Source organism: Aegilops tauschii, chromosome 5, assembly GCF_002575655.3.
Source record: "Aegilops tauschii subsp. strangulata cultivar AL8/78 chromosome 5, Aet v6.0, whole genome shotgun sequence".
In the NCBI taxonomy this organism is placed as follows: Eukaryota; Viridiplantae; Streptophyta; class Magnoliopsida; order Poales; family Poaceae; genus Aegilops; species Aegilops tauschii.
Window position 1 is genome coordinate 584023235 of NC_053039.3, and position 72089 is coordinate 584095323.

A 72089-nucleotide genomic window follows, 5' to 3' on the forward strand; every position below is an offset into this window, starting at 1 on the left:
TTGCTATGACTTTGCTATGCTTAATGCTTGTCACTTTGGGCCCGGGTGCCATGAACTCAGATCTGAACCGTTTATGTTATCACAATTATATCCATGTTCTAGATCCAGTCTTGCAAGTTATAGTCACCTACTACGTGTTATGATCCGGCAACCCTGGAGTGACAATTGTCGGGACCACTCCCGGTGATGACCGTAGTTTGAGGAGTTCATGTATTCACTATGTGTTAATGCTTTGTTCCGGTTCTCTATTAAAAGGAGGCCTTAATATCCCTTAGTTTCCAATATGGACCCCGCTGCCACAGGAGGGTAGGACAAAAGATGTCATGCAAGTTCTTTCCATAAGCACGTATGACTATTTACGGAATGAATCCCTACATTATATTGACGAACTGGAGCTAGTGTCGTATCGCCATAGGTTATAACTGTCTCATGATGAATATCATCCAACAAGTCACCGATCCAATGCCTATGAATTTATCTTATATTGTTCTTGCTAAGTTACTATTGCTATCATCATTGTTACACTTGCTACAAAATTACTGCTATCATTGTTACTATTACCGTTGCTGCTCTCACTACTATCAAAACTATCATATTACTTTGCTACTGATTACTTGCTACAGATAATTAATCTCTAAGGTGTGGTTGAATTGACAACTCAGCTGCTAATACCTTCAAATATTCTTTGGCTCCCCTTGTGTCGAATATATAAATTTGGGTTGAATACTCTACCCTCGAAAACTGTTGCAATCCGCTATACTTGTGGGTTATCAGTGCCATGGCATTTAAATTCAAAAAAATTAAAAAAATATTAGAAACACATGAAACCTTGGTTGTTGTAATGTCATGCCACCAAGATGATGTGGTGAAAAAATTGGCAAGTTTGACGAAAGTTTGGACACACACCCCTCACAAACCGGAGCAACTCACTAGAAGGCTCGTGGTTCCGAGAGGGAACAATGCATGTTTGATGACGAACAGGAGATAGCTTCCTCTTACGGCCTTTTCAGGAGCCCGATCCTAAGTCACACTGATCTAGCATGTAACACATCATATCACTTTGTGGCCTCACGCACGGTATCCCCACGGTTGCCACCTTACCTGGCCCGGGACCGTTTGCGCCTTTTGCCTCATGTATATGATAGTGTCGCTAGCATCCATATGACAGAGAACCCGGGCCGACATGACTAGTCGTGAATCCAAAGTGGCACTAACTTACACGGACAGGCATACATGACCCAGCGACGAACGTGTCGTTCATCAACGTATGAACCCAAGTCGTAGCAAGCTACAAGGACTTAAAGGAACAACGTGTGACATTTCCCCGAAGGGACAGACACGGGAACGAAGAAGGACACATGCCGGCCAGCCTAAGTGTTCCGGAGCAGTAGCAAGCTACCATGGCTCAGTGGAAGCACTAGGAGACATTTCCCCATAAGAGAGGCTACCAAGAATAAACAACTATAGGTTGTCGGATCCCACACATACCAAGCATTTCAAAATCATACACACAATATGCTCGATATGTGTAAATACAACATGGCATCACAACAAAACTCTACGAATCAAAGTATTTATTCAATAGGCTCCGAGGAGCCGGATATTACAAACATGGGTATCATGACCCAACATTCAAGTCATACAAGCCACAAGCACAGGGGGAAGCATAAACATGTCTGAGTACAGACAACTACAAATGAAAAAGGCTGAGAAGCCTGACTATCTACAAGACCCTCCCAAGGGTACAAGATCGTAGCTGAGGTAACAAGCTAAACGTCGAAGTCCACGCAGAACTACTAGTGAGACCGAAGTCTCCTCTGCAAAACACAAATTAAGCAAACGTGAGTACAAATGTACCCAGCAAGACATACATTAGAACTAACTACATATGCATCAATATCAACAAAGGGGTGGTGGAGTTTAACTGCAGCAAGCCAGCTTTGACTCATGGCTATCCTGTACTACGACTGCTGGTAACTCTTTTGAGGTGGCGCACACGAGTCCACATATTCACCATATCAATACACCACTATGGATCCACTCCCGTCTCCCTACGAGAAGGCCATCCATAGCACTCACGGTCATCTTGCGCATTTTAGAGTATCCACTTTCACTTGTCTATGAACTGCATAAGCAACCCAGTAGTCCTTTACCGCGGACGCGGCTATTCGAATAGATCTTGTTAACCCTGTAGGGGTGTACTTCGACGGCCACTTAACGCCATGTACACGTCATGTATCTCGGTAACCTTCAAGCGGAAGCCTGGCGAGGGTGTCGGCCACGACCTGACTAACCACACAAGACTCTAGTCCAGGTTTATCGCCTATTCGTGTTCCATCCGCAAGGGAGTCCGGTCGAGGTTTCCATCACGGCCCCAAACGATGTGAGCAGGGTTCCCAAGCCCACCATCTGGGTGCCACTTGGTACACCTTGCCACTATGCCTAGTCTGTCCCAAGCCCACCTATACCGGGTGTCACTTGGTAGACTACTAACACTACCTACAAACACCAGAAACTAGCTGCAACTCCTGGACAGAGATCGAGGCGATTAATGAGCCGAGAGGGGTCGAGTTACCGGAACCCAATGTGTGGTAGTAACTGTCTTGGATCACAGACACATAACTGAGTTCCCGAGGACGGTCCCAATGAGACAACCCACCATGTACTCCTACATGGCCTCTCATCGCTACCTTTACCAAATCGTGTTCACACACCTAGCTCTTAATAGTAGGACATGTTCACCACATTCCAATTCATCCCCAATGAATCATACCTGACACAACTCTAAGCAATAGCAGGCATGACAAGCAAGCATGAATGCGTAGGCACATAATGGCTCAAACAACTCCTACTCATGCTAGTGGGTTTCAACTATTTACTATGGCAAAGACAGGTCATGCAGAGGAAAAGGGTTCAACTACCGCATCATGTAACAATTGAATCGTTGTGGTCCTAATGCAGTAAAATAGAGCAAGAGCGAGAGTGTGGGATTGTATCAGAATGCTCAATGGGAGTTTGCTTGCCTGGCACTTGTGAAGATAGTATAACTCTTCATCGGTGTCATCGATCACAACGTCGGAATATCGTCCACTGAGAGGGAACAACATCGGCAAACAGAGAAGGACACAATCAATGCAATGCAACAATATGATGCATGAAGATGACAAGGAAACATGCTGTGATTTGGGCTAATGCAGCTAGCAACAATTTAAAAGGAGTTGGTTTGAATACAAGATTCAAATTCAAACTCCATATGTGATTATTCAAATGCCATTTAATTGATTTGACCAGATCAGCAGGCATAAGTTTCTCAAACATGCATGGAAATGGTACAGATGGAAAGATTGGATTTTTCTGATCATTTTTCATATATAAATTATTTCATTTGGAGTTATAGATTAATTTCTATGATTTTTAGAAGTTTAGGACATTTTTGGAAATAAATAAATCATTTAGATTTATTTAAAATCTAGAAAACATTTATGATGTCATCACTGCGTCACAATCATGACAGCCAGTCAACAGGGCCGGTCCAAGTCAAACCTGACATGCGGGACCCGCATGTCATCGAGACAGTGCTGGCTTGGGTCTCTGACGGGTGGGGCCGGTCAAAGGCCACGTCAGCTAGGTCAATGTTGACGCGTGGGGCCACTATGCTTAATTAAAACTAAACAGAAACTATACTTTGGTTAATTAAGGGCATGGGGTCCATACGTCAGTGACCGGTGGTGGTCAATGACGGTGTCCTGGACTAGGGGGTACTCACCACGTCGTCTCCCGACCAGCTGGATCGGGCCGAGGACCCCCATGGCGGTTCACTATTGGGCCAGTTCGGACAGCCCATGCCGCATACAAGGAGGATTCTACAAGACTTGGCGCCCAAGACAAGGACTCCTCTAAACCCTAGGCCTACGGTGCATATATAAACCGAGGCTAGGCTAGTCAATGGACAATCTCATATTCATTACTACAATCCCGTGGTAGATACATATACTCTGTACTACACCCATATGAATACAATCAAAAGCAGCATGTAGGGTATTATCTCATCGAGAGAGCCCGAAGCTGGGTAAAACCCCGTGTCCATGTTACCATCGCTCCCAGACGCCTAGCTTAGGACCCCTACTACGAGATACGCCGGATATTGAACCGACATTGTTGCTTACAATGAGAGCCTGCTGGCGATCGCCACGGGGCGATGCGAATTCGGATCATCTCCGGCGCGATCTACGCATCCGAGCCGAGCTTTATGGTCGATGTCGGCATCTTTTGTCACCGGCTCGACTAGCCACCTTGGCTTAACCAAGGACTGCGCCCTACCTCCGATCATCATGTTCGGACGAGGGCCTTCAACATCAACTTAGTTCTCTATCATGATCATGGAAGAATCATCCATGGAGCTCGGGGACTCAACGTCAACATTGCCCTCGGGCGACCGTGCTGTTTTTTCCGAACAGCAAACTTGTATCCACTGCCACCTCCTCCTTGAGCATCGCTTTGACGATTCGTTCGGTGGAATTGTGCGGAATTAAGTGTAAACAACCATGCCAAATTTGGTCTAGTTCAGATGGAGGAATCTCTGGCAATCTACGATATACCGGAGCCCTGTCAAATCTGGACGGGAATCTGGACGAGTTTAGGGTGTGGTCTCCAGAGCCCAGCTCGGAGGTCCTTTGGAAGATCCAACTGTTCACCTGCTGCAGAATTCCCATATCTACCACCCCTCTAAATTTCAGCTCGAGCCGACGGTTCAAACTCCGGGAACCTTCCGATGAGTGGACCAATTTTCGGATCTGTTTTCTGCGCGAATACGAATCCGACCCGAGTTCATGTTTCTTCATGAACGAAATATTGGACAACCCTTTTGAAGGAAATTTTTTGCTAGGGCATTGTGCATTGTTTTTAAACACGTACGCATAAAATTTTAAGCATCCTCCGAGGTAATCTTCACCATCACGCTGGTGTCAAACCAGTCCGGCAATATTGCTCCACGGCTGCCGACCTGCGCTAGACACGTCACCGCTTTGTTGAGCCGAGCTCAACTTCTTCGATCATCATCTCGGCAAGCCGAACAAGAGTTCGGCATCGCGAAGGATAAATCATCACCAACATCGCTGCCCCACGGATTACACGGAGCGGGCACACTGGCGTCGCCGCATGGTCACTTCATCAAGCCGGCATTGACCGCGTCACAAGTCACGACCTGCGACAGCATGGCCGCACTGTTGCTTCTTCAAGCCGATGTCCATCACGCCGACCTGCTTCAACACCTCGGCTGACATGGCAGCTGCAACATCTCCTCACCGACCTACTCCGTCACCTCGGCTGGACCGGGGACTTGGCTATTTCTTCATCAACATACTACGGTGACTTCGGCGTCACCAGCCGACCAGCTTCGTCATGTTAGCTGGACCGAGGGCTTTGTCTCGGCATGCTAATGTTTGCCAGCATCGCCATGCCGTCGCTTTATCGCCCATTAGGCAATGGTTGTGCGGATCGAGTCCCAATTTTTGGAGTCACCTTTCTTCGGATTGCTACAACAAATAAACCAGGTGCTATTTATCCTAGTAATTTTTGCTTGTTTGGGTTTATTTTTCCCAAGGAATTATTACTCTGGTTTGTTCCATCATCTGTACGCGGGTCTATCAAATGGTGGCCGCATTAACGACGGTCACATGGTGGTTCAGTAATGGACTTCGACTACGTCACGTGGTCTCTTCGGCAAGCCGACGCCGTCGTCCCAATCGGCGTAAATCGGCTCGTGTGATCACCTCGTTGGTCGTGTTGCCATACCTACATGTTCAGTTGCCTCAGGGACTTCGGCATTGTTGAGAGAGGTCTACCTCATCGAGTGTTCGGCGCACAGGCCATATGTCTTTTATTACTCACTCTGCATAAATTATTAATTATGCAACATTTTTTTAATTTATTATTATTCCTATTATCTCCGGCTTGCACTATTTTCTGTGCACAGATAAAGGATCCGGATCGGGCAGCGCTGTCACCTCTGCGTACTGATGTACCACGTCACCTCGGCTGGACAGAGGGCTTCGTCATCACTTCATTAACCCACACCGGGGACTTTGGCGTCACACTGCGGGCCTGTATTGGCCGTGCTATGTTGCCACTTCGGAGTGCCAAGCTCTTCGCTCCGCCACCTCGGGACCGACTTGGGGGCTGGGACCTTGTCCCACCGTATGCTCGGGCCGTGCATCGACATCGAGCACATTAACCAGCTAAGTCGCTTTTATGCTCAGAATTTTCAATTTTAAATTTTGTTCGGTTCGACCAAGCATTATACTTTTTTTGGCAAAAAGTTGTTTGTGAAAACTTCCTTGTGAAAACTTTGTTTGTGACACACAAATTCAAATACCCCGTTTGCTTGGGGGCTTCCTTTATGAAGCCTTTCCTCTTGCATATGATTATACTTGTATGGCTTCGTTTCTTGTTCGTGTATTACGCCACAATATGCACCATGTTGATTTAAGTGTTCCGCAAGCTGGGTTGCCTTGCTCCTGTGTTTACCCCTACATTCCCGATTGTTTGGCTAGGGAGTAAAGGGAGCACCTCTGCGATTGTCACAATCGGGGCATCCGAGCTCGGACCTCAGACTGGGTGAAGCCGAAAGCTAGCGCTCTTATTGTTTTCAATTATGGTCAGCACACAACGGAACTCATGAGTACAAAAAATCTATTGCACAAGTCTCATAGCAACAATGAGCAACCGAAGAAAGGTATCGGTGGAGGTACTATTTTCTTCGAAGATGCTTCTTACACTTGTCGGTAATATAGCATAAGTTCCCTGAGCGTGCTTTGTCTGTTATAGCCTTATGGCCTGATTGCCTGGTTATCGGAAACACCGTCGATATTCTCGACAGGTGGAGTACATAACACTTTTCGGTCCTTGACCGAAGAGGGAGAAGCCGACGGTCGGTTAAGACGCGTTTAAAGTTTGGGTGAACACATATATGATATAAGTACTTCCGTACATAGAATCATTATACATAAAATTCTTTTGCCCAAGTCACTCAGGGGCTCTTAAATTAGTATGAGCCGTTTTATAATAAATGTTTTCTTCTTGGTCATTGCAAAATCTTTTTCTATCACTCCTTTTTTCGACGCGAGTGTGTGGTCCATAGCCGGGGAGCCTAGTCTCTCTCTCAAAGCCATTCGAGTTTAGTTCGCTAAACTGGCCTAACGAGCAGTACTCCGCCTTCGGGATAGGTGGTTACAGCCGTGGGCTGACCCGCTTGAGGTCTTGAGATCGGATGTGTCATATTAATGCACGACAGAAGCACCCCTTTTTGACCAATTTTCGGATTGGCACCGAACACTTGATCTAATTCGAACGTCAAGTTTTTACTAAATTGTTGGGTTTTCCAAGCCTATGGCACTTTTAAACTATTTGTGTGTTTCCCGCATAAGTCTCGTAGTGCAACGCCGGACACCTTTAGAGATTCGGCAAAAACATTCTCGGATATTACTCTACACTAGTAGAGTGCCCGTGCGTTGCCACGGGCTCTTGAAATAGTTTACCAGAGTTACATGTTAAAATCCACACATACAAACAATATAACACAAACTGAAGTCCATTATTGCAATGTAACAAGCTGAGTGATGTTACAACTTAACATCTATTACAAAAATACTAAACTCTAGATGATGCGCTTAAGAAATTCTTTCACAATATCAGGAAAGTTTCCTCTAGCTTCATTCCCGCGATGTTTTAGCAAGTATAATAAAAAATGCTTCCTCAATTCATACCCATCCTGTAGAAAAAATAAATGTAGTTAGTATGAAAAATTCACGGAGAAGGTCTTAAAACATGTAACCCACAATACTCACCGCGCAAACCGGCTTGACCAATTCTTTACCGTTCCACCAGAGCATAAAATGAAAAACAAAATAGCCAGACACATTCCTGGAAAACTTTCAATTAATATTATAAATAATATAATGATAACAAAAGTAAATATTCTTGTTATGACTTCATTACCCGTCTATACTCGTTGGAACACCGGCCAGAAATAAACGATGCCATTTAGATATATCAAAATTCCACCCAGGCAGCTTTATTTCGAGTGCTTCTTTGAAATCCCTTGAAAAACTTTTTAATTTCAGTGAATGCCTCAAGTTTTTATCCTCTGACGATTGTGATGATTGAATAGGATCCATAATATATAGACGACGTGCCTCTTTGTCGATGATGTAGAGGATGTATCGGCCGATGGATGCATAGGGAAGATAAATCTACAAGTGGAGCTATTAGAAACAAAAACAAACCATGCTAACAATGGTCAAAATATTTTTTTTACCTTATTGCAAGATGAGATGTCGGTCTCCATCCCAGGCCAGCTATCAAATAATGTTGCCAACGTCTGGATAGTTTCCTTCTCACAAAATTTCTGACCTCGTGTTGACTCTAGCAGCATGGACTAAGTAAAAGAAAAAATATATTGTTTCAACATGTTGATACTAATAGCACCTAGAATGAAGAGTTACGGTAACTTACACAAAATCGTAGATCCATGTAGTGTATAGGAGGGTCTGTGAACAATACTCCCTCATCACATGCCAGCATAAGCACGGCGGTGTTGAAGCAATCATTGTCCATGGGCTGCTCCATGTTAAGTATGCACTGAAGTTTCTTAAGACTTAAGCTCATTGGATCGGGTGTGGAGCTCCGGACCCATACCTTCCTGTAATTTGGATGGTAAGAAGAACAATAATATATATCCGCACATTAAATATTGATACATGATACTTACTCCAAACATCCAGTATCATTGATCGACATGATGTAGTTGCAGAGGCCGGCAAGTATTTCACGTTGGTCCGCGGGAATGATAGTGATTGGGGCGGGACGTTTCTCTTCGACCACGTCAGATGGATTATCCAGGATCTCAAGATCAGAATTAGCTAAAGTTTCTTCGTTGAGAGGTTGATGGTACATGGGACATCCTTTTAACTTATTAAGCTCTAAATCGAGCAAAATAATTGCTAATTTTTGTCAAAAATGTTTCATATCCTCCTACAAAAAAAATATGAAAACAATTTATAAGATATTTTGATAAAACATTATGAGATAATGTATAAAACTGAAATACCTGCGTAAACTGGTCTGACAGTCCATGTGGTGTCCAGTATTCCATATAATTTAGCATAAACAATCCACATGATACGCTATAATATTATAAAATAATGCTTCAGAATATCACACAGATGAATCTAAAAACAAACCATTGTAACAAGTGCTTACCCATCGGTTTGTATTGCCTCCTGAATTTGCTCTACAACTGTCCATTTTGTAACATTGAGATCAGGCCACTTATGACCTTTGATAAACTTCGGACTATGCTCTACAAGTTTCAGCCATTTCTCGAGCCCTAGCAACTATTTTATATGTGAGAAATGCTAAGGACGAAGTCAAACAAAATAAATGCTAAGATGAGAAAAGAAATAGATATTTACGGTAGTAGCAAGGTCATTGCGTTTGACATTCTCGCCAAGTGAGTCCAATACTTGGATCTCTCGTTTTTTGGCGTTGGCAACTGCTAGATACCAATGGTAGCCCGGCATGTTAATCGGAATGAATAACTGGTGTAAATAAGATACAAGTCACAGTCACAATTAGATATAGTTATTAATAAATCATTAAACATATGAACTAAATAAAAACAATCCATAATTATATGCATGGATTACGAGACAAAAACTAACCATATCTTGTTGTAGATAACAATTAACATGACGCACGATGCGACGATATTTTGATGGGTCTATGTCTCTTTCCCCGTCTTCTTTTATCTGGCCCGATACAAACGTGCTAATAATGTGTACCTTTTCACCCGCCCTGTCTTGTAGATGGTCGTGAGCAAGCATGCAATATATGTAAGCATTTATCACCTGTAATGGGCATTTAGATTATATTTATATTTTATGATATTATATATTGTTTGTATTATTAATTACAAAGTTTGTGCAATTGGTCTTACACCGTCATGTAAGAACATATCATCTTTAATAAGGCATTCCAAATCGTCGGTTGATAACAAGGCATCTCCAATGTCTACGAACCGGGTATTCTTCGGGGCAGACTTGATTGATTCGATGACTGTAATATCCCTAGCGGTACAAACATAGTCTGTCGAATTCATAAAAATATGAGCCAACTTAACAATCAAAATGAGCAAAATTAGTTCAATACAAAAGACAATATTACAAAAATAAGATTGATAATAATATTAAAAAAATACCTTGTGGGATAATATGTAAATTAGCATCCTTTTTTGGTTTGTTATGAGATATAACCTCTTTGACATTTTTATGTTGTGAATCTTCGTCCCCTTTCAGCGACATCGCATCTGAACCCTCAATGGATTCTTTCCGTGCATCTCCAAAGTCCATATCCATGTCTCCTGTATTTTGAAAAAACAAGAAAAATAAAGAAAGCCCTTCCGTATTATCATCTATAAGATACATACAGAGGAAGGTTAGCTATATGCACCTCTTCTCGTGGTGTTTCACTGTGGTCTATCATCATTTCATCAGTGAGTATGTCGGAACCCATCAATTTATATCTATGCTGAAATATAATTAGTACTTTTTACTGCATCATAAAATTATATATAATATATGATAAAACTAAATGTGAAACTAACACAACTGTTTTCTCTGCTAATAAAAATAATATTTGGTTATATTAGGAAAAAATGACGCCTAGATCATTTTACTAACACAACAAATCGGAGAAAACAACAAAATATAATGTTCATATATAACTAATTAAGTGTCTGAAATTGCTTAAGTTATTTTAAATTATTTGTATAGGCTATGAAAAATTACCATACAAAAACTAAAACAAACAAACCAACATTAACCAAGTATATTTATTTTTATATGATTTGTTTTGTGATACCCTTAGTATATGTCATAAGAATATAAATATTTATTTTTATGCACCATATTTAGTATATATATATTCAAATTTGTTTAATTTTTGAGGTATGCATACTGTAAATATATATGATATTTTGTGAGGTATAAAAAAAATTAAAAAAAATTCACACGTCCACTAATAACAAATATACCATGATGAAATATTTAAGATGAAATATAAATGGTATTTCATACTGCATCATATTTGTATATATAATATATAAAAAAATAAAAGTGAAACTAACACAAATTTTTTCTATGCAAAAAAAGATACCTGTTTAAATAAATGTTGTTTAAATAAATGTCCTACCCCATGAAACTCGGGATAAACAACAAACCTCAATGTTCATATATAAGTAATTAGTCATTTGATAATTATTTAAAATATTTTGTAGGCTATGAACAAATGTACAACAAAAAAAACAGTTGTAAACTATTTCAAACAAAAAACTATAATGAAAAATTACACGGGCCATAAACAACACGTCCAGGCCCAGACCAAATGCATCACGGGCTAGGCGTCGGCCCACCTCCCCCGCGTCGGCCCACCTCCCCCGCGTCGGCCCGCCTCCCCCGCGTCGGCCCGCCTCCCCCGCCGCCTACCTTATCCACCCAGTCGCTCCTCTTCCTCCACTCACTTGATCTTCCCACTTTCCCCTCCGCCGCCGCATCGCCGCGGGGTAGGTAGCGGCCGCCCGACTCCGCCCGCCGCATCAGTCCCTCTCTCCTCCACTCATCTCTCCTGTCCACTCACTCGCCAGCTCTCGCCCTCTCAACCCCCCACACCCGCCGCATCGCGGCGCGCCTAGCCGAGCCCGCAACCTCCACGCCATCTTGCCGCGACCACCGCACCAGTCTCCGGCGCCACCTCTCGCCCTCCCACCTCCCTCTGCCGCATCGCGGCGCGCGTCGCCGAGCCCGCAACCACCGCACCAGTCTCCGGCTTCACCTCTTGCCCTCTGACCTCCCCCCGCCGCATCGCGGCGCGCGTCGCCGAGCCCGCAACCACCGCACCATGCTCCGGCGAGACATGTGCGACTGCTGTCGACGCACGCATGGAGCTTCATCGCCCAGACGCGGGTGCTGGATCCCGTCACCCTCCGGTCGGATCCGCGGTGGTGCTGGTCTCCGAAGAGTTCGACGGTGGATCCGCAGCGCGATGCCTCGATCTACAACGCCAGCAGCTCCGGTACGCAGATCCGACCCCTTTCCTCCTCTACTTTTCTTTTTTTGTGTATGCATTTATACACTGCATTTTTTGTGTATTTTCATATGATTTACATGTGGATCCGCACCAATATTTGATTTCAAATTTTTGTGCTTGTATGCTATATTTTGTATATACAGATTATTCTTGTATGGAGAGACCAGGGGTGTGCTTCAGGGGTTCTAGATGAAGTAGGTCGAGGCGTTGATGCTGTGTCCAGGCTTTTCTTTTATACAATGGTGGCGATGAGGGATGAAGTATGTGAGGATCAGTAATGTTGTCGCACGACAATGTCCGTTCACTCATGGGTTTTCTCAAGGTGAGGTGGTATCTTTTATTTCTGTGCATATGTGTGTTCGTCTGAATTATTACTTTTGCATGCACATTTGTTGTTTGCATTTGCACCTGCGGATGTACATACATAATCATACCAAAACAACATGCACTAATTTATCGATAGTTGTTTTCTAATCAGTCATCTACTACAACCAAGATTTCTCTAGAATATTAACTCTTGAGATCACGCAACTGAGAGTGAGTGTAGTGAGTGTGCGGCGTTGTCCAATCCAATTTGCTTAGATTCGTAAAAGAACCTTCATGTTAAATTTTGTCGAAGTGCTTGCTTGCGTCATGATCCTTGTAACTACAACTATAATTCAGAAGAACAGGGAAGAGTGAAACACTGAATGAGGTCTGGTCTTTGCTCTGCCTTAGAATTATTGTAAAACAAACGCATAACGTACATAGTTTTTTATAAACAAAGTGGATTTTTAATTAGAAGTCAAACTGTCGTTATGATTTTTAGTCTAAAAGGTATGTGATCGTCATCTTAGAATGCCAGTATGACACAAGTAGTGCCAGTATGCACGTGCATTGCTGCCTATTTGTATGAAGGTTTGACATTTTCATTACCAATAGCCCGACTGTTAGAGCTTCAATTTTTTATTTTTTTTGCAAAACACTCTATTTGTTCATTTTGGCAAGGATAAGCCTACTGTATGTCCACTTGTTTACCCACTGGGTCCGTTTACTTCAGAACTAAAATTAGAGACCTAGCTATATTGATGAGATGCCGTCAACCCAGCATATAGAAGTGTTAAAAGGAAGAGTTTTATGGCACAGGATAAAAGAGTTCCTTTTTTTTGCAAAATATAAGGAACACAAAGTAGCAACAGCATTGATCTATAGACGTTTGTGACAGTTAACGTACAAGGTGAAAATGTCCTCTAATTTGGTAAAGGCATGCAAATTTTCTAAATTTCAATATTCTAGGCGTGCCCTGAACTGATCTCCTACTCGCTGCTCTATCGAGGCGCCGTGACCCGGCCTCACAGGCAGCGCCAGGGCGAAGACTACTCCCCGACGGCCAAGACACGACCACGGTGGTGCAGCCTGTGGTCTACATCGCCTACCACTCCGCCGTCTTCCGGAACCCCCACCACTTCCGCGGCAAGGTGAGACAGACGGCCCCTCCATGACGACAACAACAATAATTACTGTAGCATGCCTCTTTCTTGGTAATTAGTTGTTGCACTCAATTCAATTAGCCTAATAACTAATCTAGTCCATTATTAATTATTGCTCTTCCACTGTTTTGGTATCTCTTGGTTTGCATTGGACAACTATGTGATGAAAACACATCACCAGTTTTGGTTCAATTTCTATGTATGCACATTATTCTAGTTTCTTCAATGAATGAATATGCAACAGCATTTTTTGGTTCAAGCAATGTATAGATTATGTATTACCATTGGTCCTTTAAGTTTGTTTGGCTTATTACTGCTCTCATGGCCATAATTCTGCTCTATGGTTGTTTACACCTGCCCATGGCATGCTAATGTTTAAAGCCGCCTCTGCTCTCAGACTAAAGCTATATGTAATATGGTTCAGATCGCCCATGGCGCGGACGAGAAAGCGACGTCGGCAGGAGGGCACTTTGCAGCCCCTGGACTGAGGAGGATGGGCGCACATAGCCACCAAGCCCTCCGCTCCTCTTCTTCCAAGGCGAGCGATCAAGGGTCCCGAGCTCGACGAGTCCAGCCTGGCCACCACGACGCATTGCTCCCAGCAGGTAGCACGTCCCTCTCCCTCTCCTCACTCACCTGCTACTATGCTAATATTCCAGTGATTGCTATTTTTCAGTTGGATTAAACATTATATTTTGATCTGACTTGTAATTAACAAAAATAGCAAACTGCTTTCTTCAACGTTTGGGAAGAGGGTTCAGTTGTTAGGTTCTCAGTCTGCCTATCAATAAAACTAATCAAAAAATTTCTGTGTGAGAGCCGAGATGTGTGTCATGCGGTGTTGAGAACGAGCACTGAGAGCAGAAAGATGGAGCCAGGGGACGACAATTACAACTCCTACAGCACCAATATGTTAAAAGGCATGGGAGCAGGTACGTGAGAACAAAATATCGACTTAAATGACCGGTTCACATTGATTTCATACATTCGCGTGTCTGGTTAACTATCAATAACCATTTCATTATTTGTCTATGCTATGTGAGGGTGTAACGATGATGGAGTACATTTACTGCTATGTGTGTTGAAGTCCAGTTTGGGTGCGTTTGGGAGTGAAGTATTTTGGTTTTTTTCACTAAGCCGGAATCCGTTAGCACACACTGATTAATCCTTCCAACATGTTGCTTAGGTGAAGCCAAGTTAGCAGATGCTAATTTATTTGGCCATGAAGTAGTTATCTGAAAAAAACTGTAGGAAAACAATACCAGCAAAACACTTCGGTGGACTTGACAGTACTCAGAAAATGTATGTTTTTTAGCATCCAGAATATTTGTTCTTCCCTATGACCCATGTGAATCAGCATGAAACATCTCTTCGGAATATGACTGTTACAAATAAAATTCGTTTTTGATTGTAAAAATTCAAACAATTGTCTCTCTTCGAACATTTTGTAAATATTTTATATTTTCCAATAGGAAAACTTAACAGGTGTATTCATCTATTACTTGTAGCTATTTACATACATGCAAGTGCCTAAATATAATCTGCAATGGTGTTCTTTCTCTGGGATTTGATGGTATAACTAAACATATAAAAACTATTAATCTAATAAATAACACGCTATTATATAAGAGAAAGATCCTGAAATTGACATACCGAGAGGAACTCCAATTCTTGATGGTTCTTGCTTACACAACGTAGTCCTCGCAAATCATCCTCCTGGTCTGGGCGAAGGGACAGTAAGGAGGGAGAGGAGGGATGGCATAGTATTTTAATGTTAGCATATATATAGTATGCCATGCGGAGGACATCTGGGTATCAGATCATGCCTTGATCCAGTCATGCCGTTAATATTTCTGTATGGCAAGGATCTGTTTCCTTTTCATATCAAACACACCTATTAATAATTTAGAAAAGATGTCAGACATATTAACTTACCAAAAAATTAAATTACTTATCATTAATTCAATGCCAATTTGCTTCTTTCTGACTATAAAATCTCTGCATAATATTTTCAAGATATACACAGCTAATAAACATATTGATATGTTTTTCCATCAATAAAGAGTTTACAAAGTACGTAATAATAATCTTACTTGTGCCAGAAAAATAGGAGGAATACAAAATTCGATGTAAATCAGCTAACAAATTTTGAGATTACTCTTTTTTATATAACACCAATTGAGATGCATATTGCTTTTTTTCATCCTATGAATCATTCGTTAGTGCCTCTTTTAATTTGATTTTACTTACCCATATGTCTATTCTATTTAGATAAAGTTCATACATAGAACACATCATATTTTGAATTATATTATATTAGAAGAAGATGTGACTCCCTTAGGGTAACTTAATAATAATTTTCTTCCTCACCAACTAAAATTGAAAAATGTTGGTAACGAATAATAATTGTCGGAACATCCTGGGACAGACTTGTACTTTATGTAGTCAATAAGAAAACACTTTGGCGACTAATTTTGGCTACTATATTCAGGAACACATACAAGATAATCAATGCTATATCAGAAACATCTTGAGCATGACAGAGAAATGTGGATCCTCTGTGAACTTGAAGATCGGTGACAATTGAAGGTACGTGCCTTATGACCATTCGATTGCTGGCTTGAAAGTATACATCGTATCGTATAACAGTGCGTGTATGGATGAAGTTATACGATACGAGATTAGCTACAGCAAAAGAAAATTAACGACGTGCACAATAATGATGAAATATTAATGAATTTATTTGTTCACTTAAATAATTCACTGAAAAAATAATCAGGAAAGCGCTACGCGCTAATCATGCATTTGGCCAGCAATTATTTAGATCTCTACGTCACAAGCGTTAGGCTTTATTTCTTTAGTGTGACGAAATAGCCCAGATGGTCTGCCCTGGCCCACTTAAACACAGGGATATATTGTGGTTTTCCAGTAAAGATCGGTATGTGCATAGTCTACTCATGCCGCCTCTCCCCCTCATCCTCTATCCTTGATGCATCATGGCGCCTCTCTCCCTCATCCTCTCTCGATTGCAACACTGATCGGGAACCGGAATGTGAAGCTCGATTTCTAGCTTGAGAAGCTAGCCCCCTCGCCGGAATAAGTTGCTTTGTCGTCGGAGCGGTTGAATCCTCGTAGGGTAGGAGATATGATTGTGGGTGAGATTGTTTTTACGGCTGATTTGCTCGACCCCTCACCGGTTAAGCTGATTTATCTCCGAAGGACATGACCCCTCACAGTAATGATTTTACTGTGAAAAAATTTCATATCCTCTTGAGTCGCTAAACATATCAGAAACGAGCATCAATACATAATGACTAATACAGCTATCAAATGTGGCTCAATGATCATTGACGTCAGACAAACAGAAATTACCAAAACAACAAATATAACAGCGAAACCAACTTGTAGTAGTACCAAAACTCCAAATAGTTCTTAAATATTCTAAACCCAAAAGCAAAAATTATAGTTTCCATCCATAACCAAACATGACAAGATGATTGAAGTACTCCTGACGGTTCTACATGCATAGAAGCATATTTAGGTGTTCAAAACCCTCAAGGCCGCCGTAATCTCCTGAGGGATGTTTCCAGCAGCTAGATTGTCTTTGACCATGAGCATCTGGACTACCACTTGGCTCCTGAGCATAATTAGATCCTAGAAACTATAGAGCATGAAAATTTCTGCAGCACCTTCTAGCAAAAGCTAAAATTAAATAATAATTTATCTGTAAGAACAATACTAATTTGTTAGAATTTAAGACCAGGAAAATTTAGGTAGCACCCATTATACCAAGTTTGCTGGCTGTTGAAAAACAATATTAAATAGTTGTACTGCTGGCCGCAAAAAGTAAGATTTAATCTAAAGAAAAACAAATCAAGCAATATCATACTCCTATATCAAACAGAGTCTGCTGTGTACGACCTAGTTCTAATGAGATTTCTTTAGAGAAAATAAACATACAATAGCATAACTTACTCTAGTGTCTGCTCGTCATGAACGCCGTTCATAAAGCCGAATATATATTCGAGTGCATCTTCCACGAAATGCCTTGGTGGGGGCAGAAGATGCAGGGGTGCGGGCAAATACTCCTGGGGGTCGGCCACAGCATCGTGGAGCTGGACGGCAGACTCATTGGGGTCGGGGGCAGCGGCATCCAGGGGCCTGGGCACAGAAACCTCCTGGTAAGTGCGCGCTGCCACAACCTGGATCGCCGGCGCATTGTTTCCAATGATGGGCTCCATCGCTGATCGATACGCGTGAGTGATCGTTCACTGAGGTGTCTTGGCAATTAGGATGTCGATGCAGCATATATATAAACGGATATATTTTTAATGCTTTTTATTGCCTGCCAAAAATATCAAGTCGTTTTTAAGACGTAGATGATTCTTTCTAATTATAAAAAAATGTGACGGGGGCGTATCAGATCTTTCTCCTTTTTTTAGTTGAATATTTTGTTCCTAAAGCATGACATATTTACAGTTCAATCTCAACGAATCGAAAAAAATCAACCTTTGTATAAAACCAGATATCCCGAATTAAGTATGCGTACAAATAATACATACTGCCATAATGGCTACACTTAGAGTTGACAAGCAAAAAGAAAACACACTTTAACAGAAATGATTGTTCTGTGTGAATACATTATTATTCCAAATGTAGATAAAAGGACCGAGGGAAACGAGCTTTTTATTGAGCCGTGTTGAAAAACAAAGTCATCTACTGTCCATTATTCCTGGCTACAACTGCAGCATTGACGTATGATAGTGTTTCGTCAAGTGTCATTAAGCAGGCTTCGTGGATATCTACGTAAAAACAATTTGTTAGTACTAATAACATCGTAATACAGAAAAGAACAAAAAGCCATAAAAATCGAAATAGTTTATATAACTTACCTTGAAGATGATGAGCATCATCATTAATGTTGGGGGAGAACAAGAATGTGCTCTCCCTCATAGTCTCCATGCACTTATCCCTCCGGTTTACCTGTATGTACGTAACTGCAATTTTCTCGAACAAATTTTCAGTGCTCTGCAAGTGGTACAAGTGACGACCAGCATGCTCTTGACTTAGGCGTATAAACAGTATCTCCCGTCTGGAATGATAAAGATATGTTGATGGTAGGCAACTATCAAATATTAATAATCATATAAAACCTCAAGTACTGATTGGAATTTACCGAAAATTCATGATGCCTATCTCAACAAAATGGACCCGCCGTCTATATACTGAATCCCACCAATGTTGTATCCTACCAGCATAGACAAGAATACCAAGAACATCTGGAAAAAATTAAGTCTGGGTGAGACAAAATGTTAAATCGATAAATATGCAAAAACAAACTAAAAGATGTTGCACCGGTAATGGTTTTGTCCCGTAGCAAGGATATGGCACCAAGTTGTGGGAAAAATGGTGGACAGATTGTCGATGCAATACTGTGCACCGATGTCCTAACCATGGTTATAGCATTTAGTTCAATGACAAACTCCATGCATAGATACCAGAAGTGACCATCTAGCATTTCCGTGGGGTTTATCCCGACGTTACTGAAGTCATATGTTAAGCCAATCTGCAGAATGTTGTTGAATCGATAAGCTTGGCTGCTGAAGGCAATTGCTTCAATCTTTGTTCCCTCGAAATATTTAAAAATTCAGATAATTCGACTTTAGAACACATGTGTATATACATTAAAAAAGGTTGCTATATTTAGTGATAACTAATCTCATACTTCCTGGTCTAGAAGTATGCAACGAAAGTATGGGTTTCCCATTGCATGCACCCTGATATGGGACTTCCACATCACCTTAGCTCGAATTATCCAACATCTTTGATAGATATGTTCCATCTATACACTTTGAAAATTCAGGTACCTACATAAAATAATACAAAATGATGGGATAAACAAACGGTGATGTCAGATAAGCGTGCATGAAGATCTGTACACTTGCCTGTTCATTGGAGGGATGGTAGGCAGAGGCATGATGGGATCCGGTGGATTCGCCATCACCCTCCTCGAGGGCCTCGAGCTGTACGGTATCACCATCGCCAGGGAGGTAATGGATGAAGTGTTAAAGAAAGATAGAGAGGCGCACGGGCACGGGTAGTGCCATTTATATATATAGTCCAAGGGGCCCACAGGCGGGAAAATCAAAAACCTCTAGTATCGAAACTATTATAAATAGTAAGTTATGAGAGTTCTTTGGCAACAAAAAATTTATTGCTAAAACTTATTGAATCAATTAATTATTTATAGATATTTCAGATTCTTAATCTGATCGAAATCATGTCAATTATCTCACCAGTATCATTGTTTCCTTTTCGCCTGTGAATCCCATATATTCCGATTTTTAGTTAGGAACGCAATAATTGGATATATCAAAATAATTAAGGTGATAGTGCGTTAAGGTAAGTGTAGTCACGCAATTAATATATTACCATTAATTACCAACATGTAATCAATTTCAAAAATCGATTATTTACTCAGCTTTTATTATACTATATGTTTTTAAAAAAAATCCCAACATATTTGATTTTATAACATGTGATGAGACGTCGTTGTGTTACTTTGCAACGACTATTTTACGGGCATTTTAAAATAATAACAAAAAATTAAATCAAAGTTATTAGCAATAGTAATAATTTGTTCAGTCGGTCTTTGATGGCTTGATTCGTTGCTCGCGGTTGCATGCACAATTGTGTATGCGCGTGAAAAGCTAACTTCGATCTTTTTTTAATTAGCGTCTCTTTTTTAATTTGATTCTATATGCACAGTATAGTAACAGCCGCACTTTCAAAACCAGCATGCTTAATTGAGAAGCGTGTGCGTTTTGTGACGTAAGTTAGTTAATATAGCACAAACGCAGTAAATGACATTTGTAATAAAAAGAATATTTCGATGGAAGTACGGATACCAGCATTTGTACCGCGTATTCATATAAGAAAAAGAAAAAAATAGCGTGTTCGGCGACAAATCTCAAAGGGAAGATCAAAAACAGAGAGTAAGAAAGCAAGCATGAAACAATAGCTGTTCTTTATTCATACTTTCATAGTTTGACTCCAAATCGATTACAATGCAAAATGCTCTTAAGGAGCGTTGAAACATAAAACATAAAATCTGTAAAGAATATTGTATAACTCCTCATGATTGCTCCTTTCAAGGCATTTCCGTCTTCTTCTCGCATGTTTGCATGTGCTTCACAACCATATGTTCCAACTGATTGATCTTTTGTATGAGAGTTTGCATCAGCTTGTTGCTCTCCTTGGTTGCCTGCAGAATTTGATCGTTGCTAGTACCCCAACCGTCCCCCGAACCTTCTTTCCTATCGTCTTTGGCTTTGGTCGTAACGGGATATGTACTACTAATAGGCAGGTTAATAGGCTCGACGTGATTATGCATCCTAAGCCTTTTTGGCTTTGGTGTGTTACCCTTACCAAAGGGACGAATCGGCGTAGCGCCGTCATGATCTTCCAGTTCACCGAAATCTTCACTTTCTTCTTCCTGCCAACGAAGCATGTGAATTGAACTGTTGGATGACGCCATGTGAGAGGAGGATGGAGAGGTCTGGTAAGGTCGCTGGAACGGTTGATCTATATATAAGCGTTTCTAGGAAGCTCTGAATACGAAATCGGTAAACAAATCGACCGATTTGGTCACAATCAAATATTAATTAATGGGATCAATTTTGTGATTCGGTGAGTAGAACCTACTATATTATTACAAGACAAAAAAGATAACCTACTATATTATTACCGAATAAAATAGTTAACATAACTCTCAAGTGGATATATATTCTTCATGGGCAGTTCGTCTGCCAAGGAACTTCTCAAGTGGATATATATTCTTCTGAACTCTTGAACTATTTTTTTTATCAGACCAGCTGCTAAATATATATATATATATACATGACAATCAAATATTTTTTATCAGACCAGCTGTTAGTCTGTTCCTCTGCGTGTGAGGAACGTAACAATGTCCTGCATGTTCAAATCAGTTATATTGTCATTCCCCAATTTTCTTACTGTTCTTTTGGCGTTGGACAAGGTCAATCGGATGTGTGTGTTGACACAGATCTTTGATGTGGAAGTTAATATATCAGTCCTATCCGACCTCTCTATACTGTTTTGTTATATATACGTTGGGGATAGATGAAATAGTAGAAGTTAACTATGCTGGTTATTGTCATGTGTGGTCCATTACTCTGACCTTTTTGATTATCTAAAGAAAAGGGGTTTCATTCGAGCTCTGAATATATTTCATTCCGACATTTCATTTTGTCGATAATAACATTTTTCTTCTTTCTGAACATTTCTATGTGCTGCCGCGCCGTCGATTTCCACGAAGTGGCCACCCCGAGCCGATTCCCCAATGTGTCAATGACTACGTCCACTGCGTGATCCTGTGGGACATGACCAATCCATTGCCTTATCAACACATCGAGGTAACAAATCCCCTCCTAATACAGGTGTTTTGGTCGGCTGCTGGCTCTACCACATAGCCTTCCGTCCACAATGAGCAGGAGTTAATATTAGAATATGACCATCTCTTTCTTAACGATGTGTGCCTTGTATTTCCATTTTGCTTTCTAAAAATATCAATTCAGGGAACAAAAGGAAAGCATGATAATTATTATTTTTGACTTTACATTACATATCTCCAAGGTACTATTTTTTGCTTTGTACGGGTAGTCATTATGCTTGGGCTCATGACCATGGTTAATCTATAGCATGGTTTAGGGTGACCTATTTAACATAATAGTGCTATATGTTTGCATTTCTTGAACTGTCAGTAGGAACCTATATACCGCAAAATATTTGTATGTCCCCTATGGAAGGTTTTAGATAGTCAATTGATTTTGTCCCATCCGACTATCATGCAGTCTGACTTCAGATGACTATGTTTTTCAGGGTGAATTGAGTTCAGAGCTTTGAGCTGCAGTGGTGCTATTCTTTATCATTTGGTATGCCATTACTTCCTACCTACTTGAATTTCTGTATTCCCAATTCATTCTTCATACCTCTCAAATTATCTCCACTACACACAATGTGTTGCCTCTTCTTAACGTCCACTAAATCTCCAGCATGATTCCTTTTCCTGCCTTGATCACCATCAAAAACAAGAATTCCCATGCATAGAAAAGATATTCTAATAACACTAAAAATATAAAAAATTAACCAAACTTTAATAAATGAATCATCGTATGAATAGAGTACTCACACCTATTATCTAAGTATTTCTTAATATGCTTAATCAATTGTGGATGGACAAAAAACGACTTCCCTTAGCCTTGCAACCATTCCATCCGCTTTGAAGTGAGCTACAGAGCAAAAATCTCGACTGCCAAACCTATTTACTTCCTCCTGGGTGCTCATATTATCAATCTACCGAAGCACAACATTTGAAGTCAGTCCAAGGATATTAGTTGGATTTGTCCAAAAACTTATTAAAGTATTGTTTTTTGTAAAAATGACTAAGGCCAAATATTAAGTAACACAGGTCCTTACCCATACAAAGAAAAGTACATTTTTATTTGAGTTGTAAAAACAGGAATCCTTGTAACCAAGAAGAAGAAACAATCGTGAGAATGTTCATGTCACTGAATTTGCATTGCCTTTGCCTAGTACCCAACACGGCTTCCAGATTGGCTTTTCCTTATTTTGACGAAGGAAAACATGCTCACTTTTTCCAATGCAGTTAAAATGATGAAATGTGTAAGCCCATGACCAATGTCAAAAGCTCTCAATAAAAAGGAACATTAGTTCAACAGCCTGCAACTTAGATACACTCAAATTATGATCTTTCGGTTCTGAAGCTAGCATTAAGTTTCGAATAATGCTAAAATATGAAAGATAACAGAATTGCAACACATTACTGGACACCAAAAATTTCTGTATTTTTAGACAATAGTATTGAACAAGCACAAAGTTGCATATGTACTGCATAAAAAACGAATAAACAAACCATGAGGAAGCAAGCACCCACTGCTGACCTGAGTCACACAGGCGCACCTCCTCCACCCTTGGACGGCTTCCAGCGTCACCGGAGGGACAATGTCCACATCGTTGACATCCTTCTCCACCACCTTACATGCAGCTTTTCCCACACTTCGGTGCGGCCAACACAAACCAGATCCTCTCCGGCCTTTCACCTGAAGCCTGTTGGTGCATACCTTATATGCCTGAGTACTTGTCCGACTTATTTTGCAATGCAATTTATTTGTCAGCTGGTGCATTTGGCTGAGAGAAACCAACACGTACAAGCTAGCCAAGTTAAGCTAATCATTCTCCCAGTCATCTTCACAATTTTGCTTCATTCGTAGTGGTAACCTCAAGGCTTTGGCATATGCTAATGAGGTGATTGAAGAATCCTGCAATTCTGATACAATATTTTTCCTATCAGAGCTAATTATGCGCCAAAACATATTGTCAGCATTTTTCTTGAACCAAGATCTGTAATCCTTGCTAATTTTTCCTCCTTTTCTTGCATATTCAGAACCCAACCGGCCTAAGTGCAACGTTGACCTTCAGTACACCCTATAGTATTGAGTATAGAACTTCAATACGATATTTAAGAAGAAATGTCAGTTTTTCTCTGTATCTTTAGTGCAATCACTCACGTGACTGTCCCTCGACAAAAATCAATAGGTTTTATATCCTGCAAGTACAATCTTCTCCTTCAAAAAATAGAGCATGTATGTCTGTCAGAAATAAGTACTCCCTCCATAAAGAAATATAAGAGCGTTTAGACCACTAAAGTAGTTATCTAAATGCTTTTATATTTCTTTACAGAGGGGGTACATAAGGAAGAGAAATATATCCGAGAGAGGATTCCTACTTGGTACATGCCATTATATATGGACACTTCATATGAAGAGTTCGCCAAAAAATTAGTAGTTTGTATCTGCAAGGCCAACTCCTTGTTAATTAATTTATAACCCATTTGGCACAGGTCAAAACGATCTTATACCGAGAATATTTCCAGGCAATAACAAGGAAATCTGACCCATATCTGTAGCAGAAGAATATTGATTAATGCTTGCACCCATTTGGTGGTGCCCTGTAGCAGAAGAATAAGGATCTGATAATGTCGGAACCCTCTATCCAAAACTCATCATGTACACCAAAGAAGTCTGCATAGGAACAAGTGGTTGCTTTCCTTGTCCCATCGAGCACAAGAACAAGATTACGAGGCAATATTATTAATATTATTAATTGGCAACTTGCAAAGTCACAAATCCGAGGCAATATTATTAATATTTGACTTGTTGAATAAACATAATCAGTTGCTAACATCGAAAGATAAATATTTGTACAAGAACACGAAAGAGCACCAAATTGTCTGTAGCAAAAGAGTAAATCCTTTATCTTATTCAAAACCCGCCAGCTTCTTAAGAGCGGACTTCAGCCTGTAAGGACTTCCTTATAGACGATGTTCTTCATCGAGGTTTGTAAGGACAAGGCAGGTCTTTTTCGCTTCTTAGGTTTACCGCTTTGTTTCTTGGCATTCTCCTTCTCCTTCTCCTTCTCAATGAGGATCTTTATGTTTCTCTTTGCGGTGGCTCGAGACAGTGCGACATAGAGTTGACCATGAGAGAACACAGGATTAGGTAGGTACACGCAAACAATCGGAATCGTCTGGCCTTGAGCCTTGTTAATCGTCATAGCAAAGCTAAGCCTTACAGGAAATTGCTTCCTCTTGAACTTGAATGGAAACATGTCGTTGTCAGACGGGCATAGGGGTATTCGAGGAAGGAATACCCTCCTACCTGCGTGTTGTCCGATCACGATTTCTGCGTCGATGGCGTTCCTCTCGAAACCTCGCACCACAAGCCTTGTCCCGTTACACAGACCATTAGCCGGATCAATGTTCCTCAGAAGTATGACGGGGCAGTTGAGCTTCAGTTTGAGTGCATGCGGAGGCAGACCGTTGGGAGTCAATCCATTTAGGAACTCGGGAGCGTAGTAGCCATACGGGTCGTCTTCTGCACTGTCGAAGCTATGGTAGATTACTTCTTCTCCCCGAAAACGCTCTACCATGCATATGTTTATCTTGTCGACGTTGTCGTTCGTGGTGGAGAGGATTGCGCGTGAAGTCATGTAATTCGGATCGGACATGTTGTCATCTAGTCTGGGAAACACATGGTCAATCAGCTTCTCCAGGTCATCACCCTCGCCTGTAGACGGCACACAAATATCTTCAGGGAGTCGTATGTTTCCTTGATCGTCAACTTCCTCAGTGCCATTGCCTACCCTTAGCAAGTAATCCGCAAACCAGGTGTCATTATGAGCCCTCATGTTGGTGACGAGCCTTAGCTGGCGCATACCCTTCCAGAGGTGTGAACTTCGAAGGGTTGCATCGATTATCTGACCCCGGGACCCCCTCCTGACGACCGGAAGCACCTGCCTGAAGTCCCCGCCAAACACAACAGTTTTTCCTCCAAAGGGTCGGTCCCGTCTTCCCATGATGTCGCGCATGCTGTTGTCAAGTGCCTCGACCGCCTGTCGCTTAGTCATGGTGGCCTCGTCCCATAGTATCAATGAGGCCATCCTCAGTAGCTTGGCGGTACCACTCTGTTTCGTGAAGGTGCATGAGGCGCCATCGTCGCAGCTCAATGGGATCTTGAACCTCGAGTGGGCAGTCCTGCCTCCAGGCATGATAGAAGCGGCGACGCCTGACGTCGCGGTAGCGATAGCGATGTTTCCCTCGCTTCGAACCTTGGCGAGCAGCGCCCTGTACAGGAAGGTCTTCCCTGTACCTCCCGGTCCATCAACAAAGAACACACCCCCATCAGCGTGTTCAACAGAAGCTAGTATCTCGTCGTATGCAACCCTCTGCTCCAAGTTTAGCGACGAAGCCAATTTAGTGTCGTTGATGTCAAAATCGACGTTGGATTCCTCGATCACTTCTCTGGCCTCTCCCTCGGTTGGGTCGAATGCATCGTCAATGCATGGAAGAGAGAAATCAGCTATGTCTTTGCCCATGGACTGCAACATACCCCTAATGTCAAGCAACACCATCTGTTCCACCTCAATCGGGCACGTGTGTGATCGCCGATAGTCATCAGACATAGGCTCGAAGTGCCTATCCCATAAACCACGCACGTCGCCTGGCTCACAGTGCACCAAAATTGTTGCGAAGAGCCTCCTGAGCGAACATGGCATCGCCCACTGCTCTGCCTCAGTAAGACAGTCGTCGAGCGTGTTATCTGCCTCGATGAGTCCCAACCTTTCAGCAGCCTCTCTAAAGCTCCCGCATAGCCTACCGTCCATGCTGAGCAGGTCCTCATAGGATGTCTTGCCAGCAACATGGTTTAGCAGCACACGCAGATAGTATCGCTCCCCCTCGGCAGGATTGGCAGACACAATTCAACCTATCTAATAACGCTCCACCCGCTCTTTCCAATACTTCTTACCCTTCTGCCATGTAAACCTTCCAGGAAAATCCTTGTACAATATATTCCTAGCCCACGGGTGGTTTTGGTTAGCTTTGAAATACTCTGTCAACATGGATTTGGAAGCTTTCTCAGAGGCGACTACGTCGGTCAAGTCAGCTTGCTCATTGAATGCCACCCTGTGCATATTCGGGAGATGAAGAGGCAACTGTAGGACAGACGGGTCATTGGCACACAAGGGGAAGCCAAATATCCTCCACATCGCCTCTGGAGGAGTAACCCACCTCGCGTCTATGTATCTTTTGATCTCATCAATGTTACCATCAGCGTCAGGTTGGTCGATGCTGAAAGAAGCCCTATCATGGCCCTTGTATATGTACTTGTAAAGGTATTTGACGGCCTTTATGCTGGAGCAAACCTCAACGTTTATGTGGCAATTGAACATCTGCAGCAGGTAAGGGTTATACGGCACAACCCATCTGTTGTCCAACATTTTACCCCGGACCTTAGCCTACCGACCATTATCTCGACGACGATAAACAGGGTATGAGTCCTTGCCCTGTGCCGTGTTTTCATTGAACGACCGCGGGTATCTGCACTTGCACTCGTTCTGTTGCATGCAAACATTTTTGGGGTTGAGAGCACCGCATGGTCCATGCATCATATGTTTCACCACCAAGGCGTGGAGTTCAGGATACTTTTGCTTGTCTGGGAGCTCGGCAGAAATGAGTCGGTCGTACTGCTCTGGAACGACAAGCTTATAGGCAGAATCCATGATCAACAAAAAGTGTGCGTGGGGGAGGCCCCTCTTTTGGAACTCGACTACGTATACATGTGCAACAACGACACCCAGGATATTCTTCTTGAACAACATCTCTTTCATAGCCTCTAGCTTGCCATGGAACACACGAGCCACAAGATCAGGTCGGTCTTGCACTGTCTGACCAGGAAACAACTCATTCGTTATCTCTTCCCAGTTAGGGTTGCAGGTCATGGTCAAGAAGATGTCAGGCTTCCCGTAAGTATGGACAATTGCCATGGCATCCATATGCCTCCGCTTCATGTCGCGGTCGCCACCTGGGTACGTTCCAGGTAGCACTATCCTTACTCCAACAGCGCTTGCCCGGGTCTCCCCGGATGTAATTGCATCAACAACTCCTTTATACAGGTCGGCACGGATCTTTGTTTGGTTCTTCCTGTACCATTTCAACCTACAACTCTCAATCTTGATGTACATGTCCACCCCCCATTGCTGGAGCAATCGTGCTCCACAGAGTATGGGATTGAATATCCCAGGTCGTGTCTGGAGCATGTAACAGTAGTAGTCTCTCACCGAGACGCATAACCTGCTATTCCCCTCTGCACATGGATGAGTAACGCAGACATTAGGATTCATATGAGAAGTATACAATTCATCTAAACGACATAATATGCATAAGGCTTACCTGCATCCTCATCATCATCATCATCACCTCTACCTCTTGGTTGTTTTACAACCGGCCAAGGGACATCACGTTTAGGAAGTTTCGGGTGCCAACCGAGCTCCCCCCTTGGGTAGAAGAGTGGGTAAGAGAGAGGGTCATACGAGCCAGCCGTCACATGTATACTGTGCCTCTGGTTGTCATTCCCGCAAAGTGTAATCCTACGATCGAACCTCTTTGCTAGGTCAGTGCCCTCCACCCAAATTGCAGCGACCTCCGATGACAGAGGTCTATTATACTTCCGTTGGTCTAGTCTCTGGTCAGTCTTGAGGTCTATCCTGTAATCGTCGAGGTTGTCCCTGTGCGCACCCAAACTCCTAAACTGCTGGGAGTACGGGTTTTCCCTGAGTATGTCCACTAACTTTTTGACGACATCTTGGTCTAATTGCTCGGTGGCAGCCTTGCGATGGGTTAGGCCTGGATCGTCGTCGTAGAAGTACAACTGTAGATGATCTGGACGTGATGTTGGCCCAAAGGAATGAACGTTGTGGTAGATGGTGCCGTGCGCCCGGAACGTGTACACCCCAGACTTCATGTTTGTGTAGCTTTCATCAAGGCTGACGCCGAGGGTTGTGAAGGAGAAGTGGCCGTTGAAGAATCGTATGTTATCCCGAAAATGCCTTGAGTCCGAATCCATGCTAGACCAAAGCCTCATTAGCTCCGGGACGGGCTCCGGTTGCTTCAGCTGGATCTGCCCACTACGACAGCAGAATCCCGGGGCCTCAGACACAAACTTCTTGGCCTTGCAGTGATCGCAATTTGCGGCGTGCTTCAAGATGTGTGTGTGGTCTGGGAGGTTTGAGTAGACATAGTCCAATGGATCATGGTCGACATAGGTATTGTGTCTTGAGTCTTCCAATTCGTCGTGTTCCACGTCATCAGGATCTGAGCCTGCAAACAATTTTTATAATTAGTGTGATATTTCAAACGGGTGCATGTTGCTCAAGTGGGTGTACATACCTTCACCAGCAAACAGGTAATACTCGTCATCAAAGAGACTATCAGGGTTGACATTATCATTCATGAGACGACTCAGGTAAGCGTCCATGTCGTCTGCTCAGGTGCGGAACCAATAAATGAGGGTTCAGTCTCAAGGGACGCAAGGAGAGTAAGGATGGGAGTTTTACCTTCACTTCTGATCGTGTACTCCGGCGTGCTAGATGAGGTCGAGGCACCATGTGCTTCCACTACGGTAGGTTGTCCAGTTGAGCTCATTTTCGGAATGGAGATGGACCTGACAGTTGGGGTCATCACCCTACCTGCAAACTTTTCATTACGTCGATCGCGTAGAACATTCCTTTCACCATGCGCTACCTGCGTACATTTTTTTTGCTTCACAATTTTCTGTTGACGCATCTTTGCCACCACACCACCCTTGCAAGCTCGCTCTCTCCTCCCAGGCGCTGCTCTGGACTCATGACTTTGCCCGTCCACTCCATTATCCGCTATTGTACCTTCGATCAGGTCGCCATCTACAGCACCATCACCGAAGGTTCTGCTTAGGTATGCACCTACAACACTATACATCATTATTTATATCTCATGAATTATTACATGATGAAAGATGATGGTTGATAGGATATGTACCATCAGTTTCGGTGTTGCGAATGTATGTGGGGGCCGCATTGACTGTAGGAGCATGATCTATTTGTTCACTGTCGAATTGTTGCGTGAGGGCTGAAAGTGTGAGAGTCGGACAATTTGTGTGAGGGTTGGACAATGTGCTACTTAGATCTGGACGTGGCATTGCGATCGATTCAGCACATGGCATGTATTTCTTTGCAGCATACTTTGCCTTTCTCTTTGCACTTGACTCCCCCCTTTCATCCTCAGTCATGGTTTTAGGGTGTTGCACGCGCCATTCTTGCAACATATGATTTTTTTCTTCAAGATCGATCGTTCCGTCCCCCACTTTTCTCCGATAACTTGCTCGCCTCCGCGCGTTTCTCTGCTCAGTTTGCTCGTCTGTTAAGTCACCCTTGTGTTCTTCCTCAAGCTGTTTTTCATCTAGTTGCTTGCTGGCTGCCTCCTCTTTTTTCTTTCGATAAGCAGCTCTCCTCCGAGCCTTCATTTGCTCTTTTTTCTCGTCAAGGTCCACCGAGAATGGTTCACACCCATTAGTGATATCACCGAGAGGTAGCAGCGGAATATTTTGCATATCTGCATGTAGGGTTTAGGGTCTTCATTGTCCAAGAATATTTCATGTACTACACAAACGCTTACTTTATATATATGCACGGTCAGGTTAAACAATGATGTATAGCTAAATGATATATATATGCAGATCAACCATCCTCTATTCTTGGTCAATTATTTGTGGGGTTGGGGTGAGGAAACATATGTCGCCTACATTATTCACTAAGAAAGTATACATACGGTCAGTTTATAGCTGAAACATAAACATCCTTACCTGATATCGAAAGGGCAGAAAGATTTTCATCTTTTTGCTTGCTGGCTGCCTCCTCTTTTTTCTTTCGATAAGCAGCTCTTCTCTGAGACTTTAGTTGCTCTTTTTTATCGTCAAGGTCCACCGTGGTTGGTTGACACACATTAGTGATATCACCGAGAGGTAACCCACCCACATTTAGCATATCACCATGTAACATCCTCCGCGCGTTTCTCTGCTCAGTTTGCTCGTCTGTTAAGTCACCCTTGTGTTCTTCCTCAAGCTGTTTTTCAACTTTTTGCTTGCTGGCTGCCTCCTCTTTTTTCTTTCGATAAGCAGCTCTTCTCCGAGACTTTAGTTGCTCTTTTTTATCGTCAAGGTCCACCGTGGTTCGTTGACACACATTAGTGATATCACCGAGAGGTAACCCACCCACATTCAACATATCTGCATGTGAAATGATATTAAAATTATATTCTGGAATGGAGGGAGTATATATAATATCATCGCAGTGCCTTCCCATAAAGCATTCTTACCTGATATCGTAAGGGCAGACAGATTTTCCTCTTGTTGCTTGACGGTAGCCTCCTCTTTTTTCTTTCTATAAGTAGCTCGCCTCCGAGCTTTTATCAACTCTCTTTTTTCGTCAAGGTCCACAGAGGATGGTTGATCTGCATTAGTGATATCACTGTGAGGATGGCGTGGAACATTATGCTGCCTCTCTTGCCAACTGACACGTTGCATGCTAGCTAGTTATTTTGTCAGATAACTGAGAGCTGGCAACGAATCTACATTATATAGTAATGAGATTGGAGGGTTGTCTGCATCATGTTAACATAACAATATATTGAACCGAAAACAAGGCAAAGTTGTAGGCACTTGGTCTTAACCTTTATACAACATAATACTTACCTGAAATCAGATGGGAAGGTTGATGAACATATGTCCTTTCACAATCGCCCTGCTCAAGTACCGTCCTGTCCGAGTGAGTAATATGGACTCCTACAAGTCACACGCTTGATCTATTAGAATCGGTTCTGCCCAAGTCTGTTAGGTTTGATTTATCACATAAAAAGCATAAAAGCAATCTCAGTATATATAATATCATCGCAGAAACAAGGCAAAGTTGTAGGCACTTGGTCTTAACCTTTATACAACATAATACGTACCCGAAATCAGATGGGAAGGTTGTTGAACATATGTCATTTCACAATCGGCATGTTCAAGTATCGTCATGTCCGAGTGAGTAACATGGACTCCTACAAGTAACACGCTTGATCTATTAGAATCGGTTCTGCCCAAGTCTGTTAGGTTTGATTTATCACATAATAAAAAGCATAAAAGCAATCTCAGTATATATGCACAGCCTTAGTACCTGGAATACTTGGGTAATTCTTGTGAACATCATCGGCTCCAGGTATAACTCCTTGTATAGAGTCGTCACCACTTGGCCCCTCCATCGGGCCTGCAACATCTCCTGTGATGGTGTTTGACATGCATACCAAAATATGTAGCTCAACATATACAAGGAGGTTGATATATACCTGGAGTATCATATGTGCTATCACCATCGGTCTCAAGTATCATCCGTTCGGAGGGAGTAATATGGACTCCTAGAAGTAAAGATGTTGATACATTAGAATTGGGTGTGCCCAAGTCTGTTAGGTATGATTTTTCAACTAAAAAGGATAAAAATAAACCTTATACCTGGACTACGTGGGTAAATTTTGTCAACATAATCGGCTACGGGTATAATTATGTCGTTAGAGTCGTCAACACTTGTCCCCTCCATCGGGCCTGCAACACATATATAGTTGAACATATATATGTTTGACTTGTGTAGCACAATTTATAGGTGAACATATACCTGCAGGTACATGTGATGAAGTTGTCTGTTCCGCTGGCTTGCTGTGTGGAGTCCCCATATGTAACTACTAAAAAAAGACATGTCCAACAGATTGAGTCCATAAGGGCAGGATGTTACAGATTTATGAGTCTTGCTATATATATGAAAATAGAAAGACATGTCGAACAGACGTTGCTACTTTGCATTTTTTCTGAACTGAATCTGCTGGATACATGTTAAGACATGTCATGTTCATCTTCCTGCAGGCAGATGAAGGCCGTCGAAGATCACAAGCGCAGCTTGCTATTCTACAGGTTTAGAATCTAGAAAGGTAACATATTTGGTGGGCGTCAGGTTTCATTATGTCCCTCCAAACCTGTCAGACATTGCCAATTTGCATTTTTGTGAACTGACTCTGCTGGATACATGTTAAGAATCCAAGATGCTAAGATGTCATGTTCATCTTCCTGCAGGCAGATGAAGGCCGTCGAAGATCACAAGCGCAGCTTGCTATTCTACAGGTTTAGAATCTAGAAAGGTAACATATTTGGTGGGCGTCAGGTTTCATTATGTCCCTCCAAACCTGTCAGACATTGCCACTTTGCATTTTCTGTGAACTGACTCTGCTGGATACATGTTAAGAATCCAAGATGCTAAGATGTCATGTTCATCTTCCTGCAGGCTGATGAAGGCCGTCGAAGATCACAAGCGCAGCTTGCTATTGTACATGTTTAGAATCTAGAAAGGTATCATATTTTCATGCGAACTTACCTATTCTTTATCTTCCCATTGTCGTGTTCATTGATTCATATGTGGTTGTGCTATTCTGACAAGTTTGGAGGGACACAATTCTACTTTGCTGATTGTTTCATTACTAATCCGAGAATTGTTTCATTACTAACGCGCTGTCGCGGGCATGTGATCCAGGTTGTTAATTCCAAATCAATTTGTGATATGTTGATTGGTGCAACTATGCTGATTGATGCAACTATGCTGATTGATGCAACTATGCTGATTGATGCAACTACAAAACTACTCTCAAGGACTGCTCTGAACCTCAAATATCGTCGGCCAAAGAATTTGTGATATGATGATTGATGCAACTATGTTGTACTGTTTCAGTGTCTGTTAAAAGTAGACATAACAGAAGTCTGGCATTTTAGGTCACGGAATGAGGCGTTTTAGGTCACGGAAGTCTGGCATGGCTGCATCTATTTTGAACACGATCTGTACACGTAGACATAACAAAGAAAGAAAACCTGTGTGCTTATACCTGGGGTTGAAACCGTACAGCGTCGCCGATCGCACGTACAGCGGTGCCCCACGATCTAGATTCTGCCAGCGGCGGCGGCCCAGTCGAGTCGTTCGGCGGGCGGCGCCCCGCGATCTATAAGCTGCCAGCGGCGGCGGCCCGGTCGAGTCATTCGGCGGCGGCGGCGCTGTGGAGTCGTTCCGCGGCGGCGGCGCTGTGGAGTGCGCGGCGATCGTGATCTGGGCGTCAGGGCGAGGTGGGGGGCGATCGTGATCTGATCTGGGCGTCAGGGCGTCAGGGCGACGTGGGGGGCGATCGTGATCGGCTCGGTGGGGTTCGGTGGGTGGGCGTGGGGTGGGGGTAATTTGATGAAAAAAACCGGTTGAAAAAAAACCTGTCGAAAATAAACCAGTCGAAAGTGGGGGGACTATTCAACCAACTCAGACATTAGGAGTAGAGATGCATCGGTTTCGAATTGTGTCTTCGGTCAATAGTTGGGTTGCCCGGCTCCTGTGCTTGCCTCCTATGTTCCTCTTTGTTCGGCTAGGTGTGCAAAGGGAGAACCACTGTGATTCTGCTTCCAGCTCGCATGGTTAAGCACCTCAGTGGAGAAAGCCGAAAACTAACTGTCACAATAAGCATAAACTGGTCAGCGATCCGATGACTATGTTAAATGATGGGCCATTCATAACATTGGCCGAAGTGTTTACGGCTTGACCTCAGCTGTCGTCGAACACTAACCAGGGGCTCGTAGCTAGCTTCCCTAGTTTAAAGCTCCTCTGACTAAGTGAAAGTTATAAAGCCCACATATCTGATTGCCTCGTTTCTGCTAACACAACCGCCTTCGGGCACCGAGACGTCGGCTAAGGGTTGTTTTGTTATTGCGAAAACACCCTGCGTAGCATCTACAAGGGGGCAGAAGCCGATGATGGGCCACTTTCAACTGATAAACGGTCACAACGGAGTCAAAATAAACATATCATTGGCGTTTGTATTTAATATATGAGGGCCGCCTTCCGTAATAATTGTTATAAAGCCATACATATGCGTCAATTTGACTTAAGATTTTGGCCAAGCTGGGTTGCCTGGCTCCTGTGCTTACCCCTACGTTCCCGATTGTTCGGCTAGGTGCTAAAGGGAGCACCTCTGTGATTGCTACTACCGAGTCATCCGAGTAAGTACCTCATACTGGGTGAAGCCGAAAGCTAGCAATCTTAGAGGATCACATTGGTCGGCAACGACGGAAGTGAAAATTTTGGTTCATTAATACCATAGAGTTCGGGAACTTTCCCCGAACTAAATCCTCAATATTTTCCTCCCACATTGATCGGAGGTGAGGTTTCATGATCATGATAAGCATGAAGGCCCAAAGAAAGGAACCGATCGCGGGACTATTTTCTTTGGAAGATGTTTCTTACGTTAAAACGTAATATAACATATCTCTCTGTGTACCTTTGTTTATAAAACCGTATGACCGGATTGCCTTGTTTGCCGTAAAACTTTTCCCTTATAACGGCTTTATAAAGTAGGACAAACACTCCCCAGCTACTAGCCGAGGAGGTTGAAGCTGATTGTCGGTCAACAAAGTTTTGTACAATGCGGATTTGAGAATTAATGATGAAAAGTACTTGGATACATAGAATCATTACACATAAAAATTGCGAGTAAAATCCATTTACTGCAATCCATCTTTTAAACCCCTTGGGGCCTACCTTGGCGAGCTCGGATTTCGACCAGCTCTAAACTATTTTAAGAGATCTTTATTCTCTTTCCGAGAAGTTTGTGTTAAACACAACAAAATTTTCTGTCAAACGGATATCGATCCTTAATTCGGCCACCCGTGCCCACATTAAGGCTCGGGGGCTACTGGGCTTTGCCCTCATTATTTACAAATATTAAAGGGGCACATCGATCCCCTAATCTGGTGTTGCCACCCGACCAGTGTCTCGGGGGCAACTGCATTGCCTATTTAATGCAGAAAATTCAAAGTGCTCAGTGTTGAGCATAACCGAACTATGGACAAGTGTGTCTTCGGATGACAATAAGTACCATATGGTACTTATCCGGCATCAAGCTGATATATCACGGCGACTTCTCATGACCCTCTCTCAGGGGCCCGTCCGCCGATCACTATTACCTCTAATATATTACACTGCGTTTCTATTCGTATGTATGCTGCCGAGCTAGGAGTTGATCCTCAGGCCGATTTCACGACCTGGGTCCCAGGGGCTACCAGGATCAGTAGTTTTATGTTTTCCTTCAGGTGCATCTCGGATTTTAGGTCGATAGACACCTTGAGGGCTCCTGGCAATACATCTCGTCAGCAAATAAATTTATACGCATCAGAAATAAAATCCGCAAACAATCAGCCCATGACCGAGGTGCTGAGCCACCTCGGAAGCAGTTCGGCATATAGCTCGGATGCAAGTGGCTGGCTCCTTAGAGGGCATTTCCGGCATTAAGCTCGGCTAACACTTTTTTGAACCAAGGTGATCTATGACACCTCGAACATAGTCCGGCGTTGGAGCTTGGACATAGTCCGGCGTTGGAGCTCGGATGTAGTTCAGCGTTGGAGCTCGACTATAACAATACTCTTCGGATACAGTCCGGTGTTGGAGCTCGAATACATTCCGGCGTTGGACCTTGGAAGCGGTCCGGCGTTGGTGCTCGGCTGCAAAAGATACCTCGAATGCAGTCTAGTGTTGGAGCTCGAATGCAAGAGGAAACTGCCGCCCGGGAACAACTTCAAACCCGTGGTGTGGCGTAAAAATAACAGGGCATTGATAAAGGCCGGAAACTTAAAGGGACTCCTCGGATAACTGACGTGTAAACTCTTCGGATGCATTTCAGCGATCCTCAAGATCGAAGATGAGAAGATTTGTTGAACCAGTTTTCAAGACCGACGACCGAAGATGAAGAACAGTTCGGAAGAATCGAGGAGCGTCCCCAACTTGAAGACCGGTTCAGGGGGCTACTGAGGTGTCCTGGACTAGGGGGTACTCACCACGTCGTCTCCCGACCAGCTGGATCAGGCCGAGGACAGCCCATGCCGCATACAAGGAGGATTCTACAAGACTTGGCGCCCAAGACAAGGACTGCTCTAAACCCTAGGCCTACGGTGCATATATAAACCGAGGCCAGGCTAGTCAATGGACAATCTCATATTCATTACTACAATCTCGTGGTAGATACATATACTCTGTACTACACCCATATGAATACAATCAAAAGCAGCATGTAGGGTATTATCTCATCAAGAGAGCCCGAAGCTGGGTAAAACCATGTGTCCATGTTACCATCGCTCCCAGACGCCTAGCTTAGGACCCCTACTACGAGATACGCCGGATATTGAACCGACAGTCAACCCCCGGTCAAACAAGTCAAACGGGCCGGCGGCGATAGACGCGGCGGAGGGGCTCGGAAAACGCCCTCCGGCGACCAAAACAGCGGCGGAGATCATCTATGCGTAGCTTGTGCTCAGCCGCATCCAGCTAAGCCAGCGGAAGGGGTTGAGGTCGACCGGGCTCGCCAGAATCAAGCTCGCGGCGGCGGTCGACGTGTGGGTGTGCTCGAGTCGGTGTTATGCTGCACATCAGAGCACGATAGTAGGGGGAGTCGACGCGGTGGCTCATAGTGGATCCAATGGCAGGGTCGGCGAGCTCGAGGGAGGTCTGGTGCAGCCGGAACATCGACGACAATCTCGGGTGCCCGACGATGAAGACGACGAAAGTGACGATGATACGGTGTGTCCTCGGTTGCTTGGCTCATCGAGGACGTCGAGGTAGTCGAGGCGAAGCTCGTAGATGTGTCGGCGAGGCGAGAGGTGGACGGTGGCCATGGCTGCAGTGAGCAGCTGCGTAGGCTGCGCTCGGTGGAGAGACCAGAGGAGGGGGAAGAGAGAACTGCATGGAGGGGAGAGGTCGAGGGGGAACAGGTGACTGCGTGGCGTCCCTAGCAACGTCAGGAAGGCGGCAGACAGGCAGGAGGTGGGGCGCGTGTGCACGCACGTGGCGAGCACACGCTCGGCATCCTCCTGGCAGCAGCTTGAAGACGGCGGCGGTGTGGGCCTCGTGGGCTGCTACAGTAACAGGCCGAGGTAAGTTTCTTCTCTCTCTCCCTCTCTGTTAATTGTGTTTCTGTTATTCTATTTGTTTGATCTGTTTTGATTTAGTAAAGATACTAAACCAGTTCATAAAATCCTAGATATAATTATGGGTGCTTTCTGAATTATTCCAGTGACCCTTAACAATTTCCAACATTTTTGGAGCATTTAAACTATATATAGCATTCAAATAGCTCCAATTCAAATATGATTGAATTAATTCAAAGTCCAAATATGTCGTGCAAAAATGTGAACCATTTTTGGTAGATGCTTCCACCTTGATCCAGAAATGATGAACATTTTTAAAGGGCATTTTGAAATCATTGAAAATGATTTTATTTGAACCTATTTGGATTCCTTCTGATGCTAGGGTTTGAACATCCCCATTTCAAATTTCCATTAAATTAAACATGATGCAAGCAAGATGCAAACACTAGGCAGCACCAGAAGCTAGGGATCTGACAACTCGCCCCCACTAAACAAGAATCTCGTCCCGAGATTCAAGTGTAGGGTAAAAGGAAGAGGGGACTCAAACTATCACAATCTTCATGATCCAACTGCCCTTCTCAAAGATGTCGATTATTGCATCATATTGATCTTTGACGTCTTTGCCTTCGAGATCTTCATCCAACATGATGACGACAAAAAGAAACTCTACAAGAACCGATCTTCTTGAAGATCAAGAAACTCATGATCAACTCATGGAATGAGACATAATAACATCTCTCGAGCTGAGACACAAAACACATATCAAAGGTGATGGAAGGCAGATGACAAAGGTTCAATTTGGTAGGCAACAATTCCACGCTTAAGTAGATGGTGCATGAACCGGCCAGGAGAGGCCGGGTTATCCCCATAATGGTTCACTGTACCTGAAGCCCATGAAGACACACGGTGGTGCTTTATGAAGGCCCAGGGCCCAAAGACGGTTTAAGGTTTATAGACGTAAACCGACATTGATATGTAAACTTGTGTTGTAAGATAGAAAGAGCAAAGACTGAGCCGGACACGTTTATGAGCCGGCCTCAGGACCCTGTAAACCGACGGGTGTCAACCCATGTATATAAGGGGACGACCCGACGGCGGTTTAGGGACAACAGACAACAACTCGAGACCCAGGCAAAGTGTATTCGCTCCCTGGTCATCGAAACCCTAGCAATCCCACACCAACTGGATCGTAGGCTTTTACCTTCACTGCAAGGGGCCGAACCAGTATAAACTCTCTGCGTCCCTTGTCCGCTTTAACCCCTTTAAGTTAACCCGTTGTGATGGCTCCACGACTAAGTCCTTTCTCTAGGACATCTGCCGTGACAAAACCACGACAGTTGGCGCCCACCGTGGGGCTATCGCACGATGGTTTCGAGTTCTTAGAGGGTAGCTTCAAAGGACTCAAGGGCTACGTTGTGGGCCGGATGACCAAGAGTCGTCGCGGCAAGCTCTACATCGACGACGCAAGCTGGGGCCCCGAGGCCGGCTCAATCGAGTACGGGTACCGGGTCCCCTTCGGCGGCATCCTCGTTTTCATTGGCAAGATTGACAAACCGGGCCCTGAGCCGGACATCTGCACCGACATCATCGAGACAGCTCAGCGTGCAAAATCTGCCCGGGTTAAGCCTGTCATGAAGCGTGCCTTCCTGGGAGTTATCCACGGAGTGGAATCTGAGGATAGATCGGAATCCGGTGGTGAAACCGTCGTTTATTCCGGCGACGAGTCATCGACTAGAGAGACCGAGTCGTTGTACAAGTTGCAAGATGGCCAGATTAGGGGCTGTTCCGACGGCGACAGTATTTCGGACCCCTTTGATCCGCCAAACCGGGTTGCGATCTTCATGGCCGGTACGCAGCCAGCGCTCCACTCTGCGACCGTAGCGGCGATGGTTTCCGGATCAGTAGCAGCGACAGCAGCCGGGGCAGGAGGCCCCGTGCGACTGCAGGCTCAGGTTTTATCTGATTTATTTGACGCTTTGGCAGCACTGATGGCGGAGGTTAATCCGGCGAATCAAGATGAGCATAATGCGGAAATCGCGAAGGTGAAAGATCAGATAACCCGGGCCAAGGCCGACCTGGCAGCTGAGGATACCAGGATGACTGCGGAACGGGCCGCATTGGATGCACAGGCTTACCGGCTTATGCTGGATCAGAGCGCGTCAAACGATGTCATGAGGAGAAGGTACCGATCTCACCTGCCGCCGGTTTATGAGGCCAAGAACCTCTTTAATACCCCAGGAGCGGGGACCAGTAATCCGCCAGTGGTAAACCGGGCGGAGGCACCTGGGACGGGGGCGCCGGTTCAGCCACGTCCGACTGATCCGCCTCGTCAGAACAACGTTTTTTCACAGCACGTCCCAACACCACCGGGTCATTACTCTAACCCGATGGATAACATTGTCGCTGCCGCGTCACGACTGGTGGCCCTCCCGATCGAAGGCGAGTCCCCAGTAGCGGTCGAGACGCGACAGGCTAGGGAGCTCCTTCAGACAGCTTTGACTCAGCAGCAGGCTTATTCATATAGTCGCGAAAGGATCCATTCTACTCCCCGCCCAAGCCCGAATTACAGCAGGCATATTGATGAACCAGCCGTATCAAGCAGCGCGCGAAACCGTAATCAGCCCCGTGGCCATAACCCGGCGGGTGTCGATGGTGATGCTCAGGATGTGGTGGATCGTGCTAGGGCACGTCGAGAGGCTGAGTTAGGGGCGCAGCATGAAGCTCGCCAACTTACTCCGGTTCGTCCAACCACATCGGTGGAACCATGGGTTACTTCCAGCTCTTTGGGAGTACCGTGTCTCGTCCCAGCGCTGCGCAACGTGCTCCTGCCCAAGGATTTCAAGGGCCCACGTAAAGTGCCGAATTACACCGCCGATTTATCCCCCGAGTCATGGATTGAAACCTATGACATGGCAATGGAGATGCTGGATGTGGACGATGCGGCGTGTGCTAAATACTTCACCATGATGCTGGAGGGGACAACCCGCACTTGGCTGAAGAACTTGCCGGCTAACTCCATTGGGTCCTGGGCCGAATTAAGGGCCCGGTTTATCTAGAATTTCAAGGATACATGCAAGCAGCCCATGTCAATTGTGGACTTAGCTGCCTGTGTCCAGGAGGAAGGAGAATCAACAACCCGTTGGGTGCGCCGGGTTTCGGAGATTTTGCATTCATCGGACCGCATCAACGCTGATACAACAGTTTTGACATTGGAAGGCAATTGCCGGTTTGCACCTCTGAAGTTGAAGTTGGGACGGCTCAAACGTCATTGTAATGACATGGGAACACTTATGGCAGCTCTGGTAAAGTATGCCGACTCTGATAGTACCAAGGACCCCGAGTCTGACAATGACAAGACAGGGAAGGGAAAGAAGAGCGGCAACACCAAGGGGCAGCAGCATAACCCGGCGGGTCATGGAAACAGCGGTAAGCGTAAGGCGGACAATAGTTTAGATTTTGTGGCTAATACCAACACGTAGGACAAAGGCCAGAGGCGTAAGGGAAAACGCCCCAGCGTGGTGGAGGACCAAGTCCTAATCCGGAGCGCTTGTATTATCTGTTAAACCAGCCTTGCCCAAAGCACAGGACGCAGGACAAACCGTCCATGCACCTCTGGAAAGATTGTTATATCATGCAGGAGTTCAAAAATTCTGACTTTTTCGGTATGATCATGGACCGGGCGGCGGTTCAGGCCCTGGATCTCATGGGCCGGGTTACGGTGGAGGCAGTTCCGGTTCAGGTTTTCATGGTAATCAGAGCGGACATGGTAATCAAGGCAATCAGGGCAATCAAGGTGGTTATAATCATCAGGGCAATCAGCAGCAACAGCAGCAGTCGGGCTACCAGAGCAACCCGAAGCAGTTTAATACACTAGTACAAAACAGGGCTTTCGTCACAGGGCAGTTTTCACATTAGTCCCGGTTCAGTCACGAACCGAGACTAATGTGAGCATTGGTCCCGGTTCGTGCGGCTAAAGCATTAGTCCCGGTTCACCTGGGCCCTTTAGTCCCGGTTCGTGCCACGACCCGGGACTAAAGGGTGCGATGCCCATTAGTACCGGTTGGTGGCACCAACCGGGACTAAAGGTTAGACCTTTAGTCCCGGTTGGTGCCCCCAACTGGTACTAATGGGCTTTGAGGCATTAGTACCGGTTCATGGCACGAACCGGTACTAAAGGTCTCATTTTCAAACTCTACCCCCCCCCCCCCCCCCCCCGTGGATCACCTTTTCAGTTTTAGAAAAAACAAAAGAAAATGATGGAAATGTCAAAAAAATAAAATAAAATAAGTTTCCCATGTGATATGTGGTCTAGTTGTTGGGAAAATTAACAAATATGAATTTCGACTTTATTTGCAAAATCTCTCTGGAATTTCTTAAAATGGGCATAACTTTTGCATACGAACTCGGATGAAAAAGTTTTTTATATGAAAAATCATCTACTCGAAAAGTTACATCCGAATTTAATCGGGGGAACCCCGTTAAACATTTTCAAAATCCTCAAAACCTAACAGAAAAAAGATACGGGGCTCTTAAGATCTGGAGAGGCAAAAAATTTCAAAAAATTTCAAATTGTGCTCAAACTGTGGTCAAACAATGGTCAAACTAATTATTCTAGAATATTAGTGTTACTAAATAATTATTTCAGGTTTTTTGAATTTTGGTCAAATCTGGTCAAACTGTGGTCAAACAGTGGTCAAACAATGGTCAAACTAATTATTCCAGAAATATTAGTGTTACTAAATAATTATTGTTTTTTAAAACAATAGTTTCAAACTCAAATAGTGAAATGTGTCACTTCATGCTCAAGCTAAATTCCTGAGGGTTAATAGAATTGACATCTTACTATTGTCAGGAAAACAACAACTGCAAACTTGGAAACAAGGGAGAATAGAACCCGGAAGTTAAGCGTGCTCAGGCTGGAGTAGTGAGAGGATGGGTGACCGTCCGGGAAGTTAGATGATTTGGAATGATGAGGTGTGATTAGAGATTAGAGGATAAATTGAGCAGTGATGAGGGGTGGTGATTAGAGATTGGAGGTTAAAATAATTCACAAATTTGAAAATCAAAAAAAAATAAAAAAAATTCAAAAAAAATATCATAAAATTTCCTTTAGTCCCGGTTGGTAACACACGTCCACGTGGACGGCCTTTAGTCCCGGTTCGGGTAAGAACCGGGACTAAAGGGGGGAGGCATTAGTAACGACCCTTTAGTCCCAGTTCAAAAACCGGGACTAAAGGCCCTTACCAACCGGGACAAAAGCCCCCTTTTCTACTAGTGATAGTGGGCAGTATCATGTCTTCGCCACTAGTCTATGCAAGCGCGATCAGAAACTTCATAAAAGGGCAGTGAATTCCGTTGAACCGGCGGTGCCCCGTTACTTGTGCTGGTCTGAGCAGCCGATCGTGTGGAGTAGAGAGGATCATCCACCCTGGGTTGATAATCCGGGTCATCTGGCATTGCTGGTAGCTCCTCAGGTTGGAGGTTATAAGTTTACTAAGGTACTAAAGGATGGGGGGAGTAGTATCAATATCCTTTATTATGAAACATTCCGTCGCATGGGGTTAACAGATAAAAATCTTAAGCCGTCCAATAGGGTCTTCCATGGTGTAGTGCCTGGTAAACCGGCATATCCTGTTGGTAAGATAGCTCTGGAGGTGGCTTTTGGAGATGAGCATGACTCGAGATCAGAGACATTGACTTTTGAAGTAGTGAAAATCAAGAGCCCGTATCATGCCCTGTTTGGACGGCCGGCTTATGCTAAGTTCATGGCGAGGCCCTGTTATGTCTATCTGCAGCTCAAGATGCCGGGCCATAAGGGGACCATCACGGTCCATGGGAGCCACAAGATCTCTTTAGAATGTGAAGAAGGTGATGCGGCTTATGCTGAGTCGGTTTGCGCAACAGAGGAGTTGAAGTTCTATAAGGACAATGTTGATCCGGGGGATATGACTTCTTTGAAAAAGCCAACTACAGAGCATGATCCGGCCTTGAAGTTTAAATCGGCTGATGAGACTAAGCTTGTCGATTTCGTTCCTGGCGATTCATCTAAGCAATTTAGCATCAGCGCTAACTTGGATCCGAAATAGGAAAGGGCGCTCATCGAGTTTATCCGTGAGAATCGGGACATCTTTGCGTGGAAACCTTCTAACATGCCAGGTGTACCGAGAGAACTCGCTGAGCACACTCTCAATGTCGATCCCAAGTATAAACCGGTCAAGCAGTTCCTTTGCCGGTTCAATGAAGAAAGACGCAAGGCTATTGGTGAGGAGGTAGCCAGGATCTTGGCGGCTGGATTCATCGTTGAAGTATTTCATCCTGAATGGTTGGCTAATTCGGTGCTGGTACTTAAGAAGAACGACACTTGGCATATGTGTGTGGACTACACAGATCTCAACAAGGCATGTCCAGCAGACCCTTTTGCCCTCCCTCGTATTGATCAAATCATTGATGCTACGGCAGGTTGTGAGCGTTTGAGTTTTCTGGATGCGTATTCTGGTTACCATAAGATCAAAATGGCAGTTAAGGACCAGGAGAAGACAGCGTTTATAACTCCTTTTGGAGCCTTCTGCTATGTATCTATGCCTTTTGGGCTTAAGAGTGCCCAGGCGACTTATCAGCGCTGTGTGCAGAATTGTCTTCATGATCAGATCGGCCGCAATGTTCATGCTTATGTGGATGATATTGTGGTGAAATCTAGAAAGAAGGAGACATTGATAGATGACTTGAAGGAGACCTTTGATAACCTCCGGGTTTATAAAATGATGCTTAATCCGGCCAAGTGTGTCTTTGGTGTACCAGTAGGCAAACTCTTGGGCTTCTTGGTGTCTAACAAGGGCATTGAAGCTAATCCGGAAAAAAAATCAAGGCTATAACTTCTTTGGCTAAACCGAAGTGTATCAACGATGTTCAACGCCTGGCGGGCCGGATTGCTGCCTTGAGCCGGTTTATCAGTCGCCTTGGTGAGAAGGCCATCCCTTTATATCAGATGATGAAGAAGACGGATGACTTCGTTTGGAGTGACGCCGCCAATGAAGCATTTGAGGACTTAAAGCGGCAGCTGGCTAATCCGCCGGTCCTTGCTGCTCCTATTGATAAAGAGCCATTGTTGTTATATGTGGTTGCGAATGCCTGGGCCGTTAGCGTGGCTATTGTGGTGGAGCGCAAGGAGGCCGGAAAGGAGTATCTGGTTCAACGGTCGGTTTATTATATCAGTGAGGTGCTTATTGAGTCCAAGCAAAGGTACCCACAATGGCAGAAGCTGGTGTATGGAGTTTTCATGGCGAGCCGGAAGCTTAAGCAATATTTCCAGGGTCATCCCATCACTGTGGTCAGTTCTGCTCCTTTGGGAGATATAATTCAGAACAGGGAAACAACTGGTCGGGGCACCAAGTGGGCTATTGAGCTTGGGCCTCACGGGTTAAAATATGTGCCCCGGACGGCGGTCAAATCTCAGGCACTTGTGGACTTCATCAATGACTGGACGGAGTTACAGGCGCCAGAAGAGAAGCCGGATCATACTTATTGGACTATTCATTTTGATGGGTCCAGGAAATTGGAAGGCTCGGGGGCTGGAGTCGTATTAACTTCCCCACGAGGTGATAAGTTTTCTTATGTTCTCCTTTAATGTTCCCTTACACTAATAATGCAGCTAAATATGAGGCTCTACTCCACGGTCTTCGGATGGCTAAAGAGATGAATCTAAGCCGAGTTAAGTGCTTCGGTGACTCAGACCTGGTGGCTCAACAGGTGTCTGGTACTTGGGTTTCCAAGGACCCACTCATGGCAGCATATCGTCGAGAGGTGGATATTGTTGCAGGTCACTTCCAAGGGTATCAGGTTGATCATGTGGACCGGCGGAAGAATGAAGCGGCAGACGCTTTAAGCCGCTTGGGTTCCCAACGTAAACCGGTTCCACCCAATGTCTTTCTGGATGTGCTGCATAATCCGTCTATCAAGCTCCCTACAGAAGAGGATTTGGTTGTTCCTGATCCGGAGGCTCAGCTGGTGGCGGCTCTTCATGTTATCCCGGATTGGACGGTTCCGTATTTGGCGTATATGAACCGGGGCGAGTTACCAGAGGATGAAACTTCGGCCAAACAGATAATCCGGCGGTCCAAGTCCATGACTATTATCAATGGAGAGTTACATCATTGCAGTGTGACAGGGGCGTTTCAGCGTTGTGTATCTCCTAAAGAAGGCCGTGAAATTTTTTGTGAGATCCACGAAGGAGATTGTGGTCACCACGCCGGTTCAAAATCTCTGGTAGCTAAGGCGTTTCATCACGGTTTCTATTGGCTGACGGCTCATGCTGAGGACTTGGTCAAAAGGTGTGATGGATGTCAAAAATTCTCACGACGCGCTCATGTACCGGCTCAGGAATTGAGGATGATTCCAATCACTTGGCCGTTTGCAACTTGGGGGTTGGATATGGTTGGGCCCTTTAAGCGATCCAAGGACAAGAAGACTCACCTTTTGGTGGCGGTTGATAAGTTCACTAAGTGGGTGGAGGCAGAGCCAGTTAGTAAGTGTGATGCAGCTACGGTGGTTCAATTCCTCAAAAGGTGATTTTCCGGTTTGGCTTTCCACACAGCATTATAACTGATAATGGTACCAATCTGTCCAAAGGTGCTATGAAGGAGTTTTGTCAACATGAGCACGTCCGGCTTGACGTATCATCAGTGGCTCACCCCCAGTCTAATGGTCAAGCGAAGCGAGCCAAATAAGAAATCTTGAGAGGCATCAAACCCCGGCTTATGGTTCCTTTGCAGCAGACGCCGGGTTGTTGGGTGGAAGAGTTACCTTCCGCATTGTGGAGCATCAACACCACACCCAACAGATCCACGGGTTACATGCCTTTTTCATGGTTTATGGAGCGGAGGCGGTTCTCCCTAGTGACATCCGTCATGACTCGCCTCGTGTGGCAGCATATGTCGAAACTGACAATGAGAAGGCACGACAGGAAGCACTTGACCTGTTGGATTAGGAGCGTGACATTCCAGCAGCCCGTTCGGCGATTTATCGGCAAGATCTGCGTCGTTATCACAGCCGCCGAGTTAGAACCAGAACTTTTCAAGAAGGCGATCTGGTGCTCCGACTCATTGAGGATCAAACCGATATGCACAAGTTATCCCCGCCTTCGGAAGGACCTTTTGTGGTCAGCAAGAATCTGCATAACAGGTCATACTATCTTATTGATGTTCGAGAGCGCAAAGACTCACGTAAATCGGAGGAGGAGACCTACCGGCCGTGGAATATCGCTCATCTTCGGCCTTACTATACCTGAGCCATAGGCTCTGCTTATGTACATAGTTATGACAATATATATATTATTATCAATATAATAAACCGGAGCCTCAGCTAAAGCGGGGTATCTGTTGTTTTTCTTATATCATGTGTGGTTACATGGGGGCTTCTGTTCATGAAGCGGCATCCGGTTTACACCTTGATTCAGCTTCTAAAGCTTTATATAAAAATCACTTGGGGGCTTGGTTGTATTTGAACCATAGCTACACCTCTTGATCGGCGCAAAGCCACCAGAAAAATCACTTGGGGGCTTGGTCGTATTCGAACCATAGTCACACCTCTTGATTGGCTCAAAGCCAAATTAATTCGGGGCCAAAGAGAGTGTTGCAAAAGAACAACTCAAACATAGGCACCCACTGAGCACGCCTCAAAATATTGCTTGGGGATTCTTTGCTATCGCAATGAACAAAGAATCTACACTTGTAATAGGCTATCAAGCCACGGCTTGGAATCTACACTTGCAAAGCGGATTTTTCTGTGTCCCAATCCGCCCGCTCCTTGTTGAAACTCTCCTTTAGCTTTTCCATAGTGGCTAAAGCGCTGGTCAGCTCATCCTTTGCCTTGGAGGTTTCGGCTTGCTGGGACTTGATGTTTTCTTGCAGATCGGCGGTTTGAGATTCCTTTTTGCTCAGCTCAGCCTATAAGAAACAGACATATTATGAGTTGACGGTACATATTTGAAGTACCAAATACATAACAAGTTATGCACCTGATACTTGGGGGCTAATGCATATTTGCTTCTTCTCGAAAATTTCTACAAGTCCCAAGCACAATACAAGTATTACTCTTGGCACTTGGGGGCTAATGTATGTTTGCTCAAAGTACTGATATGGGAATTCTTCTACAGTCCCGGTTCATCTTTATAAAGTTAAGCCGGCCGTTGGGGGTTACACCAGTGAAAGATACAGTATTGCAATTTTAAAGGACCGGTTCATCTTAAAGAGATAACCCGGTCCCTGGAGGCTAAGCATGCAAAGTTAAGTTATTACTAAGTCTCGGTTTAGATTGATATCATAAACCGTCACTTGGGGGCTACTGGAGTTGATATTTGGAGTTAAAAAGAGAAACAGTTATGCAGAGTTGAGCATTAGTTACCTCGTATCGCTCTTTCATCAAGTTTACCAAACCGGCTTCATAGTCCCGGCTGGTGTACAGACGGTTCAAGAAGCCAGAGTGAATGTCTTGGGCATTGAGATGGGCATAGCTTGAAAAATCGGTGTTCCATTTGCCCTTGTTCATAGCAGAAAGTTCATCCTTGGCGCTATGTTTAGATAAAGCGACCGGATTGCCAGGAGTGGTGTGGCCAAAGCCAGTAATCATGATGTCATCTTCTTTATCACCAGCAGCCTTCACTGGAGTCGACAGTTTATCAGCAGTTTTCACTGGACTTGCCGGTTTATCATCAGTTCGGGCCGGGCTTGTCGGTTTCTCAGTGTGGCCTGTGGTGTCCACTTCTACTTGTTCAACAATGAAGTCGTAATCTTGAGGTGGCGGATCATCATGAATAATATCAGCATTTGTTCCTTCCAGATCTGGAGTTTTCTCCGGTTCAATAACCACATTATCATCAGCCGGTTTATTTAGTCGAGCCTTCTTACTGGGTCGAGGCTTAGCACTGAAAAGAACAAATATAAAAGGTCAATACATCAGGTGAATATAAGGTATTAAGAGTCAATTTAAGGCATAACTCACCCAGGAACTGTCTTGAGGGTTGGAAGTTGTGTAGCTGTTGACTCGCCAGAAGATGAGTGAGGTGTTCCCTGATAATTCGAATCAGACGGATTAAGAGGCTGTCAGAAACAACCCGCCTTGTGGCAAGAAGTGTCAAGAGTATAAGAGACCTCTGATCGGCGTTTCTGAACCGGAGTGTTCGGTAAACCGGCGGAGGTAACTACCTAGCCGCTGTGCCGGGTTGTGCGGCGAGCCTCGTGTTGCTGCGTCTTCAAAAGAAAGTTTGGGTCCAAGTGAGCAAGGGGGTGAGAAAATTTTACTTTCCGATTTGCTCGACGGATTTTTGATGATGGCAGAGGATCTGAATCGGAGGAAAGAATAATTACCTCTACGTCATCAGCTTGACTGCCTTCAGCGTCATCTTGATAATAGTCATTGTCAATGAGGTGTATGAAAAAGGAACCAAGAGAGTCAAGTTCTACCTCTAAGTCCGGGTTAGCCAAATCGGCATCAGCATTTAGCTCGGACGATGCAGTGGTCCTTTTCTTGGCAGGTTTTTTGATAACCTTGGTCTTCTGGCGAAGTGGCCTTTCCGGTTTGTCTTGTGGTTTTGCCGGTTTATCCTGAGGTTTTTTCTTCCAGAACGAATCATCACCCTGGCAAAGATGAATAAAATTTTTGAGAGAGTATTTCAAGGGATTAGGCTGAAAGCAAATAAGTCATATGATTCTTAAAGCTGGCGGTTTGTTGGAGGTGCAGAAAGGACTTAATCCGGTCTGGCTACAGATAGCCTCTGGTTCATTCAGTATCTTCTTCACAACCTCAGAAACTTCAGCATCTGTAAGCTGAATATCAATGTGTCGTTGAGGGTCCTTCAAACTCCCGGTGTATTCACACATTAAACCGGGGCGTCGGCTTGAGGGCAATATGCTCCAGGTTATCCAACAACGAGCAAAGTCAACACCAGTTAAACCATTTGCCATGAAGGCTCTAAGTTTTGATAGTTGTGGAGCATAGTTGGACCTTTCCTTTGCAGTTAATCTCTGAGGAAAGGGATGTGTATTGCTAAGACGGTGAGGGCGGTAACCCGGCAAAGGATTTTTGTCAGTTGGAGATGTGTCTTTGCAATAAAACCAGGCCTGGTTCCACTCTTTAGCGTGACTGTGAAGCTTGGCGTGAGGGAAACTGACATCCTTCCTCTTTTGAATCGCCATTCGCCAAGTTCAGTATTGGGTCCATCCGTGAACTCTGTGCGACAGTTTAAATGGAAGAAATCCCTAAACAATTCAACTGTGGGTTCCTCTTGAAGATAAGCCTCGCAAAAGACTTGGAAATGGCAGATGTTGGACGCAGAGTTTGGACCGATGTCTTGAGGGTGGAGCTGAAAACTGGCAAGCACATCTCGGAAAAACTTTGAACCAGGAGGACTAAAACCTCGACCCAGATGGTCAACAAAAACAACTACTTCTCCGTCTTTCGGTTCAGGAGGATTTTTCGGACCAAGGGCCCTCCAGTGGATGACCTCTTTCTTGGCTAAAGCACCAGTTGCAACACATCTGTCTAGTTGTTCTTCAGTGACCCGGGAAGGAACCCAGTTGCACTCATAGACTTGTTTGGCCATTTCAATGGAAAGCTGAAACATGGTTATTGCCGGTTTAAGGTTTATGATGGACAAGTATAAAGTGGTGCAAGAGCAGAAGAAGACATAAGTATGTACATATTGTTAAACCGGAATCAGACATGGGAGATGTACAAAGATAAAGCGGCTTGGCGGTTCAACAGGGCACTAATGGTAACTACCGGGTCATCATTTTTCTATGAGATTAAACCGCCTACTCTAGTATTGAAGATACAGATCTAAGATGCATAAGTGAAGGAAAAACAAGTTTCACAACTTGGCATGGTAATTTCAGATCTGCAGTGCGTTGGAAAATCAAAATATATTCTGACCTAAAGTGCAGGTGCTTAAGCAGTTAATAGTTCTAGATGAGTTTTTCTACCCAAAGCAGATGTTCTAATGTGGAAAAAGGAGTTCTAATTACAAAGGCACTGGAAAATATCAAATCTAACTCGCCATTTGTACTACTAAGAGGAACAAGGAAGAACAGCTCCAAGAACTACGAAGAACTCCAATAAGTACAAACCCTAATGATAAGATGTAGGGTAGAAGACTTACCAATGTCAAAAGAACAACGGAGAGGCGCCGCGGCTTTTTGGTACGATCAGGTTGATGCAGCGGCCGTTGTTGAGGCAGATGCGAAGATCGACGGCGGCGGCAGAGCTCGAAGGTTCGGTTGGCGCGAGGAAGAAGACGATGCGAAGAGGAACAGGGGGGAAATGGAAAGACCCCCTGGTCCTATTTATAAAGGCAAAGCGATAAGTGACACGCGCGAGAATCGAGGAGCCCAAAAGTTAGATATATGGCAGAGCTATCGCCTCGATTGTCGGAGGCTAATTAAGGAAGGTGAGCTATATGCAATTTTTAATAGCAGGTGATGTCATGGCGGTTTATCACGATTCTGGAAGATGACATCATGGTGGTTTACAAGATTTCTGTGAAGATGATGATGCGTTGAAGATTGACATGAACCAGTTCAAATCAATCTGGGGCCTAATGTTGGGGATATTACTACTGGGTGTAAACCGGCCAGGAGAGGCCGGGTTATCCCCATAATGGTTCACTGTACCTGAAGCCCATGAAGACAGACGGTGGTGCTTTATGAAGGCCCAGGGCCCAAAGACGGTTTAAGGTTTATAGACGTAAACCGACATTGATATGTAAACTTGTGTTGTAAGATAGAAAGAGCAGAGACCGAGCTGGACACGTTTATGAGCCGGCCTCGGGACCCTGTAAACCGACGGGCGTTAACCCATGTATATAAGGGGACGACCCGGCGGCGGTTTAGGCACAACAGACAACAACTCGAGACCCAGGCAAAGCGTATTCGCTCCCTAGTCATCAAAACCCTAGCAATCCCACACCAACTGGATCATAGGCTTTTACCTTCACCGCAAGGGGCCGAACCAGTATAAACTCTCTGCGTCCCTTGTCCGCTTTAACCCCTTTAAGTTAACCCGTTGCGATGGCTCCATGTCTAAGTCCTTTCTCTAGGACATCTGCCGTGACAAAACCACGACAGTGCATGGTTTCGAAGTAGCGAGGAAGTAATTGCCATGATTCCATAACGGGACACCTTAGGGAAGGTGACTCGTAGAATTATTCCCTTAAGTGGCAAAATAATTACTTTTGATACATCGATCATTGAAACTCTCTATACCAGCTTAAGGCAATCCACAAACGATCGTTTGAAGGAATTCGAAGAAATGGCATACTCAGTTTTGGAAAGGAACTATGGTTATAGAACAATCGGCAAATGGAAGGCACATTCCAATTGATACTGAGGATATAACCTAGTGCCTAAGCGTGCTTTCAAGAACTTGAGCATTTCCATATTCATCAAGGTTTTACCACATCTATGCCAAGATCTTGGTGACACCTCATACTACCATGATGAATAGAGACGGAGGATGCAGATGCAAAGGAAGACAACAGTTTGTCAGATTTCACCTTAGCAATGCCAAGGAAACAAAACCTGGATGATCGGCCACGAGACATTTAGCACTCCGCTTCCAATGTTCTCCTTGATGTACTAGCGTAACCCATTTATAGGTATAGTTTGGTATCTAGAACATCAAGTAAAAGGTCAGACTTCGGGAGCACAAAGAATCCATAAGGAACAACTTCTAGAATAAGTCACTTGAAATCCTCATGGAGAAGATGGTCAACTTGGTCAATCAAGATACTACAATGATAGATCTTCCGGCTAGGTGTGTCGGCCAGAACATCAACCTTGTCAGGACCTACATCATAGATCTTGGAAAAGTTCCAACCATCATATCTGCCTGAGATTCAGATCTGGTTGGTAACACGATATTTGAGACAACATGTCTGGAAAAGAAAGTTTGCAACACAAACCGATGAGACGCTGTTGCAAGATTCTCGGGAAATGAACTACGGCAGCAAGCTCCAAAACATGAGCTGGTTCGGCTACACATATGTGAACACACTGTCCTAGACAAAGCATGAACACATGGTAGTCTTACAACAAAACACTACCGAGTTCTGGTGGGGAACCATCATTGAGGATAACGAAATCTTGTGCATGAACTAATATTAGCACAAAAAAACTCATTTTCCTTGAACAAATCAATCAGTGGCTTGGTGTTCTAGGAAATACATATGGAGTGGAGGTAATTAATCTACCAAACCATAGTATACATTCGCACATGCATAACTGACTTGGAATGATTCCAGGGGAAACAAAACTAACTTTCTCGAATTCACGTCAGCAACTTGCATCAAATGCACATGAACTTAGAGGAAGTCACTTCTTACATCAAAACATCTACTTCATGAACTAACACAAAGATGATGGTTACAAAAGTTTGTAACGCTAGCTTTAATGCTCAACATAAATCATGGAGATGATAAAATGTTGTCAATGGGCTCAACAACAATCCATCCAGGCTTCCTGATACGTCTCCAACGTATCTATAATTTATGAAGTATTCATGCTATTATATTATCCATCTTGGATGTTTAATGGGCTTTACTATGCACTTTTATATTACTTTTGGGACTAACCTATTAACCCAGAGCCCAGTGCCAGTTCCTGTTTTTTTTCCTTGTTCCAGTGTTTCGAAGAAAAGGAATATCAAACGGAGTCGAAACGGAATGAAACCTTCTGGAGAAGTTATTTTTGGAAGGAAAGCAACCCGGGAGACTTGGAGTCCACGTCAAGAAAGCAACGAGGAAGGCACGAGGCAGGGGGCGCGCCCACCCCCCTGGGCGCGCCCTCCACCCTCGTGGGCCCCTCGTGGCTCCCCTGACGTACTCCTTCCGCCTATATATATATCCATATACCCTAAAACGATCGGGGAACAGAATAGATCGGGAGTTCCGCCGCCGCAAGCCTCTGTAGCCACCAAAAACCAATCGGGACCCTGTTCCGGCACCCTGCCGGAGGGGGGGAACCCTCACCGCTGGCCATCTTCATCATCCCGGCGCTCTCCATGACGAGGAGGGAGTAGTTCACTCTCGGGGCTAAGGATATGTACCAGTAGCTATGTGTTTGATCTCTCTCTCGTGTTCTTGATTTGGCACGATCTTGATGTATCACGAGCTTTGCTATTATAGTTGGATCTTATGTTGCTTCTCCCCCTCTACTCTCTTGTAATGGATTGAGTTTTCCCTTTGAAGTAATCTTATCGGATTAAGTCTTTAATGATTTGAGAACACTTGATGTATGTCTTGTCGTGCGTATCTGTGGTGACAATGGGATATCACGTGATTCACTTGATGTATGTTTTGGTGATCAACTTGCGGGTTCCGCCCATGAACCTATGCATAGGGGTTGGCACACATTTTCGTCTTGATTCTCCGGTAGAAACTTTGGGGCACTCTTTGAGGTTCTATGTGTAGGTTGAATAGATGAATCTGAGATTGTGTGATGCATATCATATAATCATACCCACGGATACTTGAGGTGACATTGGAGTATCTAGGTGACATTAGGGTTTTGGTTGATTTGTGTCTTAAGGTGTTATTTTACTACGAACTCTAGGGTTGTTTGTGACACTTATAGGAATAGCCCAATGGATTGATCGGAAAGAATAACTTTGAGGTGGTTTCGTACCCTACCATAATCTCTTCGTTTGTTCTCCGCTATTAGTGACTTTGGAGTGACTCTTTGTTGCATGTTGAGAGATAGTTATATGATCCAATTATGTTATTATTGTTGAGAGAACTTGCACTAGTTAAAGTATGAACCCTAGGACTTGTTTCCTAGCATTGCAATACCGTTTACGCTCACTTTTACCACTTGTTACCTTGCTGTTTTTATATTTTCAGATTACAAATACTCATACCTACCATCCATATTGCACTTGTATCACCATCTCTTCGCCGAACTAGTGCACCTATACAATTTACCATTGTATTGGGTGTGTTGGGCACACAAGAGACTCTTTGTTATTTGGTTGCAGGGTTGTTTGAGAGAGACCATCTTCATCCTACGCCTCCCACGGATTGATAAACCTTAGGTCATCCACTTGAGGGAAATTTGCTACTGTCCTACAAACCTCTGCACTTGGAGGCCCAAAAACGTCTACAAGAATAAGGTTGTGTAGTAGACATCACTTCCATATAGATGGAATTCGACAATTAAGTGAACACGGTGATAGCATTGGTCAGACCAAAACATGTAATGGTGTTTGCTCGAGGGATCGACCACGAGTAAGACAACATTACGAACATCGTTGGTTCTGATTTGATTTGAGGATAGCCCACACACAAATCAAAGATTTGGGTAAGACAATAGATCCAACAACTGATCACAAGGATCAGTTGATGAAGATATCATTTTTCTTCAACAAACACACAAAAAGATATCCCTTAGCAATGAACTAAGTCGGACAAGCTTCCATCTTCCAACTCTCCAACTTGTTGTTTAGGTCAACCAACTAGTTTAGGGTATCCAACACATAATTCTTGGAGAAGGGGTGGTTACAAGAGAACCAACTCAACATAATGGTCAGGGGTCAACCTGGTGATACTTCCGAGAAGATATTCAGAAAAATCCCGAACCACTGATATGTTACTAAACGCGAGAACAATCTTGCTCTTCAGGGCAAGACGATATGATCAAAAGGGCGAGAGATTGATACAATCCAAACTCATTGATCAAAGGGTGCACCAAGAAAATGGACTAGGTAGCACGATCATTCTTAGGATGATGACTCAATAACCAGCACGCTAAGATTGAGAGTATTGTCCATTAACTACCAAGCAACGGAGTTGCTAGGAGTATTGATTTACACATCACAATTCACTTGTCGGCATTCCGGTTACAACAACATGGGGACTAAGGAATGAATAATGATGGCTAGAACTATCACCGCGTCAAGAATTCATAATAGGTGGTGCAATTCTCATGACAATCCTGACATAAAGGGGGTAATACTCCAGGGTAGAACAGAACAAAAGTTGGAGTGACATTTTGATCTACGGAATACAACTGCTTTGACCAAATCCTAGAAATGGATGAGGTACTAAGTTTGCTTCTCCTAGTCATTCTGGGATAGAATGGCTTGACAGACCACGAGATTATGAGGTATCGATGAGCATGAATGCATGGCATGCTCTTGACTATCAAATGATAGACGGAGGTCAGAATACAACTAAAAAGAACAACTCAAAGGAACATATAATTTTCTGAGTTGTGGACGCATAGATTAGTATGTCGAACAAGTTCAACATATTTCTTCCAGATAACCCATGCAGAAGAGGAAGGACTGACAGATTCACAATTTTTGAATGGAGAACTAATCAAGAGCACTCTTGTTGTGATCATTGGTTCAAAGATCTTCTTCCATAATGGTGCATGGTATTGGAAGAATGATATACCACGGACCTCAAAGACTGCCACAAAGGTTACTAATATCCTAAAGGAATGAGCAAACACTGCCAACACGAGGTAAGTAGAGTGAATCTTGAGCTCAAGAACCCAGAAATAGAATGCCTACTAACTAAATGGCATCACGGGATGCTTTCGAGGAAGACGGCCAGAATCATCACACTGAGAATATAAAGCATTGCTAGATTATTGGGTGGTTCTCTAGAATACCCTAGTGTCATAATAATAGATCCAAAATATATGTCGAGGCAATAGGGTACCTCAACTTATCGATTAGTGTGCTTAATCTGACCCAAAAGGACATCGAAAATATGGGGAAAAGATTTGCAAGTGCATCATACTATTTAGAAACCTGGGATGACTCGGACAGCATAACAGCGGTAAATGCTCAAAATATTTGAGACATCCTGCAAAATGATAGCATAGCCACTCAACATCACAATATCGAGGTTATGAGACCAACTGTTAACACACGGAAGTACTAGAAACTGAACTGAGACTCGAATCCATCATACCTATAAGTCTCAAGCATAGTAACTCGTCATCCTGATAGATAGATGAGAAGGCCTAGTTTCTTAACCCCGCAGAAAAGAAGAGGGTGACTCAGATCAGAAGGACATAAGGTAAAGGAGTAAAAGGAGCCTTATGTTCCCTTCCACAATCAATTCCCTTATATAACAAAAGCATTTCTAGACTCAACTTTGACCAGTTTGGCTTGGCAATCCTACAGGCAGCCAGGCTCTGATACCAAAGCTGTCAAGACCCCGATCCTAAGTCACACCGATCTAGCATCTAACACATCATATCACTTTGTGGCCTCACGCACGGTATCCCCGCGGGTGCCACATTACCTGGCCCGGGACCGTTGGCGCCTTTTGGCTCACGTATATGACAGTGTCGCTAGCATCCATATGACAGAGAACCCGGGCCGACATGACTAGTTGTGAATCCAAAGTGGCACTAACTTACAGGGACAGGCATACATGACCCAACAACGGATATGTCAATCATCAACGTATGAACCCAAGTCATAGCAAGCTACAAGGACTTAAAGGAACAACGCGTGACATTTCCCCGAAGGGACAGACACAGGAACGAAGAAGGACACATGCCAGCGAGCCTTAGTGTTCTGGAGCAGTAGGAAGCTACCATGGCTCAGTGGAAGCACTAGGAGACAGTTCCCCATAAGAGAGGCTACCAAGAATAAACAACTAGGTTGTCGGATCCCACACATACCAAGCATTTCAAAATCATACACACAATATGCTCGATATGTGTAAATACAACATGGCATCACAACAAAACTCTATGACTCAAAGTATTTATTCAATAGGCTACGAGGAGCCAAATATTACAAACATGGGTATCATGACCCAGCATTCAAGTCATACAAGCCACAAGCACAGGGGGAAGCATAAACATGTCTGAGTACAGACAACTACAAATGAAAAAGGCTGAGAAGCCTGGCTATCTACAAGACCCTCCCAAGGGTACAAGATCGTAGCTGAGGTAACAAGCTAAACGTCGAAGTCCACGCAGAACTACTAGTGAGACTGAAGTCTCCTCTGCAAAACATAAATTAAGCAAACATGAGTACAAATGTACCCAACAAGACTTACATCAGAACTAGCTACATATGCATCAGTATCAACAAAGGGAGTGGTGGAGTTTAACTGCAGCAAGCCAGCTTTGACTCATGCCTATCCTGTACTACGACTGCTGGTAACTCTTTTGAGGTGGCACACACGAGTCCACATATTCACCATATCAATACACCACTATGGATCCGCTCCTGTCTCCCTACGAGAAGGCCATCCATAGCACTCATGCTTATCTTGCGCATTTTAGAGTATCCACTTTCACTTGTCTATGAACTGCATAATCAACCCAGTAGTCCTTTACCGCGGACGCGGCTATTCGAATAGATCATGTTAACCCTGCAGGGGTGTACTTCTTCACACACGCTCTCGCCACTTACCGCCATGTAGATGTCATGTATCTCGGCAACCTTCAAGCGGAAGCCTGGCGAGGGTGTCGGCCATGACCTGACTAACCACACAAGACTCTAGTCCAGGTTTATCGCCTATTCGTGTTCCATCCGCAAGGGAGTCCGGTCGAGGTTTCCATCACGGCCCCAAATGATGTGAGCAGGGTTCCCAAGCCCACCATCTTGGTGCCACTTGGTACACCTTGCCACTGTGCCTAGTCTGTCCCAAGCCCACATGTACCGGGTGCCACTTGGTAGACTACTAACACTACCTACAAACACCAGAAACTAGTTGCAACTCCTGGATAGAGATCGAGGCGATTAATAAGCCGAGAGGGGTCGAGTTACCGGAACCCAATGTGTGGTAGTAACTGTCTTGGATCACAGACACAGAACTCAGTTCCTGAGGACGGTCCCAATGAGACAACCCACCATGTACTCCTACATGGCGTCTCATCGCTACCTTTACCAAATCGTGTTCACACACCTAGCTCTCAATAGTAGGACATGTTCACCACATTCCAATTCATCCCCGATGAATCAGACATGACACAACTATAAGGAATAGCAGGCATGACAAGCAAGCATGAATGAGTAGGCACATAATGGCTCAAACAACTCCTACTCATGCTAGTGCACTACTAGGGAAAACCCTAGCAGTAGCGCGGGTATTGTGCCTATCAGTAGCGCAGGAGGACGCGCTACTGATAAGACGCTACAGCTATTCCTTAGCAGTAGTGTGTGCAATGCGCGCTGCTGCTAAGACATATAGCAGCAGCATTTGTCCATTCCAGCGCTACTGCTAATATAGCTAGTTGTAGCGTGTTTACTCTCCATCGCTACTAGTATCAGTTTTCTCATTTTTTTTATTTTTAGTGTATTTATACGTCCTTATACAAATTTTGGTACAATACCAATTATGAGGTTGTTATATCAATATGTCCATAACAGTGTGTCAAATGAAGGTGGATTAGATTCAAGTGGAGGCAACATGTGGTGCATGTCAAAAGTATACTACTAATCCAAACTTTATCTAGTTTGGACTAGTAGTACTTTCGATGTGCACCACATGTTGCCTCCACTTGAATCTAATCCACCAACACAAGCTATTTAATCATCATCACAGTCATTACCACCAACAGTAGCTATTTAATCATCATAATCATAGTGTAGCACACATCATCATCTTCAAACTCATTCTAGCAACACTAGCTGCGGTAGCTATCTAATCACCACCAACACTAGCTAATAATAATCATCATAGCAATTATGACCAACACTAGCTATTTAATCATCATAACTCATTTCTAGCTAGCTAATCACTCCTGCTGCTCTCTCTCAGGTAAAATAGCATAAAACATGTGTAGCACTCCTGCTTCATCAAGTTGGAGCATGCAGATGAACCTGTCTCCTAATCGTGGGCTGCGCTTCTCATTTCTGCCCCCTAGTACTTCTCTGCGATCGTTCACAATTTTGCTCCAGTCTTTCACTATTAAGCATTCCTCGCTATTAGAAATCATGTATGCACTAAAGTGCATTGTAGGATATCTTGGCCGTAAGCTAACAATTCTCATGTGACCTTTAGCCTCGATCCAATGAGGCACAACATTCATCGGGACTCCCTGTTGAAGACATCGTATAGTAACATACTCAGCAATGAAGTTTAGCTTAAACAATAATGTATGCAAAAGATGCACAGAGGACAAATAGTAAAAATCTTACCATCTTTCCTAAATAGATGTTATTGTAGTTCAGTACGAACACTATTGGTCGCACGTTTTGAGTACTACGATTTTTAAGTCCAGAAAAATAATTTGTCTTGACAGTATGAAGTTCCTCAAGCCATGAAACATAATGACCTATCTCCTCGCAGTTTAGTTCAGCCCAGGGACAGTGGACGGTCATGTCTACCAAGCGCCGGACATGTTTGCTTGAATGGAAATAAGCTGTCAATAGAAATTAGTTGTCAACTATTTTTGAATAAACAATATTGAAGACATAAATATGGTTGAGAAACTCACATAATGGTATAACTGGAGGCGTCTGCACATCGACCCAGATGTCGATATTACCTTCAATATCATCTTCAGGACGAATATCATAGGTGATAACCATATCAGGCTCAAATGCATAAGCCTTGCATAGTGCTTGCCAAGTTTTGCATTCAAAATAGGTGTAGGTGTCTGCGTTGTATAATTTTGCGTGGAAAGTATAGCCATGCTCGGTCTTCAAGTTAACTCTCTTTACCTCCGTAGTTTCCATACCACTGAAACCTATCTTATCCAAGACAAAAACTCTTGCATGGCAGGGGATACGCTAGTAGAATAGAAAAAAATCAAATTATAAGTTGAAGCAAATGAAGCAGATGTCATGCTTAATTACGAAAAAAGACTTGTCGTTGTGACTTACTGTATCCACTTTGAAGTTCTCGTCCAGCTTGATGCTGAAGTGCTTATCATCATCTAGGAAGATTCTGTCGCACAGGCCGCGCTCGTCTTCGCAGTATTCGCAAATACCAAAATCCTTTTCGTCGTCAGACATTTCCTATGTTCATAGTTGAAACATGAATTGAAAATCGATCGAAGGCAACTACCAGGATACTCAACACACAAATCCGGGGCACTCGTTATTTCCTACATATTCTGGCACAAGTCATGCCAAAATTCACGGAAAAATCCGGCATGAACTTTGCTAAAATAGGACATATCGAGTGCCTGAAATTTGCCGGAACGGAAATGAATCAATACTCCGGCAAAACATAGGCCACTCGGAGGTGTAACCTGCAAACATGACCGGCCACTTGGGCAAGCACATATCCTATTTGAGCAACACAAGATATACATTTCAAAATATCTTACAGGACTCGTATTGACATGAGCATTCAATAAGCAAAACCAAATCGTAACATAAATAAGTATTCAAATTAGCATGCATTCAATAAGAAAAAGTAAATCATCTCATGCGTCCGTACATCGTCGAATATTATCACTAATACATCCCGAATAGTATCATACATATAACATCACTAATACAACTAAAACCCTAGCGCACGACGGGTATCGGCGCGGGCGGTGGACACCCAAAGAGAAGGAACCATCACAGGATCATAGCTCCAGTGAGATCCCTGGAGAACCTGCCAGGTATTGGAGAACCTGTGCTCCAACGCAAACAAGTAGCGATGGACGTGCGCGTCCTCCTCACTGACACGGTGACGCACCACCTCCGCAGGGTCCTCGAGCCTCTGGACCGTCACTGGCCCACGCGACCGCCACCAAAGAAGGTTTGGGTCAACGACGGGCCGACTCCTCACCAATCTGCGCCCCCCGGTAGGTAGCGCCTCCCAGTACACTACTAGGGAAAACCTTATACACAGAATCTTAGTAGTAGCGCGGTTTAAAAACAGACGCTACTGCTAATTAGCAGTAGCAAGCTTCAGAAAACCGCGCTACTAATAGCACGGTAGCAGCAGCGGTCTAGGTGAAACAATCGCTACTACTATAAATGCCACGGCGTTGCCCCCAGGCTAGATATAGTAGTAGCGCCCTTCTGAGGACGCACTACTGCTAAAGTACTTAGTAGCAACGTTTTTTGTCAAAACACGCTACTGCTAAGTACTGCACCTAATTAAGTTTAGTCCCATACTGCTAAGCAAACAAGGTGTTTACCACTTTAAATATGTTACTTCTCAAACTATCTCGAGCACTTGGTCTTCATTGAACTATATGTGTAGGATTTGTGGCTGCAATATGAATCTTCACCAGTGCCTATACAGGTACTGTGAGGATTCATGTTGACTATTTAGATTCTACACAAAAAGATCAATGATGACCAATGTATATTTTTGAAGTTTTTACATGCTTAGACTTAGCAGTAGCGTTTTTAAGGGCAAAGCGCTAATGATATTATAAAACAGAAAGGAATAGTTGTAGTGCGTTTCGCTAGACACGCTATAGATAACTTAGCTATAGTGTGTTCTAGAAAAACGCGCTGCTGCTAGTTTGACTTAACCCCCGGCCGCGCGGGCTCAAAATTTCGCTAAGTCCTTCCCCTCCACTTCCCCCTCTCCCCCACTGCTCCATCGCCGCCGTCTCCCTGCCGCTCTCGACCTCACCACCTCCGCCTGCCGCCGCCCTCAACCTCACCACCACCGCCGCCCGCCGCACACCCTCGACTCCGCCCCCGACACCGACCTCGACGCAGCCCCCGACCTCGACGCCGCCCCACCCCGACATTGACGCCACCCTCCGCCGCGCGCCCGAGCCCCGACCATGTCCTCGACGCCGCCTGCCCCTCCCTCGCCGCAGTCACCGTAAGGCTCTGCCTCTCCTCTCCCCTACCCTCCTCTCTCTTTGTTAGGGCAATTCATATATGTGTTGATGCTGTGTTGATGTTCATACGAACCCTAGGTGTTCATATGAACCCTAGATTTGTTTAGGGAAGTAGGCATTTTTTAGCATTTAGGAAAAATGATTAGCAATTTTTTTAGGAAATTAGCTAGGGCAAATTTTTATGAAAATGCCTAAACAGTAATTTCATTCAAAAAACAAAAAACAGAATTGTTTTTCTTTCAAAAACTTGGTTAAACTAATTGTTGCTATGTAAACAAAAAACAAGATTTTTGTTATATGATATATGTCATTCATGTTCATTTGCATATTCCATTATTGACATGGTTCGATTGTGCCCAAGTGGCTTTGTTGTTTCCAGGGAATGAAGTCGAGTGGCCTATGTTTTGCCGGAATGTTGATTCATTTCCGTTCCGGCAAATTTCAAGTTCTCGATTTGTCCACTTTTTAGTAAAAGTCATGCCGAAATTTTCCGTGAATTTCGGCATGACTTGTGCTACAAACTAGGACATATCGAGTGCCCGGGATTTGCCGCACCGGGAAGGAGTCAACATTCCTGCAAAGCATAGGCCTTTTTTATGTCATTATTCATTTTATTAGGTATAGAATTAATTGACTAGATTTAATCGTAAGAACTAGTTGAATTAATAGAACTAGTTGAACATGTCACATTTGTTGTTATTTTTTTAGTTAAAGCAATTATTCCCGCATCGACATCAACGATGCCCATCCCGCATCCTCGCCGTCGAGTCGGGGGAGGACACCTGCGTCACCAGATGGGCCATGTCCGTGCATTGTATGATATCTTGGACGTAAGCTAACAATACTCATGGTACCTTTAGTCTTGATCCCATGAGGCACAACATTCATTGGGAGCCCGTGTTGAAGAACATCGTATAGTAACATACTTAGCAATGAAGTTTAGCTTAAAAATAATGTATGCAAAAGATACCCCGGCGGAGCCCAGTCCCGGACATGGCCCATCTGGTGACGCAGGTGTCCTCCGCCGACTCGACGACGAGGATGCGGGATAGGCATCGTCGACGTCGATGCGGGAATAATTGCTTTAACTAAAAAAATAACAACAAATGTGACATGTTCAACTAGTTCTATTAATTCAACAAGTTCTTACGATTAAATCTAGTCAATTAATTCTATACCTAATAAAATGAATAATGACATAAAAAAGGCCTATGCTTTGCAGGAATGTTGACTCCTTCCCGGTGTGGCAAATCCCGGGCACTCGATATGTCCTAGTTTGTAGCACAAGTCATGCCGAAATTCACGGAAAATTTCGGCATGACTTTTACTAAAAAGTGGACAAATCGAGAACCTGAAATTTGCCGGAACGGAAATGAATCAACATTCCGGCAAAACATAGGCCACTCGACTTCATTCCCTGGAAACAACAAAGCCACTTGGGCACAATCGAACCATGTCAATAAAGGAATATGCAAATGAACATCAATGACATATATCATATAACAAAAATCTTGTTTTTTGTTTACATAGCAACAATTAGTTTAACCAAGTTTTTGAAAGAAAAACAATTCTGTTTTTTGTTTTTTGAATGAAATTACTGTTTAGGCATTTTCATAAAAATTTGCCCTACCTAATTTCCTAAAAAAATTGCTAATCATTCTTCCTAAATGCTAAAAAATGCCTACTGCCCTAAACAAATCTAGCGTTCATATGAACACCTAGGGTTCATATGAACATCAACACAGCATCAACACAGATATGAATTGCCCTAACAGAGAGAGAGAGAGAGAGAGAGAGAGAGAGGGTAGGGGAGAGGAGATGTAGAGCCTTACGGTGACTGCGGCGAGGGAGGGGCGGGTGGAGTCGAGGTCGGGGTCGGGGCTCGGGCGTGCGGCGGAGGGCGGCGTCGAGGTCGGGGTCGGGGGCGGCGTCGAGGGTGTGCGGCGGGCGGCGGTGGTGAGGTTGAGGGCGGCGGCGGGCGGCGGCAGGCGGCGGCGGGCGGCGGCAGGCGGCGGCGGTGAGGTCGAGAGCGGCAGGGCAACGGTGGCGATGGAGTAGTTGGGGGAGAGGGGGAAGTGGAGGGGAAGGACTTAGCGAAATTTTGAGCCCACGCGGCCGGGGGTTAAGTCAAACTAGCAGCAGCGCGTTTGGCCGGAACGCGCTATAGCTAAATTAGCTATAGCGTGTCAAGTGAAATGCGCTACAGGTATTCCTTTCTGTTTTATAATATCAATAGCGCTTTGCCCTGAAAAAACGCTACTGCTAAGTCTAAGCATGTAAAAACTTCAAAAATATACATTGGTCATCATTGATCTTTTTGTGTAGAATCTAAATAGTCAACATGAATCCTCACAGTACCTGTATAGGCACTGGTGAAGATTCATATTGCAGCCAAAAATCCTACACATATAGTTCAAGACCAAGTGCTCGAGATAGTTTGAGAAGTAACATATTTAAGGTGGTAAACACCTTGTTCGCTTAGCGGTATGGGACTAAATTTAATTAGGTGCAATACTTAGCAATAGCGTGTTTTGAAGAAAAACATTGCTACTAAGTACTTTAGCAGTAGCGCGTCCTTGGAAGGGCGCTACTACTATATCTAGCCTGGGGGCAACGCCGTGGCAATTATAGTAGTAGCGCATGTTTCACCTAGAGCGCTACTGCTACCGTGCTATTAGCAGCGCGGTTTCCTGAAGCTCGCTACTGCTAATTAGCAGTAGCGTCTGTTTTTAAACCGCGCTGTTGCTAAGATTCTGTGTATAAGGTTTTCCCTAGTAGTGGTGGGTTTCAACTATTTACTGTGGCAAAGACGGGTCATGCAAAGGAAAAGGGTTCAACTACCGCAGCATGTAACAATTGAATCGTTGTGGTCCTAATGCAGTAAAAGAGAGCAAGAGTGAGAGAGTGGGATTGTATCGGAATGTTCAATGGGGGTTTGCTTGTGTGGCACTTCGGAAGATAGTATAGCTCTTCATCGGTGTCATCGATCACAACGTCGGAATATCGTCCACTGAGACGGAACAACACCGGCAAACGGAGAAGGAACATAATCAATGCAATGCAACAATATGATGCATGATGATGACAAGGCAACATGCTGTGATTTGGGCTAATGCAGCTAGCAACAATTTAAATGGAGTTGGTTTGAATACAAGATTCAAATTCAAACTCCATATGTGATTATTCAAATGCCATTTAATTGATTTGACCTGATCAGCAGGCATAAGTTTCTCAAACATGCATGGAATGGTACAGATGGAAAGATTGTATTTTTCTGATCATTTTTCATATATAAATTATTTCATTTGGAGTTACAGATTAATTTCTATGATTTTTAGAAGTTTAGGACATTTCTGAAAATAAATAATTCATTTAGATTTATTTAAAATCCAGAAAACATTTATGATGTCATCACTGCGTCACAGTGACGACAGCCAGTCAACACGGCCGGTCCAGGTCAAACCTGACATGCGGGCCTCGCATGTCAATGAGACAGTGCTGGCTTGGGTCTTTGACGGGTGGGGCCGGTCAAGGGCCACATTAGCAAGGTCAATGCTGACGCATGGGGCCATGATATGTCCATTTTGCATCATGCTTTTATATCGATATTTATTGCATTATGGGTTGTTATTACACATTATGTCACAATACTTATGCCTTTTCTCTCTTATTTTACAAGGTTTACATGAAGAGGGAGAATGCCGGCAGCTGGAATTCTGGGCTGGAAAAGGAGCTAATATTAGAGACCTATTCTGCACAACTTCAAAAGTCCTGAAACTCCACGAAAGTCAGTTTTGGAATATATTTAAAATATTGGGCGAAGAAAGCACCAGAGGGGGGCCACTCCCTGTCCACGAGGGTGGAGGGCGCGCCCCCCTACATCGTGGACACCTCGTGTGCCCTCCGGACTCCGTTTTCTTGCACGATACTTCTTTTGGTCGGTAAAAATTCATTATATAATCTCCCGAAGGTTTTGACCACCGTATGATGCAAATATCCTCTGTTTTTGTTTCGAGTTGTTTCTGCAGTAGATTTAGGGCAAGATGTCATCACAAGACTCCGACGGAGAGAGCTATGTCTCACATCTCATTGTTGACCCAAAGACCTATGGGGACCTATCTTCTTATGGTCGAACTACGGATGATGAGGAGGATGCTCATTTGATGAGGATCGATGATTCAAGTTCGGAGGAGGAGGATGTTCCTCTACATCAACCTGGGGATATGCGCGTGAAGGTCAAGAAGTCTAGTCTCCCTAAGAGGGCAACCTTGATCGAGTCTTGCAGAGATGTGAAGAAACTAATCTTGTCTTGAATTGGGAGAAGTGCCACTTTATGGTTAATGAGGGTATTGTCTTGGGGCATAAAATTTCTGAAAGAGGTATTGAAGTTGATAAAGCCAAAGTTGATGATATTGAAAAGATGACGTGTCCTAAGGACAATAAAGGTATAAGAAGTTTCCTTGGTCATGCCGGTTTTTATAGAAGGTTCATTAAAGACTTCTCTAAAATTTCTAGGCCTCTGACTAATCTCTTACAAAAAGATGTTCCTTTTGTCTTTGATGATGATTGTGTAGAAGCATTTGAAATACTTAAGAAAGCCTTGATTTCTGCACCTATTGTTCAGCCACCTAATTGGAATTTACCCTTTGAAATTATGTGTGATGCTAATGATTATGTTGTAGGTGTTGTTCTTGGAAAAAGAGTTGATAAGAAGTTAAATGTTATCCAATATGCTAGTAAAACTCTAGACAGTGCCCAGAGAAATTATGCTACTACTAAAAAATAATTTTTAGCAGTTGTATTTGCTTGTGATAAGTTCAGACCTTATATTGTTGATTCTAAAGTAATTGTTCACACTGATCATGCTACTATTAAATATCTTATGGAAAAGAAAGATGCTAAACCTAGACTTATTAGATGGGTTCTCTTCCTACAAGAATTTGTTTTGCATATTATTGATAGAAAGGGAGCTGAGAACCCCGTTGCAGACAACTTGTCTAGGTTAGAGAATGTTTTGATGACCCACTACCTATTGATGATAGCTTTCCTGATGAACAATTTGCTGTCATAAATGCTTCTCGTACTGCTCCATGGTATGCTGATTATGCTAATTACATTGTTGCTAAATTTATACCACCTAGTTTCACATACCAGCAAAAGAAAAAGTTTTGCTATGATTTAAGACATTACTTCTGGGATGACCCACACCTTTATAAAGAAAGAGTAGATGGTGTTATTAGACGTTATGTACCTGAGCATGAACAGGAACATATCCTACGCAAGTGTCACTCCGAGGCTTATGGAGGACACCACGCTGGAGATAGGACTGCACATAAGGTATTGCAATCCGGTTTTTATTGGCCTACTCTCTTCAAAGATGCCCGTAAGTTTGTCTTGTCTTGTGATGAATGTCAAAGAATTGGTAATATTAGTAGACATCAAGAAATGCCTATGAACTATTCACTTGTTATTGAACCATTTGATGTTTGGGGCTTTGATTATATGGGACCATTTCCTTCCTCTAATGGGTATACACATATTTTAGTTAATGTTGATTACGATACTAAGTGGGTAGAAGCTATTCCAACTAGTAGTGCTGATCATAACACCACTATTAAGATGCTTAAAGAAGTTATTTTTCCGAGGTTTGGAGTCCCTAGATACTTAATGACTGATGGTGGTTCACATTTTATTCATGGTGCTTTTCGTAAAATGCTTGCAAAGTATGATGTTAATCATAGAATTGCATCTCCATACCACCCACAGTCTAGTGGTCAAGTAGAACTGAGTAATAGAGAAATTAAATTGATTTTGCAAAAGACTGTTAATAGATTTAGAAAGAATTGGTCCAAGAAACTTGATGATGCATTATGGGCCTATAGAACTGCATATAAAAATCCTATGGGTATGTCTCCGTATAAAATGGTTTATGGAAAAGCTTGTCACTTACCTCTCGAACTAGAACATAAGGCATATTGGGCCATTAAAGAGCTCAATTATGATTTCAAACTTGCTGGTGAGAAGAGACTATTTGACATTAGCTCACTTGATGAGTGGAGAACCCAGGCCTATGAGAATGCCAAATTGTTTAAAGAAAAAGTTAAAAGATGGCATGACAAAAGGATACAAAAGCGTGAGTTTAATGTAGGTGATTATGTTTTGTCATACAACTCTCGTTTGAGATTTTTTTGTAGGAAAACTTCTCTCTAAATGGAAAGGTCCTTATGTTATCGAGGGGGTCTATCATTCCGGTGCCATAAAAATCAACAACTTCGAAGGCACAAATCCAAAGGTGGTGAGCGGTCAAAGAATCAAACATTATATCTCAAGTAATCCCATAAATGTTGAAACTAATGTTATTGAAACCATAACCCCAGAGGAGTACATAAGGGACACTTTCCAGAACATTTCAGACTCTGAAAAGGAATAGGTATGTGGTCCGGTAAGTAAACCGACTCCAAAACAGTTCTTACAGCAATTTTTCTCCGTTTTGGAATATTTAAGAAAATAGGAAAATAATAAGTAGTCCGGGAAGGACACGAGGCATCCATGAGGGTGGAGGGCACGCCCTACCCCCTGGGCGCGCCCCCCTGCCTCGTGGACACCTTGTGTGCCCTCCGGACTCCGTTTTCTTGCACGATACTTGTTTTCGTCGGTAAAAATTCATTATATAATCTCCCGGAGGTTTTGACCACCGTACCACGCAAATATCCTCTATTTTTGTTTCGAGTTGTTTCCGCAGCAGATTTAGGGCAAGATGTCATCTCAAGACTCCGACGGAGAGAGCTATGTCTCACATCTCATTGCTGACCTAAAGACCTATGGGGACCTATCTCCTTATGGTCGAACTACGGGTGATGAAGAGGATGCTCATTTGATGAGGATCGATGATTCAAGTTCGGAGCACGAGGATGTTCCTCTACCTCAACCTGGGGATATGCACGTGAAGTTCAAGAAGTCTAGTCTCCCTAAGAGGGATAACCGGTCTAATAACCGATCTATTCCTTCTCATTTTCGGCAGAAAATCAAAGGAGATTTATGTGACAAGATCTTGAAGCTAGAATTGGAGGTCGATGATTTAAAGGAGGAAATTGCTCTCCTCAACTACAACATGAAAAAGCTGAAGGCACAATTGTCATCACCACCACCATCTTCTTCACCACCAAAGGAGAACTGAGTATCGGGTATGGGCACTCCCCTTGGCAACTGCCAAGCTTGGGGGAGGTGCCCCGGTATCGTATCACCATCACACTCCTATCTTTACTGTTTTTCTTAGTTCGATTCTTTTGGTTATATCTTGATCTAGTAGAATAAAGTTTAGTATGATCTAGCTTTAAGTTTTTGTGTTGATCCTTGTCTATGTAATCGAGTCAGTGAGCTATATATAACAAAGATTAGTCTCGAGTCGAGGGCTTGGTTATCTTGCTATGATCTTGAGGGAATAAAAGAAAAGAGAAAGAATAAAAAGAAATAAAGAGATCATATTGATCTTATGGAGAGTAATGACTTCACATATAAAGAGTATGATGAATAAAAGTTGTTGAGAGTTGACAAACATAGTTTTGGTCATCGTTGCAATTAATAGGAATTAATAAAGAAAGAGAGGTTTTCACATATAAATATACTATCTTGGACATCTTTTATGATTGTGAGCACTCATTAAAATATGACATGCTAAAAATTTGATGTTGGACAAGGAAGACAACATAATGTGTTATGTTTTCTTATATCTGAAATAAATTATATTGTCATGGATCATCCAACATGTTGAGTTTGCCTTTCCCCCTGATGCTAGCCAAGTTCTTTGCACCAAGTAGAGATGCTACTTGTGCTTCCAAATATCCTTAAACCCAGTTTTGCCATGAGAGTCCACCATATCTACCTATGGATTGAGTAAGATCCTTCAAGTAAGTTGTCATTGTTGCAAGCAATAAAAATTTCTCTCTAAATATGTATGATCTATTAGTGTGGAGAAAATAAGCTTTATACAAGCTTGTGATATGGAAGAAATAAAAGCGACGGACTGCATAATAAAGGTCCCTATCACAAGTGGCAATATAAAGTGACGTTCTTTTGCATTAAGATTGTGTGCATCCAACCATAAAAGTACATGACAACCTCTGCTTCCCTCTGCGAAGGGCCTATCTTTTATTTTTGTCTTATACCTTATACAAGAGTCATGGTGATCTTCACCTTTCCATTTTACACTTTATCCTTTGGCAAGCACTATGTGTTGGAAAAATCCTGATATATATATCCAATTGGATGTGGGTTTTCATAAAGCATTATTGTTGACGTTACCCTTGAGGTAAAAGGTTGGGAGGCAAAATTATAAGCCCCTATCTTTCTCTGTGTCTGATTAAAACTTCATACCCATAAGTATTGCGTGAGTGTTAGCAATTGTGAAAGACTAAATGATATTTGAGTATGTGGACTTGCTAAAAAACTCTTATATTGACTCTTTCTGATGTTATGATAAATTGCAATTGCTTCAATGACTGAGATTATAGTTTGTTAGTTTTCAATGAAGTTTCAGATTCATACTTTACACTGTGAATAGATTGTTACTTTAGCATAAGAAATCATATGACAATATATATATATGTTGATGTTTAAGAATGATCATGATGCCCTCATGTCCGTATTTTATTTTATCGACACCTCTATCTCTAAACATGTGTACATATATTTCGATATCGACTTCCGCTTGACGACAAGCGAGGTCTAAGCTTGGGGGAGTTGATACGTCCATTTTGCATCATGCTTTCATATCGATATTTATTGCATTATGGGCTGTTATTACACATTATGTCACAATACTTATGCATTTTCTCTCTTATTTTACAAGGTTTACATGAAGAGGGAGAATGCCGGCAGCTGGAATTCTGGGCTGGAAAAGGAGCAAATATTAGAGACCTATTCTGCACAACCCCAAAAGTCCTGAAACTCCCTGAAAGTCATTTTTGGAATATATTAAAAATATTGGGCGAAGATAGCACCAGAGGGGGGCCACTCCCTGTCCACTAGGGTGGAGGGCGCGCCCTACCCCCCTGGGCGCGCCTCCCTGCCTCGTGGGCCACCTGGAAGCCCCCCGATGCCCATCTTCTGGTATAAGGTGTCTTTTTCCCTAGAAAAAATAAAAGGAAGTTTTCGGGACAAAGCGCCGCCGTCTCGAGGCGGAACCTGGGCAGAACCAATCTAGGGCTCCGGCGGAGCTGTTCTGCCGGGCAAACATCATCGGGAGGGGGTCAATCTCCATTAACATCTTCAACATT

At 43.7% G+C, this 72089-nt stretch overlaps 3 protein-coding genes and 2 long non-coding RNA genes across 6 annotated transcripts; 1 reads left to right on the forward strand and 4 right to left on the reverse strand.

Annotated features, from left to right (window-relative positions):
- Positions 1-21550: 21550 nt before the first annotated feature.
- LOC141022223 (uncharacterized) lies at positions 21551-24241 on the forward strand. Its single transcript, XR_012183526.1, has 2 exons — positions 21551-22045; positions 22512-24241. It is a non-coding gene; the product is annotated as an uncharacterized lncRNA (long non-coding RNA).
- A 178-nt stretch (positions 24242-24419) lies between these two features.
- LOC141022222 (uncharacterized) lies at positions 24420-25122 on the reverse strand. Its single transcript, XR_012183525.1, has 2 exons — positions 24607-25122; positions 24420-24504 (listed from the first exon to the last, which is right to left on the reverse strand). It is a non-coding gene; the product is annotated as an uncharacterized lncRNA (long non-coding RNA).
- Positions 25123-25272: 150 nt separating this feature from the next.
- On the reverse strand, positions 25273-26873 carry LOC141023239 (uncharacterized). Its single transcript, XM_073499593.1, has 2 exons — positions 25370-26873; positions 25273-25304 (listed from the first exon to the last, which is right to left on the reverse strand). The coding sequence occupies exons 1-2, from the start codon at positions 26871-26873 to the stop codon at positions 25273-25275; spliced, it is 1536 nt and encodes a 511-aa protein (XP_073355694.1).
- A 105-nt stretch (positions 26874-26978) lies between these two features.
- On the reverse strand, positions 26979-29524 carry LOC123494133 (uncharacterized). Its single transcript, XM_073499594.1, has 4 exons — positions 29437-29524; positions 28441-29367; positions 27537-28354; positions 26979-27440 (listed from the first exon to the last, which is right to left on the reverse strand). The coding sequence occupies exons 1-4, from the start codon at positions 29522-29524 to the stop codon at positions 26979-26981; spliced, it is 2295 nt and encodes a 764-aa protein (XP_073355695.1).
- A 2472-nt stretch (positions 29525-31996) lies between these two features.
- LOC141022224 (uncharacterized) lies at positions 31997-33865 on the reverse strand. 2 transcript variants are annotated; one of them, XM_073498547.1, is made up of 5 exons: positions 32730-33865; positions 32570-32659; positions 32407-32475; positions 32238-32327; positions 31997-32121 (listed from the first exon to the last, which is right to left on the reverse strand). In XM_073498547.1, exons 1-5 carry the CDS (start codon positions 32785-32787, stop codon positions 32012-32014), a joined length of 417 nt encoding a protein of 138 aa, XP_073354648.1. In that variant the 5' UTR covers positions 32788-33865; the 3' UTR covers positions 31997-32011. The 2 variants fall into 2 exon arrangements, with proteins under 2 accessions (XP_073354648.1, XP_073354647.1); XM_073498546.1 differs by having other exon boundaries at positions 32238-32339.
- Positions 33866-72089: the final 38224 nt, after the last annotated feature.

Bases quoted from the DNA above. Each gene is read 5' to 3' on its own strand.
- LOC141023239 (XM_073499593.1), bottom strand. From the start codon at position 26,873: ATGGACGGTAGGCTATGCGGGAGCTTTAGAGAGGCTGCTGAAAGGTTG. The intron at 25,305-25,369 runs GTAGGAGGGTAT...TTTCCATTCAAG, and splicing joins CGTGATCGGACAACACGCAG to TTCAAGAGGAAGCAATTTCC.
- LOC123494133 (XM_073499594.1), bottom strand. From the start codon at position 29,524: ATGGACGCTTACCTGAGTCGTCTCATGAATGATAATGTCAACCCTGAT. The intron at 28,355-28,440 runs GTAAGCCTTATG...ATCCATGTGCAG, and splicing joins TGATGATGATGAGGATGCAG to AGGGGAATAGCAGGTTATGC. The intron at 27,441-27,536 runs GTTTATCGTCGT...TACCTGCTGCAG, and splicing joins AGGGCAAGGACTCATACCCT to ATGTTCAATTGCCACATAAA.
- LOC141022224 (XM_073498546.1), bottom strand. From the start codon at position 32,787: ATGGGGACTCCACACAGCAAGCCAGCGGAACAGACAACTTCATCACAT. The intron at 32,476-32,569 runs GTATAAGGTTTA...CTTTACTTCTAG, and splicing joins AATTTACCCACGTAGTCCAG to GAGTCCATATTACTCCCTCC. The intron at 32,122-32,237 runs GTACTAAGGCTG...TGTTACTTGTAG, and splicing joins GAATTACCCAAGTATTCCAG to GAGTCCATGTTACTCACTCG.